This window comes from Crotalus tigris, unplaced genomic scaffold (genome assembly GCF_016545835.1).
Source record: "Crotalus tigris isolate CLP2741 ecotype Arizona unplaced genomic scaffold, ASM1654583v1 scf7180000018491.14276545383:2951260, whole genome shotgun sequence".
NCBI classification, from domain to species: domain Eukaryota; kingdom Metazoa; phylum Chordata; class Lepidosauria; order Squamata; family Viperidae; genus Crotalus; species Crotalus tigris.
The window spans coordinates 796,829-868,917 of NW_024097037.1; positions in this window are offsets into that span (position 1 = coordinate 796,829).

The following is a 72,089-nucleotide window of genomic DNA, read 5'->3' on the forward strand; positions in this document are numbered from 1 at the left end:
TTTGATAGCTTCTCTGCCCACTTATTGCAATAAATGAAACAAAAGGCCTTCACTGGGTCTTGGCTGGTTATTGTCAGGTGAGCTTGCCTCTGGTCATGAAGGAAAGTAGCCATGAGTACATAACATATGTTTCCCAGAAATGCCCTGTAGGACACAGACTATTGCCCCATGAACTAATTGAGCAAAACTCTTCTTATATTTCTCTGATAACCTACAAATAGTATGAATACTAATTAGATCATATTCAGTACTGCTGAGAGAAATATTAATTCATATCAATCAATCCTAAGATGTATCAATATAAAATTGCTGCTTGATATTACCAGAAAGAATAGCAATAAAATACTTTTTTTTAAAAAAGGAGACAAAGAATGGCTTTCTCAGCAAGGATTTGGTCTGCTTGGAAAAAGAAAGTTCATATAACCAAAACAAACAAGCTCTTTAAATAGTGTTGGGGGCAGAGTAAGTGACATTATTTTCAAACAGCTCCTCCCACCCCTGAACATCCAAAACTTCTGCCATTTTGCTTTCTCCAAAATAACACCGGAATTGCAGAGCCCTAAGAAAGTTCTTCCCTGTTGAGCAAACAGAGCTACTGATCATCAAACAACTTTCACATTCTTACTGACGAAGGAAGTAAACTAATTGTCCTAACAACCAATAGCAAGAATCCCAGCAGTTATAAAGCAGCACAATAAAAAACACCAGGAGAAACAGATTTAAAAATTGCATGATCTAAGAGCTCTAATTAAAAAAGTCTCCATAGAATGAGATTAAGCCAACACTACGTGGTTTTATGGATGAGCATTATTATAGTTGTTAATATCACTGTACTAATTCCCAGTCATATGGATTTCCTAGGACTTAATTTACATGATCACTCAAATTCAAGTAAATATTCTTCTGCAATACCAGCTTGTGGTTCAAACACCTACATGGCAATTCAGAATTAAATTTTATTAAGTTCAGTAGGACCATCTTTCAGGTAAAATGCACAGGATCATAGCTGAAATTCATTCCAATATCCCGATTCACTAAATAAATAATGAAATACACTATTTCAGTATTATTTTCAATGGTTAATTAATGAAGAATGACCTACCAGAAAGAACTAGACATTGACCATCAAGGAGATATTCGATGTCAACTGTCCAATTAGTGAACTCAAAATTAAGGAATTTTTAAGGCTTTGAGGTGCCATAAAAATAAAAATGTATTGAATACCCATCTTGGAACTGAAGAAGCAAATCAGCTCTGGTTTTCCTGTGTGAAAAATTGCTTAGTTAAACAATAGTTTCCCATGCCTCCATTCACTGGGTGCTCCCATTGTCCAATCATAGAACTTTGGCTTATTATGGGAACAGTTCACTTCTCCGTCAAGCACCTGCATTAGTGACCTTGGCATTCCTATAGGCTCTCATGGTCTGTGGATGGCTATTTAGAATCCCATTTCCTCCCTGCACTTTCTATCTTTTGTATGGCAAGTTGATTAGCAAAAAAAGTTAGTGTATTGACACTCAGCATGTTTTTCATCTTCTCTGTAGCTATTGAGGCCAAATTTTAGAAGTAGGATATATTTTGCCAAGGATCAGCAATGGAGCAAAAGATTCTGGGTAGGGCAAGTAAAAACAGAAGTGAAAGTCCCATTGGTTGCACGTTATGTATTCATTAGAATTCAATTCCATCTTTCCTTTATGAACTATGTGATCTACATACTATTCCCTTCTATTTTTCTTAATAGCAACAACAGTGCTTTGAGGTTGGTTGGATTGTAGAGAATATCTGGTCCAAAGTCATCAGGGGAACTTTTCTGGAAGTTCAGTCTGGGTCTCTCATATTGACATATGAACCAAGATGCATAGTCTTGGTTATGGAACTGAACTCCCCAAACATGTTCCATTATCTTTAGTAATTAACATACTATGTTGTTATTCTTTCAGATATTTGAAATGCTTTGCCAATGTTGGGAAAAATTATATTTTAACTTGGCAAGAACTTGGCATTTCTTTTACTTTATGGATTTAACTGCTATTCATTAATCTGCTTTATTTTTTTGCATATTAATGTTAACTTGCTTAGCATGTATTACTGCTTATTATTGCTTTGTTTTAAATTATATCATGCATTACCATGGGATAAATATTATGAAAGGCAATATATGCATGCCAATATTTATCAAAGACAGTAGGAATAAAACACTATATACTGCACTCAGTACTGTTCATCTGGTGGACTGGACAGATGGCTTCTATGCTAGAATGGGAAAAGGGCAATGACAGTCATCCCGCAAGTGTAAGATTTTTTAAAATGTGTAAATAAGGAGACAATGATTATTTAACTAAATTATATATTTCTTTCTTTGCCAGAAGACATCTAGAGGGTACATGAAAAGCACAACTATATTAAATTACAATTAAAATTGAAATAATGAACCCAACAATCCATACACAACATTCAAAGAGAGAGGGCCTTGCTGTAGACAAAGATTTCTAGAAGGCATCTAAAACACATCAGTAGGGATGCCTCCTGAATGTTGGAGGTGTGAGAATGTTGCAGCAAATGAGTGCAAACACAAATAAGCCTCCTTGCATGTTACCAAATGACAAACAACACATTCTGGCAGAAAGAATAGAGCTATTGCAACTGCTGGAATTGCATCCCTTTTCCACTGGAAATTATTGGAGTGTTAGTTTTAAATGTTTTAATTCTATTCCTGAAAAAGGGAATTTCTTAGGATCTTGAGGACATATGTTGTGGCTTTTTCTTCTGATTGATCCTTTAGAAGCCTGGGTCTGGGAAGGAAAGATGGAGAAAACTTCATAGGATCATTTGGGAAGACTTGCCCAATCCATTTACCTAAAAGAGTAATGTTTTTCTATGTACCCACTTGCATGCTTGTGATACTGCTAATACTTGTCTTGTTTTTTGCAGTCTTTCTTCCCAGGAATTCAAATATCTTGTTTATACAAGCATTGCATCTACAGCTGTTAGTTTAGTAAAGCTTCAGGAACAATTTATTTCCCTCTTTCTTCATTTCCCCTACCATCTCCAGAAAAGAATGGGAAAAAACTATTTTCAATTGTCTGTCATACTTTGTTCTGCATTTTACTTTATGATATAGCCATATCATGAACATAATATTTTCTTATGCTATATCCAATGACCCATCAAATGGGCTTAGCTAATGTTAGGACTGCAGATTTAAAATACTTATAGTAAACCTTTTATTTTGTAAAAATAGTTTCACCATCACTAAGAATATGAAATTAGTTGATTGCTTCTCTCTTCTTCCCTGCTACTTTGCCCAAGGCTCGCTTAATTTTTAATGTACATTATACTTAGCTCCAATTTTTATTCGGAAGCCAATAAGGCAATTGGTATATATAAACAGCATGCCAGCCCTTCAAAAGAAAGGAAAGCACAAACTGAACCATTTTGCTGGGCTATAAAAAGTCTGGAATGAATTCATGATAAATCTGCAATTTGCAATATGGCTTTCAAATCCATCATAAATATTCTTTTAACAATTGCTTTTAACAGAGCAATACAACTGTCATATCTTTCAGTTTTTAAAAATAATTCTCTTAATATTGAATCCTGAATAGAACATCATTTGGATCTTGCAGCATTCTCTTAACTCTTTTTATCTTATATAGCCGTCTATTCTGTTGCTTTCAGTACTAATGTAATATTACTACTGCATTTTGGAAAAAATGATTAATCAATTTTTTTTTCCATACTACACCAATTTTAAAAATAAGGGTTTTGCCTTGTTATTACTATGGGAATAAGATGCATGGAAGATGAGAAGAGATGAAATGACACCAAGGCTTAATTCTTACCAAAGTAATAAACTGAATATATCTGGGCTGGAGCAGACCACTGAAGATTCAGTGACAGTTTATTACCTCTATGCTACCCAATCTCCTTCAAAAGATGTCACATAGTTCTAGGGTAGGGGTCCCCAACCCCTGGGCCGTGGACCAGTACCAAGCCATGGCATGCCAGCAACTGGGCCATGGAAACAAGCAAAGCCCCATCTGCGGGATGCAGGCAGCACACAAAACCACACACTCTCCAGTCTGCAGAAAAAACCTTTCTCCACGGAACCGGTCCCTGGTGCCCAAAAGGTTGGGGACCTCTGTTCTAGGGTATAATCCTATACCACTACCCTTAGAACTTAGTAGGTTTTATTTTTGAATGATTATATATTAATATTCTTTATTGGTTCAACATGAAAATATGAGAAAAGTAGGATGAGCATGTTATCTTTATCACCTTGTCATTGTCCTGGTGTATCTAAATAAATTGGATAAATAATTTTGAAGCCCAAACCTAATCTTCATATAAAGACACCTCTGAAAGTACAGAACCCTGGAAAACCATAGTTCTCTGTAAGTCTTTATCAGTCCAAAGAGATTTTCTTCTAAATAAGGGTTATCTAAGATTGTACTTCTAACTTGGCTTTCTTTCCTTAAGCATATCAGTTCAGAAGTAAGCCAGGATAGATTCCGAATGTTGAACAACAACTTACATCATCTCCAAATCATACCAATCTAAGCCTAGTTAGATTTATTTTGGCCTATACTGGGGTAGCAACATGGGAATTCCAGATCTCCTCAAACTACAACTTCATTACCTTTGACCTAGAGCTGTTGAGAGTTGAAGTTCATCAAAATTTGAATTTACAGTTGGTCCACATCTGGATTATCCAATGCCCACATTGTAAAATAATTCCATGAGATGATGGAACCTCATCACTTTCCTATGATAAACATTTATAGGAAACATCCTGGTAATAATGTTCCATCTCAGTTCCTATCAAATCTAATCTTCCTCTCTTGTGAGGTACAATTAAGTAAAAAACAAAAACCCTATTGTCTTCTGCTGAGCATCTGGGGAAAACTGGTCCATAAGTAACAACTGCCATTGATGCAGTTTTACAGTGGGGAAAAGTGCCAACCCCATCTTATCTGTCATCCTAGCCCAGGGTATCTTTCCCCCCTCCCCATCTCCTGTCATTCATATTTTATTTGGTGTACCATGCAATGACTTTTGATCATTAGCAATTCATTTGGGGCTAATGTGTGTGTCATATTGACAGATATGAGAGACAGGGAAGCAAAACAAGCCAGCTAACCAATCATATGCTTTGCTTCATTCATTTGTATATATAACTTGAAAGTTTTTTTTAAAAAAAATGCAGCTTTCCAGAGTTTGGCTAAAAAATAATGTCTTTAATAGCATTAATTTATTTTGAAGTCTGGGTAAGAGTTATAGTTAGGCACTCCATGTTCAAAATAATCTAAATGTCCTATTGGGTAACTCTTATTTCCAACATGTAAGTACAGTTTTTTCAGTAGAGTGAGAAGAGTTATATTCTCATTTCATTGCCAAAAAGTGAATGGATTAATTTTTCTGGGTTCATTCCAAAACAGGCTCAGCAAAATAAGCTATTTTTCCTTCTCAGAATTAAAATATAGCTCATTTTTAAGCCATGATTTTGACATCTTTGGCAATTGTGCAGGATCCACACAGCTACTCTTTCCTCTCATGAACTTCAGTAGCCTTTCCAACTGCTACTGTCCTTCTTCAGATAACCTTGCTATGATTATGACAAAGATAGTAGCAGCTAACTTCACTGGTCACTTCTTTGGAAGATTCTCTGTTTCCAGCAGGTCATGCTTTCCTGGAGCTCTGAAAACTCTCACCACAACGTCAGCAGGGTTCCTAGGAAATTGAGGTGGTGTTCATTGGTTGGCCCATTGGCAGAAGCAAAATTAAATTCACTCTTATGGAGAGCTAATGTCATGTATGATAACTGGAACATAGCATAAGCATGAGGAACAGCACAGAAATAAAAGAAGGAGGCAAACTAAAACTCCCTAGAAGGAAAGGAGACGGATAAAACAAACCAGTCTATGGTCTTTCCCTTATAGTAGTTTGAAGGGCAGTAATACATTCACAGCTTCTGGAAGCAGGTTGTTCCACTGATTAATTGTTCTAACTGTCAGGAAATTTCTACTTAGTTCTAGGTTGCTTCTCTCTTTGGGTTAATTTCCATCCTTTGCTTCTTGTCCCACTTTCAGGTGCTTTGGAGAATAGCTTAACTCCCTCTTCTTTGTGGTAACTCCTGAGATATGGAACATTGCTCTCATGTCACCCCTCATCTCTCTCTTCATTAAACTAGACATACCCAATTCCAGCAACAGTTCCTTATATGTTTTAGCCTCCAGTCACCTAATCATCTTTGTTGCTCTTCTCTGTACTCTTTCTAGAGTCTCAACATCTTTTTTTACATCATGGTGACCAAAACTGGATGCATTATTCCAAGTGTGGCCTTACCAAGGCATTGTAAAGTGGTATTAACATTCCACGTGATCTTGATTCTTTCCCTCTGTTAATGCAGCCTAGCACTGTGTTGGCTTTTTGGGCAGATGCAGCACACTGCTCGCTCATATTTAAGTGATTGACTCTGATATCCCTCTCCATATGGGCATAATAAATCTTACTGTTTATGATACATGCTATTAGTATCTGTAATTAAGGTGAGCTAGACTAGAGTAAAATTAATAGAGAAGAATCTACAGGTGCTGGAATAGCTTTAGAAAGGTCATCCCATAGTATTATCAAATGCCACATTCTAGTTGTAAAGGTCACAGTATGATTTATGCCCTTCTTGGTTCAGGACCCTTTTGCACTCTTGTGGCCAGGAACCCAGCAGTCACTCTAGCTGTTCATGTCAATAAAATATTGGTTGAATCTATGTCTAGATGCTTGGTTCCTTACTTAAGTGGGCATTTTTTCTGCAGCACTCTTTTTTACATGTATCGCCATATTGTACTGTCATTTTGACAAAAGAAGCAACATTCTACAGGATGAATTTAAATTTCCTAGAAAACCCAAGTCTTTTCATAAACCTTATTATCTGCTAAGGCTTTTTGTGTCTAGATGCAAGGCATAACCCTGCGTAGAAGTAAAATAACTTCTTTTCTAATCCAATGCGGTGCTCTTAGATGAGATGGGACTGAGAAGGGTTTATTTAAGAAAAGAAAAATATATTGAACAATATGTAGAGATTCTGAGACTGGTAGTCAAATAACTTTTAAGGATGAGTTCCAGTATGACCATTACTTCAAACAAAGTTTTTTGGGGCTTTTTGGCTGTGACTAATTTAAGTAAAGCAAAACAAAGAATAAACCAGTGGTTATCTATTTGCTTTCATTGGAAAATTTTGGAAAAACATGTTTTAATATGTTTCTTTTTCTTTCATTTGTGCAAAAAAAGAGAGATCATATTGATGATAAATATCCAAGGAAGAGATTTTCATATCCCAGGCTTAAGTTCACAAGCCACATGTGTTCTTCACTAATAAAGATGCTTGTACAGAAGACAAGAGGGGGAGATATTCATCCACATAAATTACAATAAATTGTTCAATATATTGTGATGGCATAGATAAATCCCTATGGAGCAGCTGAAGAGCTTGCAAAAATATTCTTAGCAATACATTCCAGGTAAAGAGCTTTCTAGAGAATGAAACAGCTCAGGTTCCATGATATTTGTGACTTGAGATACTGCTAGGTTGTAATTCATTTTTCTTCATTTTTCTTTTCTTTTTTTGGCTCAGGAATAAATCTCTCTGACAGTGGGATGAAATGAGAAGGAGGAAGCCAAAAGGAATAAAGAAATATGAACCAAGGCCACTGCCATTTCAATCTTCATTTGCCTTAATTCTTGAATGTTTAGAGATTTCCATGTATTTCCTGCATTATGGCTAATTTACTTTATTAAATCTCAGCCTGATTTATGTCAAATGTTTGTGTGCACTGGATTACTACTGGTCTGGTCTGGGTGATTGTTGCCACATCAATGCAACAGGAAGAATAGATGTACAAGTTCCTATTTTGCTAGAGGAGAGTATATTGTACTTCTGGGCATTTTGGTTTTAATAGTAGAGAATATATGTAGCATTTGGTTTCTTGGTATTAGTTCATTGGTTTATTTGATGAAAGAATAAGCAAAAACAACCCCCAATATCTTACAAAGGAACTATCAAGAAAGAAACCTACCCCAATCAAGACTGGCAAGGCATGCTACTGTTTTCTTTAACCAACCAGCAAATGTCCCTTGCCTGTGAACTGATGAACAGCCAACTCAGATAATTGTCTCTTCCCTTGCCCCCATTTTCTCATGACTCTAGGAAGTTACACAATAAGGAATTGTTTCTGAACTTCAGCATGATCTGATTTCTGCAGAGCTGGATTCCTATACTGTGGCTTGAGAACTTTCTGAACTTGCTATGCAAATATAGCAAATAATGCCCCATAAGAAGAAACTATGAATACAAAATGTTATGTTGCCTAGGCACAGGATGAAAAAGCAGAAATGCAAAAGAAGTCCCCAAAGCTAGAAGGGAGTGTAATAGATTGGTAGCTGTAAGAATCTACTCATGGTTAATTTTTTACTCTCTGTGATCAATGATATGCATGTAACATCTCTCATGTGGTCCAAACCCAAACTAGAATTATTTCTTATTCATTTCTTTCTCCTGGTGTTCTTTATATTCTAGTGAAGGTATGATGAGGGGATTTTTAAACTGCGCTTAATTTTATTTTCACATTACTGTGAGAAGAAACCAGTTAATTATCTGAATTATTCAGCAGCTGGACAGTTCCTATGCCATCTAAATCAAAGCTTCAAGGATCTCTATTCAATGGAAATACCAGCTCATTTGGCAACAGCTATAAGTTACCGTATTTTCCGGCGTATAAGACGACTGGGCGTATAAGACGACCCCCAACTTTTCCAGTTAAAATATAGAGTTTGGGCTATACTCACCGTATAAGACTACCCCTCTTCCAACGCACACCAAATAAAAATTAAAAAACATCAGATTTGATTTCAATATGGTAATTTTAATTCAAATGCTTATGACATGCAGGTACTTAGCAGAAAAACTGTCATTTATAAACATAAGGCTGTCATCAAACATATAAACATAAAACAGTGCAAGTGGATTAAACTTTTCCTAATTCACTCTAAAGCTGAAAGGAAGGATAAGACAATAAAACCATGGGAGCTGCCATGCTGTTTGTTTTCTAAGCTGTCAACCAAACTGAACTGATGATGATAGGAGGAAGATAAAAAACAATAGAAAGAGCAAGTGCCGGGCAAGTCCCTGGCGAGTCAGCAATGCCCATCATAACTGCAAGCTATTTTTACAGGTTTTGCTTGCGTGACAGTTTCCCTTTAAAAGCCTTCAAAATCATCCTGTTCATCATCTGATATCATAAAAATATCAATGACATCTTGTGGTACATTTGTAAGGCAGTCATCATATGGATCGAATTCCGTATCAGATGGTGTGGTCTCAGCTTCAGCTTCCTCTTCATCTTGCCACAAGTAGTCATCCTCCATACCATCTAATGAATTTGATATGCCACACTTCTTGAAAGACTTGATTACTGTTTCTGCATCAATATCATTCCAGGCTTTAATGACAAACTTGCACAAAACATCCAACTGTGGAGCACGCATGTTTCCTCCTTTTGTGAATGACTTTTCGCCGCTAACCATCCATTCATTCCACTGTTCTCGAATGCGATCTTTAAATGGCTTGTTTAGGCACACATCCAGTGGCTGTACCAACGATGTCAATCCTGCAGGAATAACTGCCGCATCTGTGTTTATTCTTGCAAGCCTTTGCTTGGTGCTGGGAGTTAAATGAGCCCTGAACATATCCCACACCAGTAGACTACGTTTTTGAAGAAGTCCACCTGGTCGCCTGCTCCATACATTATCAAGCCATAGCTTTACCCCTTCTTCATCCATCCAGCCTTTTTCATTCACATGTACAAAACAACCAACAGGGAACTTGAGTTTCGGCATTGTTTTTCTTTTAAAAATAATCATTGGTCTCAGTTTGGCACCATCAGCTGTGCATCCTAGTACCACTGTAAAACTGGACTTCTCATGTCCTGTTGTTTTAATTAAAATTGTTTTTTCACCTTTTTGATGGACAGTTTTATTTCCAACCATATCAAAATTCATTGGAGTTTCATCCATATTTCCAATACTACTTAACGCATAGCCATGTTTAATGCGCTGTTGTATTACGTATCGATGGAAACTAATTACTTTGCTATCAAGATCTGCAGGTAATTTGTGTGCCATTTTTGTCTTTTGCCTCAGTACCATATTATGCCTTTTCAAGAATCTAGTACACCAAGATATAGTGGCCTTAAATCTGTTGCTGTGATCTGGGTTAGATTTGGCCCACTGAAGTGCAGACAAACATATTTTATTTCGTGTCACTACATAACCATTTTGGCGATGCTCATTCACCATGTCTGCTACATGTTTTTCAAGTTCTGGCCAATGTGGGGTGCCTCTTCTTAATGCACACTTACCCCTTGCCATACTCTTTAACGCTTTTTCATTTGCTTTCCAGTCCCGAACCATCTTTTCTGTTACTCCATATTGTCTTGCAGCAGCGCAGTTATTATGTTCCATGGCAAAGTTTACAACTTTAAGTTTGAAACTGGCTTCATATTTCCTTCTTCTTGCTGGTGGAGCCATGATGGCATCTTGACTGTTGGACATTTGTATACAGTACTGTATGTACTGGTGCTCTACTGTATGAACTGGTACAGATACTGGTGCTGTACTGTACCGGTACGTACCCAGTATACAACAACCAGCCAATCATGGCAAGCGATATACCTTATCACTGGCAAGCGATGTACCTTACCGGTGATTGGCTTGTTGTTGTATACAAAGCCTGGTTGGATTGGGTGGGTCAGCTCTCCCTGCCTGCCCAGCCCTCCCTGTCATCGTATAGGCCCTAGGGAAAAAATGGACAAGCTAATACACCCTTTCGCTGAAGAAGGGGAGAGGGAGGGAGGAAAGGGAGCGAAGTTTTCTGAGTTCTCATTGGCCACCTGTAAGCCCAAATGAGTACAGTATTCTCTCCTCCGCAGGTGTCCTTTTATGCCAGTGCTGAGCGTGTGTGTGCGTGCGCGTGGCATGCATGCGACTCCCCCGGGCTGCGCACCGGGATCTCCGGAGACTGGATCTCCTCCTCTTGGTCTTCCATCCCACGTGCGTGCACACACACACACATGCCTCCTTTCCCTCTTCCCTCTCCCTCCAATCCTTCCCAGCTCAGAAAGCAGCGAGTAGAAGCGTGCGCGCACACACACACACACACACACGCCTCCTTTCTCCCTCCAATCCTTCCTTCCCACCCTGATTTCCAGCTCGGAAAATGCAAAGTGTGTGTGTGCGTGCGCGTGGCCTCCTTTCCCTCTTCCCTCTCCCTCCAATCCTTCCCAGCTCAGAAAGCAGCGAGGAGAAGCGTGCGCACACACACACAACACACACACACACACACGCCTCCTTTTCCTCTTCCCTCTCCCTCCAATCCTTCCCCCCACCCTGATTTCCAGCTCAGAAAGTGCAAAGCAGAGAGGAGAAGTGTGTGTGTGTGCGCGCGCGCATACACACACACACACGCACGCACGCCTCCTTTCTCCCTCCAATCCTTCCTTCCCACCCCGATTTCCAGCTTGGAAAATGCAAAGCGTGTGTGTGTGTGCGCGTGGCCTCCTTTCCCTCTTCCCTCTCCCTCCAATCCTTCCCAGCTCAGAAAGCAGCGAGGAGAAGCGTGCGCGCACACACACAACACATACACGCCTCCTTTCCCTCCTCCCTCTCCCTCCAATCCTTCCCTCCCACCCTGATCTCCAGCTTGGAAAGTGCGAAGCAGCGAGGAGACAGATTGAGACCCACAGGCATTTACCAGCCTGTGACTTCAAGTTAGCAAAAAGCAGCTGCAAACCACACGCCTGCTAGAGGTGAGCTGTGGGGACAGATTGCTGAAACAAACAGCTTAGAGTTTAATTGCTCTCCCCAGTGCCACTCTACCAATCAAGGACTCTTTTTGAGTGGGGGGGGGGAGAGAAAACTTGATGAGTAATATACCAAACCACATGTGTAAAGGAATAAAATAGAATACCCGTATTTTCCGGCGTATAAGACGACTCGGCGTATAAGACGACCCCCAACTTTTAAGAAGTTTTTTGTGGCTTAGAAAGTCGTCTTATACGCCGGAAAATTAATTGGTTTGGTCCACTGAGTCAGGCTTAACTTCTGATAACCACATATATATGGTTTTTATAGTTCTACATTACTACTGCAGAGTCACTATTTAATTATTCTGAACTTTGTTGTTATTGAAATAAGCTTTCACAGTGTTGTCTAAATTTGTCATAATTAGGGTTGACTCTCTCTTTACCTCGTTAGCATATTGGTCATCTTTATCTGCTCTTGAATTCAAGGAAAAATAAAACAAAATGTGCCACCTGTTGTTATTAGTTAAGTTCACTGAGCATGAAGGTTGTTCTTGCCTTTATTCTTAACATTTAATACTTAATATTTAACATTAATGGGTTTGTACATCCCATTTTTATTTCTAAAATGAGCTCTCTGAAATCTTTTAAAAAACTGTTCGGTGAATGAAGTGTTGTAATCTGCATATATCTCATTTTTAATACTTTGACCTCCTATTTTAATTCCAGTTGTCATTAACTCCAATCCTACCACTCTTACAATATATCCTGTACATAAATTAAATCTATATCAGAAAAATAGATACTTATGACTCCATTCCTTTTGTTTTCTGAATCTCTCTGTTTCTCTAACATCAATTTTTGAAGTAGCTTCTTGTTCATTGTAAAAGTTCTACACAAGAATAATCAGGCATTCTAGCCCATCCAAATTTTTTTAAATATTGTACATTCTGCATAAATTATCCATATTTAGTTATCTCAGCTGGCTTTCCTTTGTCTTCTCTGTAATTTCCTAATTGTAGTTTAAGTATATTTCTCTCTATGAAAGGCTATATTTTTCTTGTACTGTGTTAAACAAACTTTGTTTGTGTAAGGAATTAGTACAATAGTTCAACACTTTGTACTTTATCTTGAATCTCCTATGTTGATATAGGTATATACATCAATCTTTTCTATTCTCTGGGATGCATAGGTTGTTTCATATTTGTTGACATAGAGTGATTGGCACTTTAACTGTCTTTTCTCCTGTAGTTTAAACAGTTTAATAGGTATTTCATCTCACCTTGTGCTTTACTAGTTGACAGCTGATTTATTGCCTGTCACATCTTACTAACTAATGGAGTCAGTTCTTGAATATATTCTCTCTCTACAAATGTTTCTGTCATTCTATAAGCCTTTTTATAAAATATTTCAGTATAACCCTTCCATTTTCCTTTAACCATAGTGACCTCTATCAGATCTTTTTCATGATTACTTTTGAGTATTCTTACTTTAGCTGTAAATTTTCCTGTGATTTCTATGCTCTTCTTAGAAATATATCTCTTTTACTGTTTGTTATATTCCTGTAACTTTTGACATTCTTGATTAATGTATTTTTACTTGTCCTTTCTTGTTTGCTATTCAAAATTTGTGTTCAGATGTGATATGACTTTCTTGTGGTCCAGGACTTCCATCTCCCATTTCACCCTGACATCAAGATAGCATGTTCTAAAAGCCGTTTATATGCTCTTTGAAATTTTGTAAATTTTTAAATGTCTGTTTCCTATCTTTTCCTATAGCTCAATTTCATTTTTTTAATAATTTAAGAATATTACACCTGTTATTTACACTAATCTAATTTTCTGACTGTATGTTCTGAAGGTCATACCTAGTACCTCTTTTTACTTAATTTACCTACTTTAACCTGTGTAATTGACATTAATAATTCATAGCCCATTACACAACCTACATCTGGAAATGTCCTGCATTGCACTTCTCCAACTTCTGTTTCTTATTATATAGTCTGTTTGATTTTGATGATGTACATCTGGAGCTATCCACTTTATGATTCTTCAAGCAGGCTCTAGAAATAAACAAAAAAGTATTTGCAAAACTTTATTAACCAATATTTACTTGTAATAATAATTATTAAAGTTACCTTAGTGAAATCGTCCTTTCATTCCAGATTCTTCTCTTCTTCCAACTTTGCATTGCAGTCACCCATTCATTAATACTCTGTCTCTTTTCTTGATTCTGCATTTTGTTTATGTTTTCCTCCATTGTATTAGTGTTAAGTACATAAATACTGGAGTCCCCAAAATGGTTTTTCACTAGGCAATTGGACTTTCTTGTTTTTCTTTGAAGACGTTTCACTTCTCAACCAAGAAGCTTTTTTAGCTCAGAGCTGAAGAAGCTTCATGGATGAGAAGCGAAATGTCTTCAAAGAAAAACAAGTAAGTCCAGTTGCCTCGTGAAAAATCATCGTTGGGATAACTATGACCTGGATAACTGAGAATCTCTATAGTTAAACACTGGAGTATTAATAGTTCTGGTAATATGTTCCTGTCATTTATTAGGTTATCACTGAGTTAGCAATGTCCTTTTTCTTAGAATCACTGCCATGCTAGCACCATTCCTGTCCTTCATATGGACTCATCCCTGCACATACACAGACACAGGTCTGTATGTGTATTAAAATGACTTGCTGCTCTGTTGTGAAATGCAAGCCATGTATTAATCTTGTTCAAGTAGGTGAAGAAAATGCCAGGCATGTTGTCTCACTCCTCTTCAATAACCAGCTATGCTGCTGAACAGCTCACAACATGGATGTTCCTACTTTTCTTTGGTTCAGTTAGGACCTGATTTTAATAGCTTTGTTCAGGCTGAACAGTTTACAAATGATCTTACTGCAATAAGTAATAAGGCATAACTGAGTAACGATGCCAGAAACTAGACTTTCAGAACAGTGTGCTGAAGATAAAATTGCATTCAAAGCATTTATTCCACCAAACATTCATTCTGTAGCCTTCATTGAAGCTTTACAATGGCAACAACAGTGAGTGCCTGAATGAGAAAATGGCAATGTACAGTATTCATGATTATGATCAGTACCTAAAAGAAAGCAGAGTTCACATTAAACTTATCATCAGACTGTTGCTAAAAAAAACAGAGGACTATCATGAATTTGCAAGCATCACTAAATTCAGATTTAAAAAGCAGCATAAGATCAGGCAGGAACAATTTGTGGGCCATGAGTCATTAATGGCCCCAAGATCCTTTTGTGTGTATGTGTTTATGTGTGTAGTTCATGCAGAATTGTTTGTAATAATCCTAACATAGTTACAGTATAGAAATAAAAAAAAACTTACAAGTAGTCCTATGGAAAAAATAAAGGAAATCCCTGATGCTGCCCACAAAAATGGACAATGATTTAATTATTGTAAGCTGTCTAGAGCAGGGGTCTCCAATCCCTGGTCCATGGAACAGTACTGGGCTGCGCCATGCTCACAACTGGTCTGCACAAATAAGCAAAGTCCCAAAAGAAAAAACTTTTTTTCCACAGAACCAGTCCCTAGTGCCCTCTGGTCTAGAATCAGCTACAGGTGAGATGGGCTGCATATAGATTGATTGATTGATTGATTGATTGATTGATTGAATGAACAAATACATGAAAGAAAGAAAGAAAGAAAGAAAGAAAGAAAGAAAGAAAGAAAGAAAGAAAGAAAGAAAGAAAGAAAGTAGCATGGCTCTAATCATTTAGCATCCATCTCTAACCTATAGCAACTCTCTATCCCAAAACTTTTTATCATAACTGCAGAAAATTGACAACAATTTTATCATTCTCTAAAACGGGCATATCAAAGTTTTTAAAAGGAGAAAGGTTTTGGCATTTTTCCTCCAAAAACATCCTTGTATCATTCCAGGGAAATAATTCCTTTTACCTTCCTTACTTCTAAAACACACAAGCTAAACTAGGATGGAAAATATTTTGGGGTCAGGAGCTGTACCCTTTTTTTGTGGCATAGAGGGTTGCAGTAAGTGAGAGATGGATACTAAATGATTAGAGCCGTGTTACTTTTATTCGATGATTCATTGATTCTATCTATCTATCTATCTATCTATCTATCTATCTATCTATCTATCTATCTATCTATCTATCTATCTATCTATCTGCAGCCCATCTCACCTGTAGCTGACTCTAGACAGCTTACAATAATTAAATCATTGTCCATTTTTGTGGGCAGCATCAGTGATTTCCTTTATTTTTGCCACAGGATTACTTGTGAGTTTTTTTCTTTCTATAACTATGTTAGGATTATTACAAGGGATTCTGCGTGTTTCTCACCTCAAGTGTCAGAAAATCTGAAAGCAATTTTGGCCAGGGAATGATTGAATTAGTGCATTTCAACAACAAAGTCAAATTGTGCAAATTGACCTCTGGTTCAAATCTTTACCATTCATCTTTTGCCCATCTGTGGTGCAATTCTTGTTCACAAATCTATTCAGCCTTCATTTCCCTTTCACACTGTTGCTCCAACCATCTTGAAAATTTGTGTCATTTTGATCTTTGTTGAAGTGTAAAATATTTTGAGTCAGAAAGATGCATGATCCAACTGTATCCCCAAAGGGATTTTTTAATCACTTTGCAAAATGCACTATATTGTGGTAGTTTTGAAAAGAATCAAGAGATGCAGTCATATAGCATTTCTTATTCACTGCAATACAACTGAAAAATGCCTTATAAATATGAGCCAATAGTTAAAAACAGAATGTTGAATGGTTAAAATAATTGTGGATGCTTCAGGGCTTGTTGCCAAATTTCAGGAATGATATTTTGGAGGGGCAAGGAACTACCAAAACCTGGCCTAGGGATTATGTGTACTACTGGGCAGAAGTTGCCCATCCTGGTAGCACAAAATTAATAGATGCCAAAATGATATCTCTGATTATGCTTGCTGATTTTAGAATTGTTGACACACTGAGTTTTGGGAATAAACAGTAACTAAAATGCTGTCTAATCCTTGCTACCAAAGCAGGTCTAGATTGTAGATCATGGGTGTCAAACTTGCCGCATCATGTGACGTGTCGTGACGTATCGTGACTTTTTTTGCATTGCCGAAGCTGGGGTGAGCGCAGTCTCCGCATGACGCAACCAGCCATGGGCCGGCAGTTTGACACCCCTGTTCTAGGTAATAAATGAATGAATGAATAACCAGCTGCAAAAGCTTCTTTTAATTATTGGAACTAGATACTTTTGCAGAGAGTGTTACAAAAGAAACTTTATTGAATAAAAAGGAGAAATACATTGTTTTGTCTCACTCATATACTCAATGAAACGGGTGGTTGGAATTGTAAATCAATTAGTGATGTACTGTATTTTTTTTTTTTTTTGTCTTCTAGTCAAATAGATGCAAAGATTTGTTCTGCCCAGAGGGCTCATGAACTATCTCTGGATTGATTTCTATTCTCATCAAATTCAAAGGGTATCTAGGAAATAATTGACTGAGAGCACAATATATCTTTTCAATTGAATCCAGTAGTGATGGAATTTTACTAGACTTCGTCTCCCAAGAAATAGAAGGATACCAAAGGAGCAAGGAAAAATGTATTTATCTTTATTTATTTATCAGCTTTGAGGCTGTCCCAGTCATAGACTGACTCTAAGTGACTTATACAACTATTAATTCAATCTCAGCAGCCATTGACTCCAGATAAGGGGGGAAATGGTAAATATGGAGCACAAATGGCAAAACAAGACAAACACATCTAACAAGGGGTTCCATCTGCTCTATCTTTAAAATTTTCAGAATGCCATCAGGGTAGGAGTCATCTAGATCTCAGGGGAAACGTCATACCAGAGGGCAGGCACTGTGACAGAAAAGGCACATTTTTGGAGTCTCAAAAAAATAACAGTTTAATTATGGGTCTGGAGCAGGGCCACTTAATTGGCTCCTACTAGTTGGGTAGATCCAATTGGACAAGATGATCTCTCGGATAACTGAGCCCCCTTTTCATAGCATTAAAACATAAAAAATACCAGCAAAAAGCAAATCAAAATAGAATAACAGAGTTGGAAAGGACCTTGGAGGTCTTCTAGTCCAACCTCCTGCTCAGGCAGGAAGCTCTATACCATTTCAGACAAATGGTTGTCCAATCTCTTCTTTAAAACTTTCCTTGGGGGAGCATTCACAACTTCTGGAGGCAAGTTGTTCCATTAATTGTTCTAACTGTCAGGAAATTTCTCCTTAGTTCTAGGTTGCTTCTCTCCTTGATTAGTTTCCATCCATTGCTTCTTGTCCTGCCTTCAGATGTTTTGGTTGATTCCCTCTTTTCTGTGGCAACCGCTTAGATATTGGAACACTGCTATCATGTTCTCCCCATTAAAATTAGACATACCCAATTCCTGCAACTTTTTGTCATATGTTTTAGCCTCCAATCCCCTAATGTTACTCTTTTCTGCATTCTCTCTAGAGTTTCAGCATTATTTTTTTTTTGCATTGTGGTGACCATAACTGGATACAATATTCTAGGTGTGGTCTTACCAAGACATAAAGTGGTATTAACACGTCATGTGATCTTGATTCTATCCCTCTGTTAATGCAGCCTAGGATTGTGTTGGCTTTTTTGGCAGCTGTAGCACACTACTGGCTCATATTTAAGTGATTATCCACTAGGACTCCATGTTTTCTCTCACAATTACTACTATTGAGCTAGGTACCACCTATAGTACTATACCTGTGCATTTTGTTTTTCTTGCCTAAATGTAGAAGCTTACTTTTTTCACCACTGAATTTCATTTTGTTAGATAGGGCCCAGTCTGTCAAGATCCTTCTGTATCTTAAGCCTATCTTCTGGAGTGTTGACTATTCCTGTCAGCTTGATGTCATCTGAAAATCTGATGAGTTCTCCATCTATCCCCTCATCTAAATCATTGATGAAAATAGTGAAAAGTACTGAGCCTAAGACTGAGCCTTGGGGTACCCTACTGCATGCCTTATAGAAACAGCAAGAAACTTCATGGTACATATAAGGGAGAATAACCAGACAAACTACTAGCAGGGGGTAGATTACTCGATCCCATCTGAAAATCCTGCCAAGTTTTTATAACTTCACAGAAGTGCAACAGGATTACTGTTATATGAATCTCAGGAGGCATACTAGCTCACAGGGGAGGTGTAGTTATCAAGAAGATACACATCTCAAGTTTTAGATCTTTTCAGTCAGTTAGAAACAAGAGAAATAAATAAGCAGGACGTCAGTCATGCAGGGCTCTACAGGTGATACCCATTTCCTCGAGTTGCACCTGGAAGCCAAACAGCAACCAATGTAGCTTGCAGAGTAATACAGTTACATGACCAAACCAAGAAGCATCCACAACTAGTCAAATGGTTATATTTTAGGACAGTTATATTGCCAGTCCTATTTTAACCAGTGGAGAAACTGAAAGGGAATAGGTTATCTATCTTCTAATGCTTTTATTGGAAATTCACCTGAAAAGACAACTTCTAATGGAAGATGACATCTAATTGTCTTAATTATCTGCAAGTTCTATCATTTTTAAAGTAATAATAATAATAATAATAATAATAGTTGAAAGGGACTTTGGAGGTCATCTAGTCCAACCCCCTGCTCAGGCAGGAAACCCTATACCACTTCGGACAAATGGCTGTCCAGTTTCTTCTTAAAAACTTCCAGTGTTGGAGCATTCACTACTTCTGGAGGCAGGTTGTTCCACTGGTTAATTGTTCTAACTGTCAGGAAGTTTCTCCTTAGTTCTAAGTTGCTTCTCTCCTTGATTAGTTTCCATCCGTTGCTTCTTGTCCTGCCTTCAAAAGCCTTGGAAAATAGCTTGACTCCCTCTTTTTTGTGGCAGCCCCTGAGATATTGGGACACTGCTATCATGTCCCCCCTCGTCCTTCTCTTTATTGAACTAGACATACCCAATTCCAGCAACCTTTCCTTATATGCTTTAGCCTCCAGTCTCCTAATCATCTTTGTTGCTCTTCTCTGTACTCTTTCTAGAGTCTCAACATCTTTTTTATATCGTGGTGACCAAAACTGGATGCAGTATTCCAAGTGTGGCCTTACCAAGGCATTGTAAAGTGATATTAATAGTTCAAGTGATCTTGATTCTATGGTACTGTCTCTGGGTATCATTTGGGGTGTCTTCTGTTTTGCAACGGTGCAGAATGACACTCCATAGCCTGCCTCTCAATCTGCAGGTATCTACTTTCACAATCTAAAATTTTATGTAGGAAAAACACAGGGGGAAAAGAGAATGATACAGTATTAGAAGTAGGTATGAAGAAGAAAACAATATTCACTTGTTTCCGTTACCAGCACTTAGATTTGGTGAGTTGTATGTAGAAGCTGAGTACTTTTAAATCCTTTTGTGAGTTTGAAAAATGTAGTGGTGTGATTGTGAATAAAGGTATATTTTTCATTTTTCCCACTTCTATTATAATAGCAGGATACCACTCTTACAATTTTGCACTTGTAACTTAAAGTGCTCTGAAGCCACAAACATTCTTCTCACTAAACTAATGTATTTGTCTGTCTTCAGAAGGAGCATGGAAGATTTCCAGCAGAGTTAATGGTTCAAGGAAACCACACTTAAGGGGATGGCATCTGCATTTATGTTTTTGCTGGAGAAAAAGGGATAAGTGACAGAAAATTAAAGACTGATTGATAGATTGATGCTATTGGTTGTTCCTCAAAAGAATTCAAGACGAAAAATATATTGAGGTTCCAAAGCTGAAGTTTTCTTTGGCTCATGCATGGATGGAAATGTTACAAAAAGATACATTTCTGCTGTTTGCTGTCTTTATCTCCCTCACCGTTTTTGATTGGTGCTGATCCCTACAAGAAAAAGTGAAATGTAGAGACACTAAAGCTATATTGATTCCAGTACATAATTTATAGAGATGAAGGAGAAGAAGAAAACTCTATAGAAATGTTCCAGTCCATGAATTCTCACTCAATGAAATATTCAGGAGATTATAAATATATGTTGAGGTATTAGATAAGTATGAGACCAAGGCAGCAACTTGGACATTATGCTAAGTCAGAGCTTCTCTGCCAAAACTCATGTACTGCAAAGACTCTCTTGAACCAAGTACTGGATAACTAGAATGGAGGAGGAGGTATGACAGCTTATTTGCAGACTTGTTTAATATGCCATAAAAAGATAGGAATGTTTCTTTAGAAATCTATTAGCTAATGTGCAGGGTCTTTCCTATTACTGTTATCATTTGTGTGAGTCTAACTATTTCACTTATTCATTTATTTATTTTCAAAAAGCCAGGTTCTCTTTTTAAATAGAGAAAACTCTACACTTCAGATTGTAAGGACAGTGTGTTTAGCATTTCCAGAATGCAACTGATTCTGAGGAAGCACATGATAAATAGAATACCAGCATACCTGGTTTGTTTAGAACATGTCATCCTTTAGCTTAACAGAGAAAGCTGGAGACACTTGAAGAGCCATCTGTCAATTTTCTATTTGTGAAAGCATTAATTAATCCTTTGGTCCTGCACAAAGAAATTCATTTTTTTTCTCAGTAGGATCAGGAATTCTTTTTCTCCTTCTTCTCTTTGACAACTTGTGCATTGGTTCTCTCTCTCTCTCTCTCTCTCTCTCTCTCTCTCTCCAAATTCACCAATTGACTTTTTCCAATAAACCTTATCTTGATGTTTTGGGGCGAAGGGGCTCAGTTTCCTTGAATTTATTTATTTATTAGTAAAATTTATATGCCGCCCAATCCCTAGGGACTCAGGGCGGTGTACAAAATTAAAACAACAAGTATAACAATTAAAATTAAATACATTCACACAGCATGTCCCAATCAGATCCCTCCCCCAGGGACATGAACCCCAGGCCTGCCGGAACAGGAGAGTTTTAATAGCTTTCTTGACAGTTTCAACCAATAGACAGACAGTTTCAACCAATATTTCAAAACTCACTTGATTTGCTTTTCTCTCTCTTAATGTAAGTAACATGCATCTTTCCCAAGGAAATCTCATACAAGTTTGAAACCAGTTGTAGTCAGATGGTCATAAAAGCAATCTGGGCAACTCTGGCTTTTGGAGCATGAATTTTTCTGAAGGAAACACTTACCATCCTGACAGGGTATAAAACCACACCGACCATTTCCAGTTTCAGAAGGTTATACATTAGGGAGTTACAAGGAAGGGATGCATCCATGAACATCACCCTTGCCACCAGGAAAGCTCTATGTCCCATCTGAGTATATTTTTCAAAAGTTCATTTTAATTGTAAAAATTGTCTGGGAAATTGACATATTGCAAAATAAAGAGTTAGATTTAGCATAATTTTTATTTACAAAATGCCTCCAAGCATCATGTAGATCCACAAGGCATTCTTAGAAAATTAAAATAACGTTTGTCTGCAGCTCGTGGCTTGTTTAGACGGGTGTCTCAGGATAACTTGGGTTGGTGAGAGGCTAGAGCAGGTGGTAGGAACAAGCTTTCCAGTTTTCCTTCTGGTATATGACAATTTTGTCAGTGACCATGCTCATAGATTCTCATAAATAGGTCAATCATTCCAAGTATTCCGCATGTGTCTAAATCATCTTGCCTACTCTTGAGTTCTATTGAGTAGATAAGTATTTACAACACTGGATTTTATACTGTAGGATTTATTTATTACAGCACTGTATATATCACCTATTTCTATAGGACCTGAGGTGTTTTCTTCAATCAAAGAAGAAAACAATACAAACAATGAAATCAGAAGCAATAAACAATAATGTATCCAAACATTACATAGGCAGTTCTAATACCATTAAGCAAGCAGCCAGATTTAAAACAATGTATGAAAAGTGAAGAGGGTCAGGACATTCTGCTCCTCAGGAGGCAAGATGTTCCACAGAGAAGACATCATGATAGACCCCCCAAATTCTTGATTTCATTTATCCTGGTGTCCTCCAATGCCATCCATTGGAGCACACACAGCAGGCCAGATATTTTCAAACAAGATTATGCAATAGATGTGCCCAAGCCTATCACCACATGGTAGGCACCTGCATATTTATTGGATCATCTCTTATCACTTTGAAGTGGATCTGGAAGTAAATCAGGAGCCAATGCTTTGACTGTAGCATAAAGACTATATGAACCAAATCTGCTATTGAAATTTCTAAGTTATCAAGTATAGCACATTACAGCAATATGTGAGATAACAAGGATATGAATCACTGCAGTCTGAGTGTCTGATTCAAATAGGCTGTGATTGTTATAATAACAGATAAAGCTAAAAAAAGGTCCTTTTAGCCTCAGCTTCCACTTGCTGCTGCAGTGGCAGAGAGGGTTAAACCTCTGACACTATATCAGAACAATCTTTGATTTTTACAATTCTTCCCCTAAATATATCAACCAATGTTGTCTACTAGGGGAAGGATGGAAGCACTGCAGAACAATCCTTTTGGACACTCCAGAAGGAAACTTTGTTCAATGGTATTGTTCCTGGTATCCACCATGAGGTCTAATAAGACCATAAGGCAGGGATGTCAAACTGGTGGCCCTTGGGCTGGATGTGTCACATGCAGGCCATGCCCATTTTGGCTCCACAAAGGCAAAAAACATTGTGATACATCACGATACATCACGTGACACGATTGGTTTGACACCCATGCCATAAGGAATAACATCCCTTTATGTTGTGATAATGGTAACCCACCAGATTTATCAAAGTTCTTTCTACTCTATGCTTTGGGGCAGAAACTTAATTGAACAGGGTCCAGACAATCCCATTCCTCCAGGAGTCTCTGCTATACTTCTAAATATATATGCATAATTATTCATAGCCATTTTCACTCTTGGTTTTCTTCCACCACTGTGGTAGAGAATAAAGAAGATAATTTTTACAGAGATACACAGGAACAATTGCCCAGGCAAGTAAAACACTTTTTAAAGTTCAGAACAGTAAGATAACATTTGGAAGCAACTCAGAAAGACACCTCCCTAATTCATTGAGAAGGAGGATAAGTTATAATACAATTATACTTTCAAGATTCTGCTATTATAGACAATTTCAATAAAAATATATATTTAGACTTCTTTGGAGTTGATTTCTAGGTCTGGCCTATTTATGAAAGCTGACAAGAACCCATATTTCTATTTGTTTGACTGATTTCTGAAAGCTCTTCAGAGAGTCAATGAGTTTGCCATGATCATCTGAGAAGTCATTTAGAGCAATTTTATTTAATACCCTTGTTATCTATGAAAGAGATCAATGAGGTCCATGGTTGAGCTGCCCACATGATTACTGGGAAACAAGTAGTCTCAAAAATTATTTGTTATTAATTGATTCATCAGTCCTACAGAGGTTTAGCATGCCAATGACATACATGCAAATCAAAAAGTAATCTGGCAAAGAGCTTTTGACCATGTTTCTCATGCCTCTGACAGAGCCTGAATCTGCTGAGGATAATGAGCTGGAACGGGACCCTATGGAGGTCGAGGGAGAGTTGTCTGTGGCTTCAGAGGAATGTGGGGAAGAGCAGGCTGAGGCAGGCCAGGGCCTTTCAGGATTGGGACAGGATGAACATGAGAGACAGTGCTCAGGCGATGAGCAATGGCCACCCCCTCCTGATCCTAGAGCACAGAGAGTGGAGAGAAGAAGGGAACAAAGCAGGCAGGCTCAACTACTCGTGAGGAGAGCATCCTGCCCCTCTCCACAAGACACACCTGGAGCCTGAGACTTAAGGAGACGCTGTGGGGAGGGGCATTTGTTGGGAACAAATGCTGATTTCTTGGAGTTCTGTGTGCTGTTGCTGATCTTGGAAACAACTCTCTCTTTTTCGGTGTTGTGATTTCTGCTTGGAAACCTGAAACTCTGACCATTGGACTGACTGACAAACTTGATTTGTGTTCAAAGACCTTGTATTTTGGCTTCTCTTCTGAAACTGCTCAGGTAAGCTTGTATTTCCACAGACTCATTAGATTTTGGATGTATGCTTCATTCCTTGTTATCTACGTGGCCTTTAGTAAATTACTCTTTTAATCTAACTGTATGTGAAACTACTTGCAGCCAGAGGCTGCTGAAGGTCTGTGTGTTTGAGTGTGTTTGTTCTGGGGCTTGCCAGAAATGTGGGAGGATTTGGGGAAAAATTGTAGCAATTAAAGGGTGGTTTGAATTGCCAGCTGACTGCATTGCCTTTGTGCCATGCCCTGGGTCATCACAATGTCCTCCATTTCCAGCAATGTGCAGCAGCAGCCAAAAAAGCTAATGCAATCTTGGATTGGAGGCAACCCTAGCCAAACTCCAACGTACAAAAGAAATCTCTACTCAAACCAAACCAAATAATGAACAAATAACTCCCAGAGGATTTGACGCTACTGATAAACCCTTGGAGGAAGATAAATGGAGGTATGTTGCACATAGAAGGAAACACAAAACACAATAGTCAGAGAAAGAAGCAGCATACAACTAACAAACCTCTTCTGACCAACCCAACCAGAAACATCCCCATTTAGACAGGAAAAATCAAAGATACAAGTATAAATTGGGTGAGACTAGGCTTAAAAACAGTAACTCTGAGAGATACCTTGGAATCCTAGTGAATGATCACTTGACTATGAGCCAGCAGTGTGCAGCAGCAGCCAAAAAAGCTAATACAATCCTAGGTTGTGTAAACAGAGGCATAGAATCAAGATCAGGCAAAGTATTAGTACCACCTTATGAAACCCTAATGAGACCACACCTGGAATACTGACCAATTTTGGTCACCACATTACAAAAAAGATGTTGAGACCTTGGAAAAAGTTCAGAGAAGAGCAACTAAGATGATTCAAGGTTTGGAGACTAAAACATATGAAGAATGGCTACAGGACGTGGATTTGTCTAGTCTAAAGAAAAGAAGAAATAAGGGTGACATGATAGCAGTATTCCAGTATTTGAGAGGCTGCCACAAAGAAGAGGGGGTCAAATTATTCTCCAAAGTACCAGAGGGAAGTACAAGAAACAATGGTTGGAAACTGATCAAAGAGAGAAGCAACCTGGAATTAAGGAGAAAGTTCCTAACAGTGAGGACAATTAACCAGTGGAACAGCTTGCCTCCAGAAATCGTGGGCACATTATCACTGGAGGTTTTTAAGTAGAGACTAGACAGTCATTTGTCTGAGATGGTATAGATTCAACTGCTTGAGTGGGGGCTGGACTAGAAGACCTCCAAGGTCCCTTCCAGCTTTATTCTATTATATTCCAGATCATGTCATATCTCCTCTGAGGTAAATGGAAGGACCAGCATGCCTAGTCTCAAAATCTCCAAAGTAGCTAAGGAAGCTATGAACTCCTGAGCTCATCTAAACTATTCTCCTCCTCTAGGATAGCTCCATCCAGGCCCAGAATAACATTCATATTTAGCTACCTGAGGATAGTACTTTTGGTTTCAAACCAGATCGCATCATCACCAAGTCTTCTCCTCTACTATGGAATCATAGCTGTTGGAACATTTAGAAATCTGGTGGACATATTTTAGAAATCCTCACATCCATACAGCTGGATCTCTGATAAAAGCCAGATTTGCATGTGCATTTGCTATGAGCCACAGTGGCACAGTGGTTAGAATGCAGTACTCAAGTCTAGGCTACTTCTGCTGACTGCTGGCTGCCTGCAGTTTGGCAGTACAATTCTCACCGACTTCAAGGTTGACTCAGCCTTCCAACCTCCCAAGGTTGGTAAAATGAAGACCCAGATTGTTGGGGACAATATGCTGACTCTGTAAACTGCTTAGATAGGGCTGTAAAGCACTGTGAAGTGGTATTTAAGTCTAAATGCTATTGCTATCAAATCATGAAAGGATAAAGTCATATTTTGTATTGGTCTGGCAATAATAAACAATATTGAGGCTGACCCGTAAACTATGATCAGTTGCAGATTCCTGTTCTCATAAAATGATTAGTCCATTGGCTGTTATCATACCTCCCATGGCCATCACTGAGTATAAATGTCCTTTTCTTTTGCTCTATGTCTTCTTTTTCACCCAGCATTGCCACAATTATACTTTTACAGCATTTATTTTAATCTGAACTAAAGTTTAAGTGGTTTTATACATTGGATGCATTATCTGTTAAAGGTGTCTTTCCTTTTCCTTTCAGGTTTGACTTTCCTCTAGAGGTTATGCACAGTGAAGAAGAGAGAAAATACACAAACTAGTTTACTCAGGCATAGGCCTTGATAGAAGAAACAACTAATTTGAAAAACCATAAAGCCATAACACTACAAGCAAACATTAGCATGTTTTTCTTTCTATTAAAACATATGCACATGCAAATTCTTTTCAGAATCTGTTTTTCATAATCTGGTCTCTTTTACATGTGTTGATTTACAAAACCCATTATCCTAGCCAGCAGAGTGAGGATGGCTGTTCTAATAAATTGGGATGGATGTTCTCAATAGGATTTCCTGGAATGTGTGTGTATGAAGAAACAAAACACTCATAGAGACTTAAATTTTCCTCCAAAGTTTTGAGTTATTCACCCCAAAATATTTCCAAACCACAAGGAACAGTTTGATAGGGACTGAGAGGTCAGAAAATCTCAAGATGAAAATGTTCATATGCCCATCTATCCAGTGTGGTTATGTTTCTTTTTAATTAGTTAAAAAGTTAGAATGGCAGCCTAAATAATAATACAGCTGGAGTTTTCAACGAGCTATCTCATAATTCATTGCTTTTGGGGACCTTATTCAAATAGTGAGAGATATTTCAGCTTAAAATGCAGAGCCTATATTGCCTTTCACGTGTGGCCAAGCAAGAGAAAAACTCATAAAAATAAAAAACCCAAAATATTGTCTTACTAAAGCACAACCAAGTAATTGGTTGCTACAGTATTCAGCAACATGTGAAACATAAAAAATAGATCTGCCAGCATGGTAAAAGCTATCCTATATCTTGAATTTGAAAATAACTACGGGGCTGTTATCATCAACTCTGCTAAGAATGCAATTAGGCAAGTGGCAAAATAAGATCTTCCCATGTTATTATTAGAGGGTGGTTGCAAGTATACATTTCAGAGACTAATGTGTATAATAAAAAGAAATCTCAGAGCCAGTGTTGTTGTCTGAGAGTCTTGGAAAGAAATTACTAGTAATAAATTATATCAAACATTTTTAGAAACTAACAAACAAAAATTCTAAATAAATCCCCATGCCCAACATATCACCACATTAAGGAAAATGGAATCATTGGGGAAGAGTAGAACCCATAAATAGCAAATGAACATGCAGTTTTGGAAATTCTGAATAGAATCTCTACAGGAAGGGAAAAAAAGTGAAACTCAAACAAGCAGACTTTTTTAATATGAAGAATGATGTTTTGTTATGATCAGCTTTTCTTATAGTTCTAAAGTCTCTCTCTCTCTCTCTCTCTCTCTCTCTCTCTCTCTCTCTCTCTCTCTCTCTCTCTCTCTCTCTCTCTCTCCCTCCCTCCCTCCCTCCCTCCCTCCCTCCCTCTCTCTCTCTCTCTCTCTCTCCTTCTTGCACAGATGGAATGTGCAAGAAGCAGGGGAACAATCAATCAGGGTCTGAAGGGACCCTGATTACCATCCTGACCCTGTCCTAAAACCATTGACATCCAGAATGGAATTTATGGTTGCCTTCAGGAATAGCTGAGTGTAGCCTAAGACACAAGATGCTTAGGCTGCCCTGAGGTAATGAGGTAATCTTCCAGTAATTATTATGAGAAGAAACTTTAGTTTGCCAAAACAACTTTTCAATGGTTTTGGCTCTCACATTGATAATGAACACCTGTGGATTCAAAACTCTCTTTGTGGATTCTGGAGTTGAGGATTTGCTTAAGTTCATATGTGTTTCTCCTTCTACCACTATTGGGGCAGGAGCTGCCATCGCTACTGGTCTCAGTGTGGAATCATTGTATGGCTTCAGTAAGCTGCAATGGAATATTGGGTGCACTTTACTCAGCAACCTTGGTAGTCTCAGGTGTGGGTCTACAGGTTGAGTGACAGGTCAACCTGTGGACCCTGTGGACAGGTCCACTCACCATTGGGTCATCCTCGCCCTCACTCTCTCTGTCATAAAGGTTCATTGATGGTCCCTCTTCAGTTGGAGTTCCATCCCATTCGCTCCCTCGGGGGAGGGAGACCTCAATGACATGGGTTTCTGCTCATAATTTCTCCTTCCTCTTCTTTGATGGCTTCTTTGGCTTCAAAGGAGTTGGGGCCATAGGAGTGGCCCAAGGGGCTGGTGCCAGGCACATCACAGCTCTGTGACCCTCCTGGCCATAGCAAAAGCACATTTATGGAGACGCAGTCAGATGGTCCTGCAGGAACCAGGGACACTGCTGCTGGCAGCTTGCTTTCTAGAGCATGCCTCTTTTGACTTTTCTTTACCTGTGGTCTGAAGCCCCCACAATCCTTGTACATTGCCAGGTCTAACTCCATGGTAGTGACTAGTCGATACCAGTCACTAAGCTGATTTGGGATCCCCTGGGCCAGACACATGTGGAACAGGTCATGGCTCAGCCCCTCTCAGAAGTATTGGGTCAAGAGCTGCTTTGGCCAATGCTTCAGCCTCCCTGTGATCTTCCTGAAATCTCTAATTTACTCAGTCACAGGTCTACTCTCCTACTTGACCCTCCGGACCTCCACCTCCACTAGTTGGATCTGTGTGGGGTCCCCGAATTGGGCTCTGAGGTGAAAAGGAACATATCCAGATCTGCCAGTTTGAAGGCGCCTTTATCATGGAGAATTGTCACCCATTCTGCTGCCTCCCCTTTGAGTTTGGCCACTACAATATCCACCCAGGCATCGTCATCAGGGTAATCTTCTCCATATCAGTCAAAGTGGGTCCAGACTTGATTGAGGAAGAACGCCAGCTTCTCAGAGTTCCCATCAAAGATTGCCTTCAGTGGTGGGGATGGAGGTGGCCTTGGTACTGGTCAGGGTTCAGGCACTGAGACTGGGCTGGGAAGTAGTCCTGGCTGTGGGCTAACAGCTGTCAAAGCCCCCATGGCTGATGCTCCTATTGAGTGCTGGGGAGAAAGGGCTGGTGGTCATGCCAGGAGCAGAACCAAGTCCCTTTGGGGTCTAGGATTCAGCCTTGTGACTGGTTCTCCTCTTCCTCCTCTAGGCTGCTAAACTTCTGCTTCAGTTGCTCCACCAACTGGCTGCTGCACCTTGGCAAGTAGTGCTCTCTGGGTGCTCTCCCCTCCAAGGCTCCTCACTTCTACCACACCAGCTCTGTATCCCATTAGCACTGAGGGCAGTACAATGAGAATTCAGCTGCAGTGGCTTTTGTAACTCCTCTCACCATTTTTGCAACTTGGGCTGGTTGAACGCCACGGCTCCACCCATCCATTCCAGGGTTGGGAGTCGGCTCCTTACATTCAACTTGCTCCTTAGGATGTGTCGAGGTCCCAGATGGAGTCCCGCAGGTCGATCCCGACCTGGTCCAGCCAGCTTCTCTGTTTCAGGCATCTTCTCCTGAGTCTTCACCACCTCTCAAGACCCCTTAATAGAATTGGAATTGTTTAGAGAGCTAGCTTAGTGTCAAGTTACGGTTGAGAAGCCCAATGAAGCAAAACACCAGAAGCATCGCATTCTCTAATATTAACTTTATTAGGCATTAGAAAACTGGTATGATAGAATTAAAGCTTGCTATGAAAAAATGGCAGGAAGCAGCTAATTAAAAGAATGAAACTTTCCCTCCCCTCTCTGACAGTTCATGTCACATTGTCCAATATATCTTCCAGTAATTATTATGAGAAAAAAATTTGGTTCACCAAAACAACTCTTCAATGGTTTCGGCTCTCATGTTGATAGGGAACATCTGTGGATTCAAAACTGTCCCCTCTTTCCCTCCCACATTGTTGGCAAGCTGGAAGCATGCCAATAGTAGATTTCATAGCTTGATACAAGTACCAGTTGCTTTCCTTTCCTCACCTTCATACTTGATACCATTTGAACCAAATATGTTCAGTCTTGACTGTCCACCATGATAGGGATGTGGTTGGTTGAGAATATATGTTCCTGTCTTTGGGAAATGATTAATAGGCTACCTTATGTTGATGCAAGAATATGCAGATGACCTCACAGTTTCACAGATAGGTATAAATGAAAATAGGTCTACTACATAAGGGATGATCAAAATGAACCTCTGCAGCTGCATACAGCCTCTGAATATATTTTTATTATCTTCAAAGTATCATTGTTAAAATCAGGGGCACAGCTGGCTGATTTTGAGGTTGTTCACAAAAATGCCAACAAACACATATGCCTATTTTAGAAATCCTAAAGATTCTTAGGCATATTTAAAAATAAAACCTAAACAACCCTAAAAGAATTAAACCCAATGAGTTAGGAAATTGGCAGGTGCAAAAGAATTTGTTTAAGTACACATTGGCATTGAGACCTAGGGTTTAGCACAGTGTGGAATTTCAGTAAATACTTTTTACAAGCCCAGAAAATTGCTTCCTACTAAAATCTGCTCTATGAACTGCAACATCTGAAATAAAGGAACTGTTCCCTATAATATCACTAAGTATTCTGATCCCTAAGGTGACAGAAAGGTGATTCTGAGGAAATCAAAGGCTGGCAACATCTGGTTACATTTGCTTGAGCTTCAGACAGGCCAATCAACAACATTAACCTTGGGAATTCAACAAGAGCAGGGGTGTCAAACTTGTAACATCATGTGATGTGTCGTGACATATCACAACTTTTTTTCCATTGCCAGCAATGGGGTGGATGCAGTTTTGGCATGATGCATCCAGCCCGCAGGCCAACAGTTTGACACCCCTGAACTAGAGAATGAAATTCTACCTCTTTTGAATGTGACTTGCATACAATCACATAAGCACAAAAAAGGCTGAATTTATATTCCTCTGGTTGTGCTTACCATTTTAAAGTTAATGGCTATCTCTAGGGACACCTGCCTCTAGTATAAATACAGATGAATAAAAATGGAGTTGGAGGGGGAAAAAATCCCATTGTGATTTATGGAAAAGGGTTTTCCCATAGGCAAGGGGGGGGGAGATTAGTATATGTGTAAAAAGTGGAAAGTTCAAAGGATTGAGACAAAAGGGAAAAATCATTCATTGCTGTGATTTTAATAGTTATTAAGGAAGCTCTTCTTTGCTTCCTTGGCTTATCTTTTGAAGATTTCAGGAATGGCCATACAAAATTCAGTGAAGATGATCTGACTGAATCAAGAATTGTAAGGAGGAAGATTGTGCATAGTTCAGAAAATCATATTTATTGCATAAGGTGGCCCAGGTGTATCTGTTTTATGGTTCTCCAAGCCCAAACTTTTGCTTATCATACTACACTTAAGCAACATCCATGTGGTTAAGATCTGAAGAGGATAATGGCAATGAGAATGTCCCATGGCTATTATGTTATATTAGCCTATATAGAAAAGGGCAAACAGACTGAAGAGGAGAGAAGGCAGAATGGCTGCTGAAGCAATATCATACAAAATTACTGCTCAGCTCTGGATGTGTTTCAGAACTCTCCTAGGAATAAAGGTGAACTTAGTTTTCAAAAAGTAATAGAGAAGAGACCATCTCTGTACCACAGAGCACATTAATGAACTGCCACAATAGATTGCTATCTATACTTCAATTATAAGAATAGAAAGGGCTTGTTTCTTCTTTTCTAGCATTTCCTCATATGGCTCAGAGTCCTCAATAACTGTTAAAACAAAAGGAAAAAAAGCAGATTTCTCTAATTAAGCATCTGGGTTTGAATGTCAGGATATAAACACTTCGAAGACTCCTTTACTCCTTTAGTAAAGGAACACTCTGGAAGAACCTTATGATAATGCTCAAATCTCAGCAGTATTTCAAACATAGCTTTTTGAGAAGACCTTTCTCCACCAGCTGCCTTTCTCCTCTGCTGATGTGGCAGGCGTTTTGGATTGATGCACCTGATGAAACAGCTGGATCAGTTGTTAGGAAATGGCAGTTTCACTAGGCATCTGGTACCTCCAGGGAACAGCTGATTGGCTGGGAGAATGGTGTAATGTGCATTTTCCTTTGCCCTTCCTCAAGGTCATGGCATCTTTAAAGATCCTGGACCTTGATCATTCACAGCCATCCCAGTTCTCCACACATGACAGATTTTGTTGTTCTCCTTGAAGGTTCCCTTGATACTTGCTGAATTCTACCAAAAGAAAGTGAGTGAAGGGGCCTCATTATTTTAAATGGGGCTTGACAGAACCTAACAAAGAGAATAAAACAGAGCAATTTTCACAGGCAATCATATGAGGCAGTTAAAGAAGGGCTGAGAACTCAATTACAGGCCATTACTGTTGAAGTTGTCTCTTTCTTTCCAATACACGCTTCCTCTTTCTGACCACAAAAGGAACCACTAAAATCCAAGACAGAGAGCAAGAAAATGGCAAAGCCCTCCTCACATACATAAAAGGCACCACAGACAGAATCAGCAAGATCCTCCATAAACACAACATCAAAACAGCATTCTGCACAAACAGAAAAATATCCACCATCCTAAGAAACCCCAAAGTAAAATTGAGTTAGAAAATCAAGAAGTATATGAAATCCCATGCACTGCTTGTCCCAACACATACATCGGACAAACCAACAGAAGAATAAGTGCACGCATTGAAGAACATAAGAACTCAGTCAAAAAAGAGGAACCAACATCTTCCCTGGTCCAACACCTTAAAGCCACAGGACATGAAATTGACTTTAAAAATACCAGAACTATCGCCCAAACTGAACATTTTAATAACTGAATAATCAGAGAAGCCATCGAGATAGAAAAATGCCCACACAGCATGAACAAACGAGATGATACCTCCCACCTACCAGCCATTTGGAAACCCGCCCTTATTGACAAACGAGTCCCTAACACAAAGAATGACACCAGACCCACACTCACAAAAACCACAGAGGAAGTCACCAGCACACATCCACGCAAAAAGCAAACCCAAAGCCACACCGATGATGAGGCACAACCACAAACCAGAAGCCAGACCACAGCTGCATCATTAGCCACTTTAATCCCCTCCAATCCATACATGAAGCAAACTGATACCCACCATGAAGATGAGGCACGACCACGAACACAAAGCCAAAAAATAGCAAGGCAGGCCACCATCTTAAACCCCCCTGCAACTCAGACTAACCTGAGCACAACAAAGCCCCCACCCAAACAGAACACTCCCCCAGCCAATCAGAGCACAGCCAACCCCACAGCCAATCAGAGCACAGCCAACCCCACAGCCAATCAGAGCACAGCCAAGCCCCTAACAATCAGAACACACCTCCACCCAATCAGAACACAGCCAAGCTCCCACCCAATCAGTTCATACCCCCACTGGCAGTTAAAAGGAAGAAACAGCTAAGACCACACATTGCTCCTCGAAGCACGAAGCTGAAAACACCAGCCTGAAGATGATGAATGGGACTTTGTCGAAACGTCGCCAAGATACTTCCAATTTTACGCGGGAGAAAACCCGAATAACCAAAGACCTACATATATATATGTCAATAATATTATTAAGAATACGATTGCTGTGTTTACTCATACTGCAAAAAACAAACCAAACATGAACACAGGAAAAATTTAAGCTAGAAAAGTTTAATAAATTACCAAGCTTTCATTGAAAAACTACCGACATCATCAGGGCTTAATGCTAGTAAATGGGAGAGACTTTTATAGGGTTGATCAGTGTTTGCACTCTGCTCCTGGACCTCGTCACCGGTCCTAGTTGATTGGGACATATCCTTAGCATTGATATTTATACTTTTTCTACTCCCCTTATCTGTATATGTATCACTACTCACCCCCTCGTCACAGGTTCTTAAGCCTGCTGTTGGGAGACACCCAACACGCAGCCCAACGGGGGAGAAATAACAACGGGGGCTTGGATGAAGCACACAGCAAGAAAAAGGGGAGAAGGAGCATGGAGGCAATGGTTAGCCAAAATTCCTCACACACCTCAAAAGCCTACACCCCAAAATACAGTTCACCATGGAAACAGAAGCTAATAACCAACTTCCGTTCCTGGATGTCTTAGTATACAAGAAATCCAATGGCTCCCTAGGACACACCATCTACCAGAAGAAAACACACACAAACCGCTATCTGCACGCTCTCTCACACCACCACCCAGCACAGATCAACTCCGTAGCCAAGACACTTATCTCTAGAACAAAACGCTTAACTGATGAACAACACCTAAAAACCGAACTACACAGTCTCACTAATGTACTTATATCCAATGGATTGCAAAGAAATAAGATTACCAAACTAATCCAAAAAGAAACCCCCACTAAAATCCAAGACAGAGAACAAGAAAACGGCAAAACCCTCCTCCCTTACATAAAAGGCACCACAGGCAGAATCAGCAAGATCCTCCACAAACACAACATCAAGACAGCATTCTGCACATACAGAAAAATATCCACCATCCTAAGAAACCCCAAAGACAAAATTAAGTTAGAAAATCAAGGAGTATACGAAATCCCATGCACCGCTTGTCCCACCACATACATCAGACAAACCAACAGAAGAATAAGTGCACACATTGAAGAACATAAGAACTCAGTCAAAAAAGAGGAACCAACATCTTCCCTGGTCCAACACCTTAAAATCACAGGACATGAAATTGACTTTAAAAAGACCAGAACTATCGCCAAAACTGAACACTTTAATAACAGAATAATCAGAGAAGCCATCGAGATAGAAAAAAGCCCACACAGCATGAACAAATGAGCTGATACCTCCTGCCTACCAGCCATTTGGAAACCTTTCCTTATTGACAAATGAGTCCCTAACACAAAGAATGACACCAGACCCACACTCACAAAAACCACACAGGATGTCACCACCACACATCCACGCAAAAAGCAAACACAAACCCACACCGATGATGAGGCACGACCACAAACCAGAAGCCAGACCACAGCTGCATTATTAGCCACTTTAATCCCCTCCAATCCATACATGAAGCAAACTGACACCCACCATGAAGATGAGGCACAACCATGAACGCGAAGCCAAAAAATAGCAAGGCAGGCCACCATCTTAAACCCCCCTGCAACTCAGACTAACCTGAGCACAACAAAGCCCCCACCCAAACAGAACACTCCCCCAACCAGTCCGAGCACAGCCAAGCTCCTAACCAATCAGAACACACCTCCACCCAATTAGAACACAGCCAAGCTCTCATCCAATCAGTTCATACCCCCACTGGCAGTTAAAAGGAAGAAACAGCTACGATCACACATTGCTCCTAGAAGCACAAAGCCGAAAACACCAGCCTGAAGATGAGAAATGAGACTTCATCGAAACGTCGCCAAGACGCTTCCAATTTGACGTGGGAGAAAACCCAATATATATATATATATATATAAATACCCGCAAAAACCTCAGAAAACATATATATATATATATATATATATAGGTTGCTAACAAAGAATAAAGAGAGAACTGGTATAGCTATTTCGAGTTCCTTTAACTCTCTTCAGCCAGACTTACTCTTCTGAGATTCGAACCTGGGCTATCTGCATGTTACTCTATTTTCTCTTTATTCTTTGTTAGCAACCTAAAAATGTAAAATGATGTCGCAGTTGGCGACTGCTGCTTGTGGATGGCTCTAGATTGAGCTGATACAGGCAAAAGAAAAGAAAAAGAAAGAAGATTTCTTTCTCCCATATTTGGGCTGAGAGGGTGCACATTCAAGGTAATATATATATGTATGTATGTATGTATGTATGTATGTATGTATGTATGTATGTATATACACACACACACACACACATACACACACACACACACAGAGAGAGAGAGAGAGAGAGACTTCAACTAATGACCATAATTGGGACCAGTCCTTCCACTGCTGAATGATGCAGTTGTTAAGTCAGCTGCACCTGATTTTATGATCTTTTTAATGTAGTAGTTAAGCAAATCCCATGGCTGTTGAGCAAATCTAGCTTCCCCCATTTACTTTGCTTGTTTGAAGCCACCTGGGAAGGTTTTTAATGGTGATTTCATGACCCCAGGATGCTGCTACCGACACAAAAATATGCTGATTGTGAAGCATCTGATTTTTCATCATGTAACTAGAGGATTGCTGTAGTAGTGGTAGTATCAGGACTGGTCATAACTTTTTTCAAAACTATTATAAATTCTAATTAAGTGAATTGTTGAGAACTACCTACCAGCACAATTTATGACTTTAATTCCGGACTCAGTTACTATTGTAAGTTGAGGACTGCCAAGAGCAGACAGCAACCCCAACCCCCTCACAGCTTTTGATCCCAGTTTCAGATCAGGTTAATGCCGAAGAACATTTACAACAAATCCATTTGAACATGTGCGAGAGAGGATAGTGCTGATGATGGCCAACAATGAACTATCCAAAGAATCATGGGGGAAAAGGCTTTTTCTACAAGTAAGATTTCCACTCTCCAATTTATGAATGGACTTTCTAAACAATTACTTTGCAATGCCACTAATGCTAATTTTGATGATTTGGGACATTTTTTTGTTACATCTGACTTTCATGTTTCCATTTTTAATCATAATGTCTTCTTCAGATGAAATTATATTATGTTCCCAAACTGGGTGCCATGATGTTATAGAGTCATAAAGTTTTTACAGTGCTTGTTATAACATTACAAACTCCACACCACAGTTAATAAACATAACATAAAAAGACACAAAGACATAAAACCAATCAATCTGGGAAAAATCTTGGCCCAGTTTTGAGAAGACCGAAGAATCAGTGATCATCAATTTTCTTTAGAGAATTTATCCCAACAGTTATTTGCCACCCAAAGAAAAAGCCTGACCTGTTTATTAGTTTGTTTATATTTTTAATCCTCTGTGCATCTCCTTCTGCATAAGTAGGATTTCCCAAGGCAGTTTACATAATTAAACTCTGCAAGTACTTTATGTGCTCTTGTGACTATCAGAGACGTAATATGCAGATGATGAAACCAATCATAGCATGGAGGTAGGCTGCTAATCTCTGCCCTTGAAGAAAAACTGGTTCATTCTGTGGTGTGCTCACATCTTCGGAATTCAGATAATTGTACCTTGTTTGAGACACTTGTTCCAATGTAAATTCTTGACTTTGTAATATCTCAAATCTGCATGCATATTAACTGAGAATATTCACAGCGGGAATGACCATCACTATCCTAACAATCCCTCCAGGTATAAAGTGTATTATGCTTTATTATCATTTGACTGACAGCATCAGAGGATATAAATGATATATGAAAATACCCTCTGAGTCTACTTTCACTGCTTAGATGTCTTTGTAAAAAATCTCACTTTATTAGATCATTGAGCTAATAAATCCAGGTGATGCCTTCCTTCTCTGTCTAATCTATTGCAGAGGAGTGGTGAATCACAGGTTTTTCTAGCTTGTCAGATCAATATATTTGCAGATAAGAAGGAAGTAGGTGCCCCTGGAAGATGAAAGCCACAGAGAAGATTCTTTTCTTATTCCAAACATTGATTGGTTGGTTGGAGTGATGCGCCATGACCTAGGTTGTGACCCTTGTATTACTGTAGATAATCGCTTGCTTCCTTTCTTGCAAGTCCTAAAATGTGGTACCTGGCAAGGAAGATACTGAGGAGATACCAAGTGAGGCAAAGAAGAAAATGTGCAATTGGCAAAATGAAAGAAAAAGAAGAAAAGCAGGAATGTAGGGAAAATACAGTTGGGTTAATTGCTTCTACTAATTGCTTTAATGGCCTTTGATGGCTGGCGACCTTTAAAGCTATACAACTATTTCTCTCATCTGATCTTTTTCACAGGTTGTTGAACTTCAGCTCCCATTTACTGTATTTTCTACAATATATGGAAAATTGACCTCCAACCTATTTTAGGAAGAGATATTTTTACTGTTGTTTTCCTCCCCCTCTCCCAAAGAGACACCTAAGTTATAATGTTAGCCAGAGGCATTTTGTCAAAATAACAAAAATTTTGTGAAGCAAACCCTGCTTCCCCTTACTTACTTATGAGCAACATCACAATGCACACACAAAAGGAGTAGAGTTTGCATCTCAACATTGCAACACGTGTTTCAGCATCTTCTCACCCCTTTGGCTTTCTATAGACATTGCCACCCAAAGGGACCATGCCAACCCTACCCACAATAGGTCTTTGGAAATGTTTCTGCAAGATCAGGAATAGACAGGAAAGAGAATCTGGTAGAGATTGGAGGAAAAGAAGCTCTAAGAGAATAGCAAATGGGAAGGCCATTTTTATTTAAGGTGAAAATCAAAAGCACCCACTTGTGCTTCTGATTCTCGTAGTGACATCACAAACAATAAAACAATTCAGCTGAACCCTTCCTAAAATAAGAACAGAGTTTGCACATACTAGATTTGGTTAAAGCTGGTAAGTCTTTCACTGAGTATAGTATGTTCTATGAACACATTTATATTTTGCTAATATAGGTGTAGAGCTGGTATATTGCATGAATATGTAATATTCATGTTACTTTGTTACTGATACTGCTGCTTTCACTGACTTTCTTTTATGCTCATTACTCCCCAGACCTCCTTTCTATTCCAGCCAATGTTTTTACCCATAGAATTAGGAGCCAAGAAAGGAGATGGGGAGAACTGAGGAATGGGCTGGTTTCTGACCTGCCTGATGGTTCCACCTCCTCATGGCCAGAAGCCAAAATTAGTTTGTAGAACTTGGAAATCAGTTTTGGCTGTGAATCTCCAGGCTGATTCAAAGGGCAACACAGTTGTGGAAAATCCTGGCTTCTTTGAGAAATTACTGCTTAAACTTTCATTTAAATTACCGTAAATGCCGGCGTATAAGACGACTTCCGCGAGCGCTGAAATCGGCGCCAAAGACGGGGGTTGTCTTATACGCCGGAAATATTGGTAGTTTCCGGCGTATAAGATGACGTTCTAGGAATGCGGCCCGGCTATAAAGACAGGGGTCGTCTTATACACCGGGTTGCCTAATACGGTGGCATATACGGTATTGACAGGGAGCAAAAGGTGGCCATTCCCCCCCCCCCAATTTCTCTTTTTCAGCTTGGTTCCACCTACTCTTTTTCCTTAAGATGGTCATTTTCCCCGCAAAGAAGAAATGCACCCACAGACTGGAAGATGCTACCTGAAATTTAATATGGTGATTGATATCGAAAAGTATCAGTTTATAAATAACTATATAATGAAAAACAACATATTCATATATAACCTTTGCATTCCATGAATTCATAAGTGGGAAAATATCACACTTAAGATCATTTATTTTAAATTCTTTTGAAATAATTTCAAAAGCAAAGTCTCTTATCAACATAAGACTTGATTTTATTCCTGAAAAAAGTGAACATGTTTTCTAAATAGTATTACTCTAAACCAGAGGTCCCCAACCTTTGGGGCACCAGGTACTGATTACGTGAAGAGAGGTTTTTCCATGGACTGTAGGGTACATGGTTTTGTGTGCTGCCTGCATCTGGCAGATGGATCTTTGCTTGTTTGTGTGGCCTGGTTGCTGGCATGCCACGGACCGGTACCGATCCATGGACCGGGGATTGGGGACCCTGCTCTAAACAGTAAAAACATCTTCCAAATAGTCTGTTCTGCAGCCAATATCAAATTTTGCTGCTTAAGTTTATCCTAGTCAAAACAACTTTATTTCAAAATTTTACTCTTGTTGTAACTCTCACTTCTGCATGATAAACTGCTTTATTTGAAGAAATTTAGTTAGGAAATTACAGTGTGAAAAACCTTAAAAAAACAGCCTGCTGAGCATGCCCAATTCATTACCTCCCTTGCTAATTTAAGTCTGCACCCCAAATATGATTAATGTTTCCAGGTGTGGTGATTTGTTAGTGCTCCCAGAGAAATTATAAATGGAAAAGATCTATAGCATTTAATTAATCGATGACAAATAATTCTTCTTTGCAACAAGCACAGTTGTCATCTGTCAGTGTTGAAAAAGTATAATAAAAGTAGATGTTTTTATTGTTCCAAAATGATTTAGTTGTCTTTCCACTCTCTTTTTAATAATAGCTGATGTGCATCTGAATTCTCCCATAAGCAAAATTTAAGAATAAAAGAAAAGATCAGCTGGATCTTGTAGAATCTTAGATTAAATCTAGTTCGACAATAAGGTTTAAGGAGGCTTAAGGATGTAGAAAGAACCCGCCAGGAGAATTCTGCCTCAGACAAACTCAATCCAACATCCTGAATGTCCAGTGACAGAGCAAAGGACATGCAGAAAGTGAGTTGATCTTGAAAGTTTCCAAGTAACCTGATCAAGTTAAATTAAGATTGATTTTCTATCTTAAACAAGAAACAGCCACTATAGTCAATACAGACTAGAAATTTACCTGATGTCTTCCAGATATTTGGGCTACAATATTCAGGTTTTTTTTAAATAATGCTGCTTGGGACTGCTTGAAATCCAACAATCTAAAGCACCCGAGGTTGCCTATCCTTAATGCACACAAAAAATCACATGAGTAACTATTCAAACTGTTTTAAAGCAGATTGCTATGCACTTGAGCAGATGTCTAGAAACTCTCAAATAGAGAATAGTGGTAATGAGTAATTTGTTTTAGGATTTCTCCCCACATTAATGATGGAATGAGCATTTCTTTGGCAACCTTTTGTGCTATATCCTAAAAAATATTGCCTTTCTCTTGTTCCCCACCCAAGACATTCACGATGTGCATGAAGTCATTGTTGACTGAGAGATCACATAAATGAACCATGACAAGAGGTCCTTAACCTGGTCTTTCAGGTCTTCCAATGCGTCTCTCATAGCCACTGTAACTGAATCCATTTGCCTTGCTACTAGTTGTCATCCTCTTTTCTTTCCTTCTATTTCCCAATGATACCATACCCCTAATCTATAATTTTGATCTCATTTTTGCCTGTTCTGATGTTAAAATTGTGTTTTCCTTCCTAAATGTTCCCTCCCCCAAAAGCCATGACTGTTTTACCATTAATGTCACCTGACGTACCTCACTGACCATCTAGTCAGCAGAGAAACTGAGGGATCACTAGGAATTGGGATAAGCCTAGTCCTTATTGGCTATGATTGGATGATCTGGGCATGTCTCCTTGATTCCAGTCCATGAGTGTATTCTATGGCTATTTTGCTTTAGAAAATGGGTGAATATGAGTCTTTCAACCCCTCAGTTGCCTCTGTCACATTTGTGTTTAGCAGCAATGTGAACAACCACTTGAGAGAGGGAAAAAGCACATGTTTGTCACTTGCATGTTTGGGCTGTTAGCTACACAGACAGATGCAGCTATCTGAAGGGGAAATTTGTTTGGACAACTGGTGGGTACAAATTTTGGAATTGGTTTTGTTTATGATGCAGATTTACAGGCTCTTTCTTATCTTTATTTTAATTTTATATTACTTTGGCATTACAAAAGAGATAAACCCATTTTGTATGTTTGTATAAAACACAAAAAAAATATACGCTTTTGTGATTACAGTTACTTGGTACTTTTCTTGCATTTAGGATAATTTAAGATAATTTGATATAAAAATTATACTGGAGTTAGGATAATTGTACATTATCCCAAATTCCTCCAGTTACATGGAGGGTAGAAGAATTTTTTATTGCTTCACTCCCACTCTAACACTTAATATTCGGAAGTATTGCAGATTCTATGTATGATAACCATTCTGGCAAATAACCATTGATGGACTGAGCCTTCCTAAATTTGTCTAAAATCCTTTTAAGATCACAAGCCCATCTTCTGTAGTCTATATGTAATTAATACTTTGTATAAATTGTGCTGTTGTTTTAAATTTTATTATCTTTGCCTTCTTATTCTTACAGGCTGACACAAAATTCATGGCACAACATCTATCTTTATCTTTATCATAGCCCCTCCCCCAGATCTCTGTTTATATTTAATTAGTCTATGGAGATTCTGTCATCCAGGTCATACTTGTCCCAAAGATGCCTTTTTTTTTCCATGAGGCAACTGGATTTTCTTGTTTTTCTTTGAAGACATTTTGCTTCTCATCCAAGAAGCTTCTTCAGCTCTAAACACTATTTAGATTAGTGTTTTTCAACCTCAGCAACTTTAGTTCAAAAACTCCCAGCCAGCTGGCTGGGAATTCTGGGAGTTGAAGTTTACACATTTTAATGTTGTTGAGGTTAAGAAATTAGAATATGGAAATGGATGCTCAAAAATGGATACACATGTGCAAAATGCACCAACAAACTCTTCCTAGAATTGTCTATCAAGACAAATAAGCCTATCAAGACAAATATATACATAAGGGAAAAATCTTGAAATACATTAAATATAGATTTATGGTGTTTTAGGATTTTGTGGACTACAGATGACTTCATCAGTCTTGAAGGTGCTTTGAGACACTTGGTGGGTTTGGTTGCAGTCTTGCCTCCAGAAATTGTGGATGCTCCAACACTGGAGGATTTTAGGAGGAGATTGGATAACAATTTATCTGAAATGGTTTAGGGTTTTCTGCCTGAGCAGGGGGTTGGACTAGAAGACCTCCAAGGTCCCTTCCAACTCTGTTATTCTGTTATTCTATTTCTGAATATTAAATGCATGTAGGATCAGAGCAGAGTAGTACTTTCTGAATGTGTGTAAAATATGATCAGATGATAGCTACTTTTAATGTACACTAGATCTGCAGCATCATTAATCATTCACTTATAGGTTTTTCTTGCCTCAGGCACTTAAGTTTGTTTATTGAAATGAAGCAGAAGATGGCAGTCCACAAATCCATAGAAGAAGATGCTCTGCCAGGATTTTGGGAGCATTTATCATCACACAAGGGTTTTCCTAGCACAGAGAAGACCCCAGCAAACTGCCCTTGAGGATTTTGGGGGTGCTGCAGGGATTAGTGCTCATTTCTCTCTTACTTAACATCTACTTGACACCATGGCATGAACTCTTCCATTACCATGGGATGAGCTATCACCAGTATGTTTCAAATACCCAATTGTACATCTATACTTCAGGCAAATTAAGCAATGCTGTGAACATCCTATCCCAATGTCTGGAAACTGCGAAAATATGGATGGAGTGTTGACTGACAAGACCAACAAGTGTTCTGAGAGTATGGGTGGGTGCTAACTGACAAACCTGACTGAATGGCTTTGCCTTTGGCAGTCCTCTACAGTAGTTCTGGGATTATATCATACCTCATATAGGGTGACATTGGATAGGGTAACACTGCCTCAAATAGATCCTGTGTACCATCTGGGGCTCCTCCTAGACTCACAAAACCTGCTTGATGAGCAGGTAGCAGTCATGTCTAGGAGTACCAATTGTGTCATTCCTAAATCAAGGGACCCTACACACTGTCACTCATATTCTGGTTACCTCCTGGTTGAACCATTGTAATGTGCTTTACATGAGGCTGCCCTTGAAAAGTATCCAGAAACTTCAGCTAGTGCAAAATGCAGTAGTGTATGCAGATTTCTGCTAGAGCATAAGTTACACCTCTGCTGCATGAGCTGATTTCTACTTTGTTTGAAGGTGCTAGTATAGACCTTTAAAGCTCTACATGGCATGGGACCAGATTATTTGATGGACTGTCCCCACCAAATCCAATAGAGTGGTCGTGTTACAGGTTCTCTCGTCTGAGAAGCCTAGTCTGGCAGGCCCTTGGCAGTAAGCCTTTTTATGCTGTGATGTTCACATTGAGGCAAGGATGGTCTCATCCAGGGCTTTTTTTGTCATAGAATGCCCAAAACGGAGTTTCGGCATCTTTTTTAGATGGAACCCTGTAGGGTAGTCAAGGTGGATTGTATGACATTTGTGAGTTCCAGCACTTTTTTTTTTTTAACAAAAAAGTGGTCTCATCACTTCTGAACTTCCTAAGGTCCCTTAAGACCTGGTTTTACCAACAGTCCTGGGGACCCAAGGAAATGGATGATCTAGTGAGATGGATCCTTACTATTAACATCTCTTTGTCTATTATTTCTTTCTTTTGGTTTATTTCATAGTGTTTTGTTTTGTTTTTTTAGTAATTGTTAATGATAATGGTGGTGAGAATGATGAGGATAGCATCTATCCAGGACATAACATATAAGTGATGCTTGAGCAAGGTATGCAGGATTGTCTGGGATGCTCCATATCCTCTTCTTGACCTGTTTTCCTTGTTACCCTCAGGGAGGAGGCTTTGTGGTATCTGAAGCAGAATATCCAGATTCAGTCACAGTTTTGTTCCATATTAGCATAAGCCTTGTGAACATTCAAGCTTCCTCCTTCTGTTATGTGTCCAAAATGGACAGTGATTAATATATGTATATGTATGGATATGTGTGTGTGTGTGTGTGAGAGAGAGAGAGAGTAGCATGTGTATATATGTGTTATATATGTATATAGGTAGATATATATTTTCTTTTGAGAGTAGGCAACAGAATTTCATTTTTAATATAGGCCAGTGGGCTCACAGTAAAACTGACAATAAAGGACATCTTATCTTATAATGGTTTTAGATATTTATTAGTTGTTTTAGTTTTGTTGGGTGTGCCCAGAGTCACTTGCTTTGTGAGACAAGTGGCTATTAATGCAATAAATAAATGTACATTTCCTTCACTGATATTCTTCCTCCCTCTGTCCTCCTCTTCCTCCTCTAGGAGTGGTAGTAAGAAGAAACGAGAAGAGGCAGATTTAAGGTTTCTTTTGTTGAGTTTTTTTATTGTATCTGGGGGGGGGCTTTCTTGGGGAGCTCCCTAACCTGCAGACCCTACTAGTTCAGTCTAATTGGCACGCTACCCTGGCAGGTGAGTAGAACAAGTGGAGACATGGTGCTTTCAGAGAATTCAAAGCACTTTACCAAAACTATTGTTTCTATTTCAAACAATACCTATAAAAATAGAGAAAGTTTTTTTTGATGGGTTAAATGTATTGATTTTGAAATTCATTTGGCTAGAATTAGATTGAAATTGTTACAAGAATCTAAAGAAAATGGAGGCTTTGGACTTCCGGACTGGGTTTTATACTACCAAGCATGTGCATTAACATGGTTAAAGTAATGGATTACTCTTAGACACAAAAGACTACTATATTTATAAGGACATGATTTGCAATAGGGATGGCATGCTTTTTTATGGTATGGGAAGAACAAAATTCACAGATATTTTCAAAATCATTATATAAGAAATGCTTTATTTTTAATATGGGAAAAGATAAAAGTGAAAATATATAAGAAAATTCCAGGGTGGCTTTCAACAATGGAAGTGTTTGCTCACCCAAATTTAATTAATCCTGAGAAAAATCCTAACGTACAAAGATATATTGAATATCGAAGGGAATTTAAAAACCAAACAGTTGGAAAAACAGGGCAACAACTTATCATGGTGGCCTCATTTACAAATACAAACAAGATATAAGAAAGATAAAATATATGGTTTCTATAAAGAGCAGATAATGTTTGATCAGGTACTAATAACATCAAACAAAGAACTGATTAAGAAATTGTATATTTTTTTTTGTAAAAGTAGAAGAAATAATGATAATATGGACTAAAAACTTTGGGCACAACAAAGAGTTAAAAAACTGGCAAAATCTTTGGGAAAGAAACTATAAAATAACAATGGCAACTGCCTATAAAGAAAATCTGTATAAAATGTTTTATAGATGGCATTTACCACCAGCCAGACTAGCAAAAATGTTTAAAAATATGTCTAGCAATTGTTGGAAATGTAGGCAAAAACCAGGTACGTACTATCATCTTTGGTGGATGTGCCCTAAAGCAAAAAAAAAAAAAAAAAGGACAAAAACTCATACTTGGTTAGAAAAAATGTTAAGAAAGCATATAGATTTTAAACCAGAACTATTTTTATTAGGTATAATATGAGAAAGAAAATGTATGTTTAATGGTACATGTATTAACAACAGCAAGAATTGCTTTTGCTCAGAATTGGAAAAATGAAGAAACACCTTCTGAAGATGATATAATCAAGAAAATATTGGAATGTGCAGAAATGAACAGATTCACATTGAAGATTAAAGACAAGGAAGATACAGAGTATTTTCAAATATGGAATATATTTTACCAAAGGCTGGAAAAATGGGGTAGAGATTAGGATTTTATTACATGTTATTAATATAAGACCCAGACAACACATTGTTTATTAAGCACTTATGAAATGTAAACTTATAAAAAAATAAATAAAATACATTATTTAAAAAAGCACTCAAAGGCTGGATTTGTACAATAAATACAGTTAATAAAATGCAATTGCTAGGTTCACATAATATACTATACTAAAATATTCATATTGCAGATTAGACTAATGGCTTGATTCATACAATGTGAAGAAACAACTGCATAACACAAATCTCTAATCCTAGTTTGGCTTGCTTCTAGCATCTTGTGAGATCATTGTTCCTCACTTGTCAGATAGCTTTTGTAAGTTTAAATTTGATATACTTTTGTAGTCTTCCCCAACTAAAGTTACTTTAACACTACTTTTGTAGAAAACAGCTCAAAAAGAGAACATATGAACAGCTGACATAGAAGAATGTTTACCCACATTAACAGGCAAGTAACCAGCTATCATTTGAAGGGAAAAAAGAAGCCCCAGATTTACATAGATTTAGCATATACCAATGTACGCTTTTAGAAACAAGGTGTGTAACTTACAGTAAATAAAAACCCAATTCATCTCCCCACTGAGAATAATTTATTAGTTGAGCAGGTTACCAGCTTAATCTGCCTGTCCAGTTGCTCACTGTTGAGTGGCTATTTCCTAGTTTATCTTCTTCCAACAGTGTCAGCGCTTCTTTCAAACAAGAAGAATATTTGGGGGGGGGGGTGGAGTGATGTGTTACCATACTTATCTAACTATCGTTTGGTAATTTTTTATAAATAGTTGAAAACGTGCTTGAGAATGAACTGTATTAAACAGAACTTATTTCGCTGAACAGACGTGTAGAAAATTCCATTGCTACTGTGAGAATCAATCAGTGTGTTGTATGTGTAGAAGCTACTTTGATTTTGAACAATGAAACATCAGAGGACATGACTCTAGCATGCTTTGTGAATTTCATACACAGCTGTGGGTTTTTATCCTTTCTTGCTTTAACATACTATTTAACATAGTATTTTTTTATTTTATTAATACTACCTGTAGGCATAGTCAAGATGCATTTTTTAGATACTCTTTTGAATTTGGTTCAAATTCAGAAAAAAATTAAAAAGGTATTTCTGCAAAGGTTTGCAAAGATGTACTGTTTGAAAAATGTAGATGCAGGTCAAAACATGAAGATAGTCCAGAAAATGGTGTTTTTACAGATACATTTTAAGGCCAATGCATACTACGAGAGCAATTTGGAAATAAACCTCCATTTGAGCATGTGCAAGAAATAGCGACACCCATCCTATGGCACTGTGCATAGTAGTTCAGTAGGCAGCGAGGAGTAGAAGGAGAAAGTTGTGTTGCAGTTGACTGATCTGCTAGCTCAATTGAAAATCAACCAGTTTTTTTAAAATGAAACAGTAGCTTGCAAGTTGCATCTCACTGCTTCGACGATGACAATGTACTTCACGATGTTGTTATAGGGTGGCTTCATTCCCAGGTGGGAGATTTTTTTCAGAAGGAATTTCAAACCTTGTAAGACATTATGACAAGTGCCTCAATTTGAATGCCAATGATGTCGAAAAGTAATGTAATATTGCAGTTTTCTAATGTGTATAATACAAGTTCCTTATCTGTGAGTGTCTGTCATTGTTAACCAAACATAGGTTTATTTCCAAATTGCCCTCCTATCTTTACACATATCTTAGGTTTGTGCAAAAGAATAGACTAGAGTAAAATATGGCTATATAGCAATAATATTGGCAATTAATATAATGTAAGTTCAACTCAAATTTCAGTTTTCAAGTCAAAGACCACATATCTTAAAGCTGCCAGTATTGAGAAACACTGCTATATAGCTTACATATTAGTATATTGTGAGAATCCTGACACCTTCTTAGTATGTTACATGAACCAGGTCATCACAGTAAGAAAAAGTAAATTAAACAGGGGACAAATGCTTAAAATCAGAGGGAGGAAGAAATTAACCATGTTTTCCTTTTTGTAAATTCATTTCTGTATGAACAGAAGACTGACTAGGGATAGGGGGAGTAGATCAGGATACAGATTAACCATCTGTAAACTATCCAGTTATCCAATTTATCAGATTTCAAGATTAATAGTTTTTTCCTCTGACTTTTAAAGAATGTGAATTTATCCCATCTTCCTTAGACTTTTACAAAGACAGAGTATTTATAATAGTGTTTCCTTGGAGAATAGTAGCTACTTTATTGGATTTTTCTTAAATAAATAAATGATATATAAAGCCACCCTTTTTTTTCTTCTTAGCATTTTTCCTGCAAGTGCAGGGTCAACTTGTTTTTGATCAACCAAGTGTTGATCCTTTGGTTGTGGCAGCCATTGATCAACCGGTTTGTTGCCTGAGCCTGATGTCATGGGCTAAGAGAGAGTTACTGGCCCAAAATAAGCAAGCTCTCAATTCTAAGTCACAATTAGAACTCACAGTCTCCTGGTTTCTAGCCTGGTGCCTTAACTATTAGATTAAACTGGCTCTCAATCATTGCAAAAATAAAAAGATATATAAAATCACATCTATAGTAAAGCTGATGGAACTAAAGGGATGGAACTTACTTCCAAATAAATGTATGCTGAATCAGCAATTGTGATAAAATGATTGTTGTTTTGTGGCCCGCTTCATGATGTACTTGGCATATAGCAGACAGATTTGACCCAAGTGAAGCTATATAAGCCCAATGTTTAGTTTTATAAAATTGAAAGAAGAAATTAGACTTGATCTAACACTCTAATTTGAAAAGTCTTTTTATTAGATTCACCAATGTAATATCTAAATATTTCCTATGATTTAGTGTGCATTTTCTCCAAAGAGCTCAAATTGACAATATGACTTTTTCCCTCTTCTCCCGAATCAATGTTCTCCTGCCCTAGTATGACTCACTAAAGTCACTGTATAAGCATTATAGTGGGTGGAAGTTTTGAACTAATGCTCTCAAACTTGGTCCAATAAACTCTCCATATCATCAGTCTAAATCAGGGGTAGGCAACCTTAGCTCTTTTATGACTCCAGCTGGCCAGGAATTCTGAAGTTCACAAGTCATAAAAGAGCCAAGGTTGCCTACCCCTGGTCTAAATCCAAATTGAGCAAAGTTCTAAATAAAGCATTTTTAGAACTATCACTTCTAACAGCAAGTGCATGTTTCCGTACTTGTCACAACTCTGCAGCATTTTATATTGGCCTTCCCTATTTGTTTAAAATTGATAGACCTGTCTGATCCCTTAGGGAAGAAAACCTCTCGACTCCATTTGGTTGAAGTGAAGGACACTTTTACTAAGAGATGCTAATTGTAATAAAGCCAGGTGGAATCTGAGTTTCCATGCAAAAAGACAAAAACTATTCCCTTTGGTTTTGTCCCTCCCCCCATGACCAGTCCAAACCCAGCCAATGCAATGCTGCCTGGATGTTTTGAGAACCACGGGGTATTTCAGCTGGTAGCTTTCCACACTCAAGGTAAACCACCTTGAAGGTGCCTTGGCATACACTGGTCCCACATTGATCTGCTTTTCCTCAGCTATCATCTCCCCTCCCAAATTCCCACACAAGAATGGATGCAGTTTACTGCTGCCCATTTTGTTCTCCCTCGTACTTCTCCCCCAGCCCTTTTATGGCAGAATGCCAGCATGGTGCCAAGCCGAAGATGGTGGACCTAACAAAAATGCTGTATCGTGGCTATGAAGATACCAAGGTGATGGATAGATTCTACCTTTTAGGTATAAACAGTAAAAGTAAAGGATCAATTACAAAAAAATCCACAAACTAGTGCTTAGTAGAGCAGACACAAAGATCTTGGAAAAAAATATTCAGATATCTATATACCTTCAAAGATAGTATTGTATATGCCATGGTATTCCCTACACCCTACAAAAGCAATGAAGAAAGAAGCAGGAATGGAAGAATATTTATACCATTGAATTTTTATGTTGAAAACGATTCCTTAGAAAGCAAACTCATGGCTCATTGAAAAAATCAACACATTTGATATGGTTAATTGACTAATCAATAAAGTTCTGCTTCTTTCTACTTTGGACATATTATGCAAAAACTAACCTTCTAGCAGAGGCTCTAATACTGGGAAAAGTAGAAGGAAAGAGGATTAGAGGAGGCGACAAGGGGATGACTCAGTTACAATGCTGAAGATGCACTCATTATATGGTTGCTAGGAGTAAAAAATGATTTGATGGGGCATAATCAATCAATGCTGCGCTGAAATTTTCCCAAAGTTTCTTTCCTCAGGGTTGTGAGGTGACAAAAAATATTTGCTTATGTTTTTCCCCACAATAAGTGTATTCCAGCTCAGTTTCATCATTCCTGGTAGGCCATACTTCCTACTCTAAAAAAGCTCAATGAGGGACTTTCCTTTTAGTATCTTTCCTGGAGATTTGAAATATGGGGAGCAGGTTGGCTGCCAGATATCCGAAATGAAAAAGAAGATGCTTCCCTTTACTTCAATATGGTGAGAACAGCAGGAATCATGTCCTCGGCCCATGATAATTGCTCTGAAAGGCTATTATTTGGGGGAGGGGATTAAAAATATCATGTTTTCTTTGCATTGAGTCAGAATGATTAAAAAAAAACACTGAAGAAATATTAAGCACATATTTGCATAGCAACATAAAGCAGAACATACAGAAAAGGTAAGAAAGACATTATAATTCTAATTAAATAAATAAGTAAATATCCAACTATGCTATTTATGCTATTTAAAAAATTATCTATCAGAATAGAAAATGGAATTTATATAATTTGCTTTAGAATGCAAGTTGACTGCACCCATCCAAGCCTATTACATCTCCTTCTGGCTTTGTTGGCTAATGAGAATAATTGGGTCTGTCTCTTTCTTTTAAAGAAAGAAAAGAAGGTTCCAATCTGACATAATGTGGTTGTTGAGAAGCACTATCATATTAATAGTCTTCACAATATCCTGAATTGCAGTTTAAACCAACAATTCATTGCATGGTATCAATACTATAAATGGTATAAAATGTTCTCTGGTGGTGTTTCTGCATAAAATTGTAGTAGTTATAATGACACTAAACAAGATAGATGTTCTTCTGAAATAGTAAAGACCGCTCTGGTTCTTCATTCTGTGAACATTCAGTGGCCAATCAAAAGTTGATAGGAACTCTGAAGTAGGTTTTAAGAGTAATAGTTTTCTCTGCCTTCTGGTTCTAGTTCTTAGAAACTGACTTTCTCTGATTCTGGAAGTATTGATAGTCTTAATAATTAATATGTATGATGAATAGTCCAATTCTTCCTAAAACTATCCAAATTGTAGACCAGTTTTTCTCAGATCGGGGAATTTCAATAACCCTCAGATCCTACTGCAGGTCTTCCCATTTTTTGAGCTAAGGGAACTTTTAATAGCATTAGGAGCTGATAACTCAAAAATTGGTTGAAACAGAATAAGATGGCATAGATGATCTCTGGTGGAACAAGATGGGGGTTGTATGTCCATCCTTGCTCAGTTTACCTTCTTAACAGTCATCAACCATGCTATCCTTCTGGACTGTCTCTGGAGTTTGGAAGTAGGTGGCCTGTGTTGTACTTGTTTTCCTCCTTTTTCTGGGGTCAGTTCCAGTAGGTGATTGGAGAGGAGGGGTCCCATCCTTGAGCCTTAATATATGGAGTGCTGAAGGATTCAGTTGTTTTTCCTCTCCTGTTTAACATCTAAATGAATTATGAGGTGAAGTATCAGCATCACACTGATGATAGTCAATCATACATCTCTGCAGCTAGCAAAATTAAGCAATTCCTTTGATGACTTACCCTGGTGCTTGGAGACCATGGGGATGTGGATCTGGAATAACAGACTTCAGCTGAACCCTGAAGACAAAGTTGCTCTGAGTTCTGAGGCCTGCCAGGTCAGCGATTATGCCAACTTTGGTACTGAGTGGGGTTGCTCTGTATCAGACACACCTACTGTGTAATTTGTAGGTTCTCCTAGGTTAATGATTCCTGCTTGAAAACCAGGAAGCAGTCATTCTAGGAGAGGTTTCACATAGCTTGGTGTTGTGTGCCAGTTGCACTTATTCCTGGATGAGGAGGATCTGCCAAACAAATTAAGAGGCTCTCCCACAGATTACCATAGCATGTGTGAGGCATGAAAGCCTAGGTCTACATGTGAAGTACCACTTCTTCCTGACCACATCTGCTGTCACGTCTGTCTGGAAGAAGAGGTATGTTATGGGTCTTGTCTGCTAAGGAGTTACATCTGATGGGACTCAAGAGATGGGTCTTTTCTGCCATGGTATCTACTCTGTGAAATTGGCCTCATCCCTGTTAAATGTTCATAAATGTTCCTTGAGACTTGGTTGTGTCATCGAGTTTGGAAGTCTCAAGGTAATGGTGAATTAATGAGATGGCTCCATTGTCTATAAAATCTGATGTTGCCACCTTGCCTTTTAAATCATATCTTACTGCTTTTAATTGTTGATTGTTATATTGTAAGCCATCTAGAGTCACTGTCTGTGAGACGGGTGTCTATGAAAGAGAGGGGGGGGATGAAGACTGTTATGTCCCGAGCTTTGCAAACGGGCTCGGGGCATTTGCAGGCGGTCCTGGGCAGGTGCAAGCTGCCCAGGACCAGACAGGCTGTCGCCAGCGCCTGTGCGCATGCGCGGGTGCTGGCGCGCGAAAAGTAACACATTGACCCGGAAAAGGCCTATATAAGAGGCCGGGAGTTTTGGGCGTTGCCGGAGCATTCAATCTGTAAGCTAAATGAAGAATAAAGCAATCTGAGAACTACAACTGCTTCTCGTGTCTTGCCATTTCGCGAGGGACTCAACAAAGACAAAAACTAAAATTGGTTTTACCAAATTTTAAGTGTAATTAAATTTCAATTCAATTCAATGTAACATTTGTGTTTATTTAATGGTTTCTTCTTTCTATTCTATCATTACAAATTATAATTTGACAGTGCATTTTAAAGAGATTTTGAAGTTCATATCCACTTGGATCTTTGTAAATATTTTCTCCAGAAGGGTTAAGTGATCAAACTGGCTGGGATGGTTGATAATTGCAGTTTAAACAAATAGAGGATCACAGATTCCTCATCTCTGGACCAATCCATATTCTTGGTTACTTTATGAGAACCAGTATGTTGATTAAGATGTTAAGGTAGTACCTTGACTTGGAAAATCTAGGCATCCCACGTTGATTAAATGTTAAAACAGGTTGATACAGTTGAGCCAGCTGTTTAATCCAATGGGAAGCAGCTTCTGGGCATTTTCTGCTGATGCCTCTTTTAGCATCATTTGAGTATCTAGGAGAGTATTCATTTAATTTGGCACTTCACTTTCAATGTGTTGCTTAGATCAACACTTCAATGAATTAAATTGATCTTTGGATTTTAATTTTAAATTAAAATAATTTGATTTTAAAGTAAGGTCAGGTTTAATTCCATCTTAAGGCATGGCAGCTGAATAGTTGATTTTTGGCTAGCTAGTATCTCTCAGACTGGCCCACCTCACAATTATTTGAAATTTTTTTCTAATATCTATCTACTTTCTATGCTAATGAAAATAACTGTAATTGGTTTCTAATGTTCTGTAGTTTCTATTGCTTCACTCACAATAGCTGATCCTGTTGCTATAATGGGAAAATCTATCTTTGCACACATTGCTTGTTGCTACTGCTATCCTCATTTATTTTAAGAAGATAGTGATTAATATGTTTTCTCCATTTTAAAAGACAATATCTAATCCTGAGAAAAGATTTCACAAGTAAAATCATTGCACATCATTGACTCTGTCTCTAAACTTCACCCTCTGTCCTGACAACCTTTGGGCACTGTCCCTTTAGCAGGCACACGTAAAACTTCATTCCAAAAGCTGTATTTTCATACAACCAACCAGAATCACCAATCAAGGGTGCTAAAGCTGCAAAGTAGATTTTTTAAAATAAAATTATTTTTTTTTAAAAAAAACCTTTTTTTGCTGTAGACTGCCTTTTCGGATGCATATCCAGTGTTATTTAAGTTATTTAATCAATTTGTTTAATACACTGTTGTGCTAAATATTATCATTTCAAAGCTGTATAGAAAAAGCGAACAAAAGAGAAAGCAATACTAAATTTGGGAAGGTAACTATAACATCTGCATTAACAAAGTTGTAGAGAGGAGGAAAAACATATTCATGGCATCTATCCAGAGAAAACTGAAGAGAAAAGAGCTAAGTTTTCAGCCAAGGCTGAAAAGACCTGAGAGTAGACATCTCACAGGTCTTATAGCATGAGAGAGATCACTGAGGGATGGTATTCCAGAGAGCAGTCATTACTGAAGAAAGGAGCCATAATATGTGATTAAGTCCACCCCTCACTATTCTTACTGGCTGCATCCCTAAAAGACAACATCTGATTATTGTTCAAATCATATCACGGGATAGAAGTGGTTCAACTGTGGCTTCCGTTTCCGGTTCACGGCGTCTCTAGTCGTACGGAGAGACTTCTCTCCTCTTCGGCTAGCTTTCCCTCCACTGGCAGACCCTTATGTGGGTCCAAAGTCGCCCTGGAGGGTGTGACTTCTGTCGAGGAGGCTCTGCTCAGCTGATGAGGAGCGGCAGCTCCCTCAGCTGTCCGAGCCATCTCTGAGGGCCAAGGGAGAAGAAGATCGGCCAGTAAAATGGCTGATCACCCTGCTGCTTCAAACCGCAAGTCAAAGAACATCTAAGCTATAAGAACCCCCATGGTGAATCCGGGGGAGACTTTTCTTTGTTATTCTCTCTATTCTATTTTGTTTTTGCTACCTGAAAGAGCCTTTTTGGAATTACTTCCCTGGCTTGAAAAGGCAGCTTCTACATTTTTGGGGGAAGAAAGGCATTCTATAAAAATAGAACAAAATTTTAAAGACTATATTTACTGTTATACTTTTTGGGGTACAGAAAAAAAATTCTGTTCTTTTCCTCTTTTTTTAAGAACTGTACTATCATCCTATGCTGGAAGATTATTTCTTTTTCACATTATACTTTAAAAGATTAAAAAAGGGGAATGGCGTTTGGAAAAGACCTTTTTTAACTTACTGAGGACATCTAGTGGCAAAAATGTAATACTGCAGCCTCTGGTTATTTGGTTTGAGGATAGCTGACCTTCAAAATACTTTTCAAGAGGAAAGATAAGCTGGGTAACTGTGGGAACTGTGGGGGTGGATATTGCCTAAATTAGATTAAATATAGCTTCCACACAAAAGAAAAAAGAGACTCTTTTTAATTACTATCAAAATGGAGAAACCTCAGTCACATTTAAACTGTACACTTATATTGGAAATGATCTATGAGGCTACTGCAGAAATATGTGCTACAATGAAAAAATTTACTACAGAACTAAGATCTAGGGATTTAACTTCAAATGTTCAAATGGACGTCCAGGCTATATCTGACTATGGTATAAATCAAAACATATTAGGAGAGGAATCAACAGAGATAAAAGAGGAAATTATTCTATCTTACAAACCTTCCATCTGCAATTTTGAGGAACAGAAGAAGCAAAGACTGAGATTTCAAACTACAAAGCAATGATGCTTCAAGGAGGAGAGCATCTGCATCTTAGAGGAACTGAAGAAACAAAGGCTGAGATTTCAAACTACAAAGCAACAACCCTTCAAGGAGGAAAGATACAGACATATAATGCAGAGGATGGGATTGCTATTATTGCAAAGGCTACTGCAAGCAACAAAGAAAGATCTACTGGTTGAAAAGAAGCGTCCCTATGGAAACCTGCTTGGCACAGGAAAAAAAGCCAGAATTAGACTGAAAAGAGAAATTTAAAATTGTGTACTGGATTTAAAGGAAATTTTTGATTTATGGTTTGTTTTAAGGATTATGATTTAGAGTTAGAAGCTGTCACCAGGTCCAATGTCGTCCCGAAGGAAAAGAAAACAGGAACGCAGGAACGTAGTGCAAGTTAGGTAGTTTAATCCCTAACAAACAAAGTCAGCACTGGGAGTGGCTTGCTCCCAGTGCTGTATGTAACCGTACCACACCCACAACCACACCCTCCACCCACTAACCACCATACTCCCAGCTACTGTTAAATGTCCGCTCGTTTGGCCCTGGCCCTCCCCCAGCTGCGCCCCGCCGCTCTGGTCCACCTCCCGGCTGTTCGAGATGGTGCTCTTCACCAGCATGCTGCTTCCAGGCTCCCTCAGGTCTCCATGAGTCTCCACCAGTATCTCCTTCATGTCATGCAGCCCCTGGTGCTGCGCTTCTTCCCCCCCATGTCCGGTAACTGTGTAGGCTGTTTGTGGTGTTGGGCTGGGTGCCCGGCTGGGTTTTAGCGTTCTGCTGTCCTGTGCATGTGCATGCTCTCTGACGACCAGCTGGGTGGCGGAGTGAGGAGGCGCATGTCGGCTGGGCTCCGTGACCTGCGCATGCTCTCTGAAGATCAACCGGGCGGCAGAGCGGTGAGGCTTGTGTTTTCTGGATGACAACCAGCTGGCCCCGACGGCGTTCTGCTGGCCGCCAACGCCCAGCTGGCTGACGAGGGGGCGAGAAGGGGGGTTCCCTGGTACCGGTTGAGGCGAGAGCCTGTGTAGCGAAGCAGCCGTAGGCGGTAGCGTTGGGCTGGTTTCGGACATCCCCCCACCAGTGAATGGCAAGCCCTTCAGGGCTTGACATGCGGCCCCCTCTACCATGTCTGTACCTAGAAGGTAAGAAGAGATGGGTGAGTCCACCACCCCACAGCTCTTACTACCTGGCTTCTCCGGGCACCGGTGGTGGAATGTCCGTAGGAGCCAAGAAGCATGCACATCCACCTCCCTGACTCAAGAAGCTTTGGATAGTGGGTACCCCTTCTATCGGACAAGGTACTGCAGGTTACCGTGGCGGAGCCGTGAGTCTAAATCTCTTGGATCTCATATTGTGACCCAGCTACTGGTCCCGGCGCCGCACCGGCCCTTGGGGTCCCGTGCACCGGCTTCAACGAACTGCCATGGAAGATAGGATGGCCCCTCCCCAGCAACGGAGGCAGCCGTAGTCATACTGTCACCGCGTTGATTACCTGGATTATCGGGAACGGCCCTATGTACTTTGGGCTGAGCTTCTTACAAGGTATTTGCAAACGGACGTATTTTGTGGACAGGTACTCCCAGTCCCCCACCCGAAAAGGCTTGTGTTCGGCTCTCTTTTTGTCAGCCTGAGCTTTAGCGGCCGCCTCAGCCTGAGTTAAAGCCTCTTTGACTTGCCCCCACAGTCCCGCTATATGTGACATCCATGCTTGGGGAGTGTGGGGCATGCCCGCCTCCGTGGGCCATTCCGGGATGGGCATGAATTCTACTCCATTTACCACCTCCTCCCTGTCACTGTGGTATTGGGGTAGATGAGACAAGGCATCTGCAAGAAAATTCTTACCCCTCGGTATGTACTTCAGGACAAAGCGGAAGCGAGCAAAATATTTAGGTGACAGGCGTCGAGGTTTCTGTAATGCCTCAAGGTTCCGGTGGTCAGTCCATACTTCAAATGGTTCCGCAGAGCCTTCCAATAAATGTCGCCATGTCATTAGGGCCCATTTTATGGTGAATGCCTCTTTTTCCCAGATAGCCCACCCTCTTTCTGTCGTGGTAAATTTCTGGGACGTGTATGCACAGGGTTGCAACACTCCTTGTTGGTTTTGCTGCAGCTACACGGCTCCCACAGCCACATCACTGGCGTCAGCTTGGACCACAAAAGGGGCATCAGGGTTTGGGTGGAGCAACACTGGTTCTTTGGCAAAAAGAGCTTTAATCTCCTCAAAAGCTTTCTGGCAGGCCATAGTCCATCTCACTGGTTGGCCGGGCCGTGGTTTGCTTTTTAGGTGTTTTGTCCATAACAACTCTGTTAGGAGGTGAGCCACAGTGGCAAACGAGGGGATGAATTGCCGATAGAAGTTGGCGAATCCCAGAAAGCTTTGTAGTTGTCGTCAGGTGCTGGGCTCCTGCCAGTCCAGAACTGCCTCTACCTTAAGAGGGTCCATCTCCACCCCACCTGCTGATATGCGATATCCAAGGTAGTCTAAACGGCCACGATGAAACTCGCACTTGGACAGCTTTACGTACAACTTTGTAGCAAGTAGCTTTTACAATACTTGCTGTACTAGGTTGAGGTGTTCCTCCAGGGTGGTAGTATAAATGAGGATGTCGTCAAGATAGACCAAGACCCCCCGGTAGAGTTGTTCATGCAACACTTGATTGATCAACTGCATGCACACCACGGGGGCTCCCTTCAGCCCAAACGGCATCACTCGGTATTGGAAGCTACCGAGCGGGCAATTGAACGCTGTCTTCCACTCATCTCCTCGACGTATGCGTACCCTGTAATACGCCTCCCGAAGATCCAGTTTAGTGAATATTCACCCCTTTCCTAACTGGGTCAGTAGATCTTTCATGAGTGGGAGGGGGTATTGATGTTCAACACAAACAGAGTTAAGGCCCCGGAAATCGACACAGAAATGAAGCAACCCATCTTTTTTCTCTCGAAATAGGACTGGTGCAGCAACTTGGGAACGGGCTGGTTGAATGAACCCTCTTGCCAGGTTTGAACCAATAAACCACCGTAACTACTCCAATTCCCTGGGTGCCATGGCGTACATTCGGGGCTTTGGTAGTTTAGCTCCCGGTTCAATTTCAATTGCACAGTCCATCGCCCGATGAGGTGGTAGCTGGTTGCACTCCTCTTCACTAAACACCTTGGCCAAATCACTATACACTATAGTGAAAGGGACCTCCCCCCTCTGTGACCCCACACACTGGGGCTTGGTTTGTGGGGCTCGGTCCCGGTGGTTGGGGTCCAACACCAAGGCGTACTTTGCGGTACCCACCCTCCCATCAAATGGTAGGTTCCCACCTATCCAACCATGCCAGGCCAAGGATCACTGCTTCAGTCATGGCTGGAGCAACGACAAATTGGAGAACCTCCCAATGACCTCCCAAGCTCCATGCGAACTGGTTCCGTAATATGGATAGCTGGAGCCCCTCCTAACAGGGATCCATTCACCTGCTCAAAACGAACAGGTTGGGCTAATCTCTGCAACCTGATACCGTTTTCAATGGCTACTGCCCGGCTTATCAGGCATCAGGTGCAACCAGTATCTATAAGTGCACAGCTCTCCATTCGTGCCCCGGTTTGTGGACTTGTTAATACTATGGGCAAGACGAAGGGGGCCACAGGCTCACTTAGCATTGGGTCGTCTACTGGGTCGTCATCGCTATCATCGTCGGCAGGGTGATATCGCGCCACAGCTGTGGCGTCCTGATCTGTTGCCAATCCTCGGTGCAACACCAGGGTCGTTGGTTGCTTTGTTGCCTTTGACGACTCGGCCCCTTTCTTTGGTGTCGAAGCAGCTCCCCTAGGTGTTCCAAAACCCTACAGAGTAGGGGCTGGGCATTCGGCCGCCTGATGGCCTGGTTGATTGCACCAGAAACAGCAGAAAGAAGGACCACCGGACGGACCGGAAACCCCGGGGTAACCGGATGGCTGACTTTGGCCACCCTCTCGCGGCTTCCCCGCTGGCTGCTGAGAACGACCGATGTCCTGGCCTTTCTGGAATTCTCTAAGGCCGGTATCTAGCTCTACCGCCACCGGAACCATTCTCAAAGGCGGTTCGGTACACCTCTATAAATGCAGGCTTGGCGTAGCTCCTGGTCGAGCCCTGCCCGGAAGTGATGGATCAACAACCACTCTGGCCACGATGTGCCGAGTCAGCCTGCCAACCTGTGAAAGTCGCAGACATAATCTGCTACAGACCACCGTTGTTGCTTCAATGAGAGGAGCTCTGCTTCTGCCCGCTGGAGATGTGACACATCCTCAAACCGACCATGCAGTGCTTCCAGGAACAGACCCACGTTGCCTAATTCCCGGGCATAATCACTGTAGACGTCGGCAGCCCATGCCGCCGCCTCCTCCTGCAAACTCGCTGTGATTGCCACCACCATTGCCCATTGGGATGAATACAGATGGGCAAATCGATCGAGTTGACTGACCACATGGCTCAGGAACATAGCTAGTCTGTCAGGATTCCCATCGAAGGAAATGGGTATAGGTGGTGGGCCCCACATATGTCCCGGCCCCCACTGGGCCACAGGTTGCATCATGCCGCCTATCCCATCCAGAGTAGTCGAGCCTCTAGGGCCAGGGCCAGTACCCTGACTCTGTGGTGTCCTGCCGGAGGATGGGTTCCAACCATCACCCCCTGCACCACCTAGCCACGCTGCCTGAGGCTGTGTACCTGCAGAACCACCCCCAGAGGCTCCTGTTGCAGCTGCGCCCACCAGCTGGGGAATACGGAGCCTGGGGCTGCTCAACCAGAACTGTGAGGTCTCTGTTCGTCTGGAAGGCTCATCTGTCCGTTGCCTCACTGACGGCCCCTGGTATCCGGCCTCGACAAAGCGTTCACGTAGCACATCCAAAGTATATTCACCTGGTGCAGTGGAGTAGCTCCACCCATCGTCCTCATCCCCAGTCAGTCGCCTTTCCCTCCACCCCAAGAGAGACGATCTAGCTGGGGGTTGCGAGGCCGCCCAACCTCCAGAGATGTCCTATTTGCCCTGCGCCATTCCCTATAGTTGGGGTAAAGGCAAGGAGCAGCAAACACGAAGGGAGTTCTGACTTACTGTCACCAGGTCCAATGTGGTCCCAAAAGAAAAAGAAAAGAAAACAGGAACGCAGGAACGTAGTGCAAGTTAGGTAGTTTAATCCCTAACAAACAAAGTCAGCACTGGGGGCGGCTTGCTCCCAGTGCTGTATGTAACCGTACCACACCCACAACCACACCCTCCACCCACTAACCACCATACTCCCAGCTACTGTTAAATGTCTGCTCGTTCGGCCCTGGCCCTCTCCCAGCTATGCCCCGCCCCTCTGGTCCACCTCCCGGCTGTTCGAGATGGTGCTCTTCACCAGCGCGCTGCTTCCACGCTCCCTCGGATCTCCGTGAGTCTCCATCGGTATCTCCTTCATGTTGTGCAGCCCCTGGTGCTGTGCTTCTTCCCCCCCATGTCCGGTAACTGTGTAGGCTGTTTGCGGCGTTGGGCAGGGTGCCCAGCTGGGTTTTAGCATTCTGCTGTCCTGCGCATGTGCATGCTCTCTGACGACCAGCAAGGTGGCGGAACGAGGAGGCACATATCAGCTGGGCTCCGTGATCTGCGCATGTTCTCTGAAGATCAGCTGGGCGGCAGAGCGGTGAGGCTTGTGTTTTCTGGATGACAACCAGCTGGCCCCGACGGCGTTCTGCCGGCTGCTGACGCCCAGCCGGCCGACGAGGGGGCGAGACGGGGGGTTCCCTGGTACCGGTTGAGGCGAGAGCCTGTGTAGCGAAGCGGCTGTAGGCAGTAGCGTTGGGCTGGTTTCGGACATCCCCCCACCAGTGAATGGCAAGCCCTTCAGGGCTTGACAGAAGCAAGAAAAAATATAAACATATATATATGAGGGTGATTTTTAGAAAAGATATTTTAAATAGATTAAGAATACTTTTTGGAATAACAGATTTATTTTGATGAAAATTATGTATTGGAATTGAAAAAATGTTGATTTTTTTAGATTGGGATGGTTTTAATTAATGGAGTGTTTTAACTTAGATGATTTTTTTGTACAATAATATAGATGTGATAAGGTATGACAATCAATTGGATGAAATTTGAAGTTTCTGTAATGAATTGAAGTGAATTAACGTTATTTTTTAATTAAGATAGCAATTGTGTAATGGAAGAAGAAGTAAATGAGATTGGTGATAAAAGGAGGGATGAGAGAAATTAAGAACTAGAATATATCTGGAAGGGATACCTGAATTGATAACTTGTTGAGTTAAAGTGAAATTTGATTTTGGTAATTGTAAACTGATAAAGTTTTAAAACAGGTTTAGTAGTAATAGAAATTTAATTTAGAAATGGAATATTTTAAACGTATTATGTTATTTGAGGGAAATAGAGAGGAGACAGTGAATGTATTGAGTTGAGTTGTTTATGTTTTTGCTTTGGAATGTCTGATTACCCAAATACCACAGTGTGTCCTGAGTACTTTTTCTTAAAAATTAAAAAAACAATAAAATATTTTCAAAAAAAAAAAAGAAGAAGTGGCTCAACTATAACCAACTGCATATAACTTTTATAGCATGTACTGCTTGCTCTAATTCAAAGAGTAGTTTGAGCACTCTTCCAGACTGCAGGTTCCACATCTATGCCATGTAGCCTAGCCCTATTGGAGCCTCTGGTCATATAACAAGCATGAACTCATCAATGTAGCAAACTCAATTACAGAAATGGAAGGGGAGAAGCACTGCTCTCTCATTCAGTGACTATGGGGTTGTCATTTCCCATTTGAAGCTTTGCAATGCATTAATAATAATACCTTAGCTGTGAGCATTTCTTTCCCTCCCTGCAATTAGCTATAAAATGGAGTAGAAAAACACTTATATAAGAATCTGGCTCAGAAAAGCTTCTACATAGTATTCTTTGTACCAATCTTTGGGGAACATATAGAATTCTTATCTCTTTTCATAAAACTATGATAAGCAAACAAACAAATAATGCCTATATAGATAAATTGGATTTCTGAAGTGGCAGGAATGGCAATTTAATTCTTCTTATATTCGGGGCTGAGTAGAGTGATGTCATGCACTTAGTTCAGTAGTTTTCATGATTCCCAAAGGATATATTTGAGAGTGGTTGCACACACAAATTATGGCTGGACAATTATGCTTAATCACACTGATATGCTGGACCTGTTGTGTTACCATTCTTCTAATAGCTGGTATATGCTTACTTACTCAAGGAAGTTTGGAGTCTCTCTGTGGGAGGGAAAGGTTAGGAGAGCAGGGATCCCAAATGTGAAGGCAGGTGAGCTCTGGGTCTTCTATGATGTTTTCCATTAGCCCAGATAGGAAAAGTCACTAGGCTATAAAGACATTTGGAAGGAATATTTTAGCAGACTAATTCTCAGCTTGTGTTCCCAGTCAGCAGAATGGGGAAGATCTGTTTGGTGATAGGAGAAAAGGAGGTGGCAATTGATACCACCAATACCACCATATCCTACTTCTTCTGCTTGTGAAAGTCACCATGGTTAAGAAAGCCAGAAACAATGGCGTCAACATTTCTGCTCATCAAATGAAGGGCAAAAGAGTAGCAGAGTGGTAGACAAAGCGGGAACTACTATCTTGCACTAAGTAGATGGTTTGTTACTCAAATTTATCATGAGGTGATAAATAGTGCCATTGGATTTACATCTAGATATAGGAGGGATGATTCAACAGGGAGTTATGCCTCTTCTCTTCTGTTACCTCTTCCTTAATAAAGGAGAGCTATAAGGAGAATTAAACTATTTGGTTATCTTCCTTCACAAATTTTACCTCTTGAGCTTTTTTGGGGGGGTGAAAACTATAAAGGGAAAAAATCCTCTCTTTCTGGAAAGAAGAATGAATATAAGAGCAACTTGTAACACTGTGCCAAGTTGTTGTTGTTGTTAATTGCGAAGTCGTGTCCGACCCATCGCGACCCCATGGACAATGTTCCTCCAGGTCTTCCTGTCCTCTACCATCTTCTGGAGTCCATTTAAATTCACACCTACTGCTTCAGTGACTCCATCCAGCCATCTCATTCTCTGTCGTCCCCTTCTTCTATTGCCCTCAATCTTTCCCAGCATTAGGCTCTTCTCCAGTGAATCCTTCCTTCTCATTAGGTGGCCAAAGTACTTGAGTTTCAACTTCAGGATCTGGCCTTTTAAAGAGCAGTCAGGGTTGATCTCTTCTAGGACTGACCGGTTTGAACGCCTTGCAGTCTAAGGGACTCACAGGAGTCTTCTCCAGCAACATAGTTCAAAGGCCTCAATTCTTTTGCGCTCAGCCTTTCTTATGGTCCAACTTTCACAGCCATACATTGCAACTGGGAAAACCATGGCCTGGACTATACGCACTTTAATTGGCAGGGTGATGTCTCTGCTTTTTAGTATGCTGTCTAGATTTGCCATAGCTTTCCTCCCCAGGAGCAAGCATCTTTTAATTTCTTGGCTGCATCCCCATCTGAGGTGATCTTTGAGCCCAGAAAAATAAAATCTGTCACTACCTCCATTTCTTCCCCATCTATTTGCCAGGAATTGAGAGGGCCGGATGCCATGATTTTGGTTTTCTTAATGTTGAGTTTCAAGCCAACTTTTGCATTCTCCTTCTTCACCCGCATCAAGAGGCTCTTTAGTTCCTCTTCACTTTCTGCCATTAGAGTTGTATCATCTGCATATCTTAGGTTGTTGGTATTTCTCCCGGCAATCTTAATTCCAACTTTTGATTCATCTAGCCCTGCCTTTCTCATGATGTGCTCTGCATATAAGTTAAATAGGCAGGGCGACAGTATACAGCCTTGCCAGACTCCTTTTCCAATTTTGAACCAATCAGTGGTTCCGTGTTCGGTTCTCACTGTTGCTTCTTGACCGCATATAGGTTTCTCAAGAGACAAATGAGATGGTCTGGTACTCCCATCTCTTTAAGAACTTGCCACAATTTCTTGTGATCCACACAATCAAAGGCTTTTGCATAGTCAATGAAGCAGAAGTAGATGTTTTTCTGGAACTCCCTAGCTTTCTCCATGATCCAGCGTATGTTCGCAATTTGATCTCTAGTTCCTCTGCCTCTTCGAAATCCTGCCTGTACATCTGGTAGTTCTCGATCCACATACTGCTGGAGTCTAGCTTGTAGGATTTTAAGCATAACTTTACTAGCATGTGAAATGAGTGCAATGGTGCGATAGTTTGAACATTCTTTGGCATTGCCTTTCTTTGGAATTGGAATGTAAACTGACCTTTTCCAATCCTGTGGCCACTGTTGAGTTTTCCAAATTTGCTGGCAAATTGAGTGTAGCACTTTTACTGCATCGTCTTTTAAGATTTTGAATAGCTCAGCTGGAATACTGTCACCTCCACTAGCTTTGTTGTTGCTCAGATTTTCTAAGGCCCATTTCACTTCACATTCTAGGATGTCTGGTTCGAGGTCAATGACCATCTCATTGTGGTTATCTGGGATGTTAAGCTCATTCTTGTATAGTTCTTCTGTGTAGTTTTGCCATCTCTTCTTAATCTCTTCTGCCTCTGTTAGGTCTCTGCCATTTTGGTCCTTTATCATGCCCATCTTTGCATGAAACGTTCCCTTCATATCTCCAATTTTCTTGAAGAGATCTCTGGTCCTCCCTATTCTGTTGTTTTCTTCTATTTCTTTGCACTGTTCATTTAAGAAGGCATTCTTATCTCTTCTAGCTACTCTCTGGAATTCTGCATTCAATTGGGTGTATCTTTCTCTTTCTCCTTTGCCTTTCGCTTCCCTTCTTTCCTCAGCTATTTGCAAAGCTTCCTCAGACAGCCATTTTGCTTTCTTGCATTTCTTTTTCTTTGGGATGGTTTTAGTTGCTACCTCTTGTACAATGTTGCGAACTTCCATCCATAGTTCTTCAGGCACTCTGTCTATCAGATCCAGTTCCTTAAATCTATTTGTCACCTCTACTGTATATTCATCAGGAATATGATTTAGTTCATACCTGAGTGGCCTAGTGCTTTTCCCTACTTTTTTCAATTTAAACCTAAATTTTGCAACGAGAAGCTCATGATCTGAGCCACAGTCAGCTCCTGGTCTTGTTTTTACTGACTGTATAGAGCTTCTCCATCTTTGGCTGCAGAGCACATAGTCAATCTGATTTCTATGTTGACCGTCTGGTGATGTCCATGTGTAGAGCCGTCTCTTGGGTTGTTGGAAAAGAGTGTTTGTTATGACCATCGTATTCTCTTGACAAAATTCTATTAGCCTGTGCCCTGCTTCATTTTGTACTCCAAGGCCAAACTTGCCTGTTATTCTGGTTATCTTTTGGTTTCCTACCTTAGCATTCCAATCCCCCATGATGATAAGGACATCACTTTTTGGTGTTAATTCTATAAGGTGCTGTAGGGCTTCATAGAACTGGTCAATTTCATCCTCTTCAGCACCAGTGGTTGGGGCATAGATTTGGACTACTGTGATATTGAATGGTTTGCCTTGGATTCGAATTGAGATCATTCTGTCATTTTGGGGATTGTATCCCAGTATTGCTTTTCCTATTCTTTTATTGACTATGAAGGCTACTCCATTTCTTCTGAGGGATTCTTGCCCACAGTAGTATACCTGATGGTCATCTGAGTTAAATTCACCCATTCCTGTCCATTTTAGTTCGCTGATTCCTAAGATGTCAATATTCAGTCTTGTCATCTCTTTTTTGACTACGTCTAGCTTGCCTTGATTCATGGATCTTACATTCCAGGTTCCTATGGAGAAAAAATCTTTACAGCATCGGGCTTTCCTTTCACCACCACATATATCCACAGCTGAGCGTCCTTTCGGCTTTGGCCCAGTCGCTTCATTCTTTCTGGCACTACTAGTACTAGCCCTCTGCTCTTCCCCAGTAGCATATTGGACACCTTCCGACCTGAGGGGCTCATCTTCCAGTGTCGTATCTTTTTTCCTTTTAGTACTGTCCATGGGGTTTTCATGGCAAAGATACTGGAGTGGTTTGCCATTTCCTTCTCCAGTGGATCACTGTGCCAAGTAGTCTTCTCCTAAGCTGGGTCAATGGAAGTGGTGAAGAAGAAACTGTCTTGGTGAAAGGGATCTCAGTGAAGTTTAAAGGGAGGAGGTTGTCTGGGAGACTGGCTCTTTCTGCACAGTGAGTGCCTCATTGGAGCTGAGGAGGTGGAAAGAGTGAATTGAAACAACTCTGGTTGGGATTTCTGTCAAAAGACTGGTGGAGAAATCCTATGGTTATTACAACTTCCTTCAGTAGCAAATGGTTTGGAAGTTTAAGCAGAGGCTACAAATAAATGTGTCTTTGTAGGAAATAGAAGCTTCCCTTTCAAATATGGTACATTGCCCTTCAGATGGTGCTAAGCAAAGTGTCAGGCATCCCCTGCATTGGCCAGACTAGCCTCAGCTGCTGGGAGTTAAAATTCAACACCATCTGGAGGACCACCAATTTGGGATTACATTTTAATTATTGAAAGTGCTAATGAAATTTATTTATCATGTTAGGAGTCACGGCAGTGCAGAGTTTGTGAACTCCTGATTTAGAACATATGGATTTTTTCCCTCCTACTTTGGATGAAAAAAAGTCAACACAGAGGGAATAGCTGAAAATTACAAAAACAAATTATTTCAGGCTAGAAGTTGCAACGTTTAATCGTAGATGTGTTGTGGGTGTGATTAAAAGCAGCCTTTCATAAGCCATGAAGATAGTTGTGGAGTTAATATACAATGTCAGTACATCCATATTTCTGTCACAGAAATTAGAGTGAGGGAGTTGCAAAAAGGCAATTTGTTAAGAGGTTCATAAAGGAGGGAGCAGATGGGGGGCAGTCTTCCATTTCTCTTGCTTTCTAATGGAATTGCCAATGACTTATGATCTGAAGTATACCAAGAGTTTAGATGGAGAAAAAAATTATTGGGAGGCTTTGCTCTCTGACAGAAGGGAGGATTGACATTTAATGGCACATGAAATCCCCCCCCCCCAAAAAAAATCAGGCTTGAATAAAGCTATTATTTTCTCTAAAGAGTTGTAACTGAGAAACCTTTTCTTTCTATCTATCCTTATTCTTCTTCTTGCAGGTACCATGAATCTTCCTTTCAGATGTGAGCTCAGTGGGAAGTAGTCTAACTTGAGCATGTTGGTGAAGAGATAATTCACCATCTCAGAAAGATTTTCATCTCCGTTTTATGGAAGGTCCAAAAAAGCATATAGGCAGTTTATCCACTGCATCATATTTTGGAATGAAATCATCTGGAGTTATGTTAGTAAAGCAGAGGTATATTGATAACTATTGTGTGTACATGCAACCCCTACCATCTGTAGAGGTTTTCACATAATCTGGGTTGCCAACATTAACACTGTCAACTGTGCTGAGACTTATACAACATTCATTCTATTTGTATAATATATTAAATTAGCATGTAGAATATTGATGTGCTATCACTCCTCACCTCCCTTTACTCAGTTTCCAATATTTTAGTGTTGGGAAACACTATCTGAAGGAGACTTACTGTATACAAATTCTCTTGAAGTCATGTCTTATTCTTATGAGTTTGGCACTTTTATCATTCAACCTGCATATATCTGTTCAATGAAATTACTTCACACTCAATATATAGTTCATGAACAATACTTGTCAATACAGTATAACTCCTTAGTCTTAAATATGACATAGACTTGTATTCTTTTTCTGCAAATAAGCTAACATGTATTGATCTGGAGGTTATAGATATTAGATTTCCACCTTTTCAGTTACAATATAATGAGTTTACTTTCCAAGCACAGTATATTTTTTCTATTTCCATATGATTGTGCATATAGTTTTGACAATTAAGTGTTGTGATTCCTTGCTAGCCAGTGGATCTGGCAGCTGAGTCTGAGGAATCAGATGAGGAGGAGGGGCCTGGAGTGACATTAGAGTGAGAGGAAGGCTCTGAGGAGCTCCAAGACTTATAGTCAGATGAGGAGTCTTGCCCCTCTACTCGCGCTCAGGCTGAGACACAGCTGTGCTGGGAGCCTGAGTTGGACAGTGATGAAGAACAGTTGGGACAAATCATGGATGCACGAATGTGCAGGACAGAGGAATGCAATGGGGCGGCTCCAAAGGATGCACGAATGTGTAGGACAGAGGAATGCAATGGGGCGGCTCCAAAGGCAAAGGAGAAGGCATTAGGAAGCCATGCCTTGGCTGAATTATAAAAGGAAGATGTGGGAGGTGCTGGTTGCCAAAGGCAACTGTTCATGAGGATCAAGTTTCTGTGGACTGTGTTGTTTGCCTTGGACATTGACTCAGGTCTGTGAGAATAAAAGGGATTGGTTTTTTTCTTGCAGTTCCTGCCTGTTTCTTGGAAGAGGGGTTTCTCCTTGTGAGCATAACAAGGACTCACGTAGGCTAGGACAGAACATTAAGAGCAAACTAATAAGAATGTGAATATGACATCTGTCATCTATACTATCCTTCAAGGTGTACAGGTGATGTAATATATAATTGGATTACTTAGTAAAATATATTACTGAGAAAGAGGTTTCTGATTAATCCAGAAAAGTCACATCTTGTATCAAAATGAACAATATAACTGCATTTTTTATTCATTTCACTGAAATTGGAAATAAACAGATCTTTATGTTGATGCCTGACCACCAATAGATTGATTTTTTTTTTCCTTCTGGTAAAAGACTAATGACATTCTTTTTCCATTCTCACATATGACCATTTCTGAACTGAAGTCAAGTACACTGCTTGAAGGAAACACTATACTTCCACCCTCCCATACTATGGTGGTAATATTGGAATTTTGGATTACTGGATGGATTTGACTTATCTATCTCTCTTGGAGACAAGAATGAGTGATATTGTTGATCTGAATCATAAACACCACTTAGACACTGGCACCACTTTTATTTAGGACTTCTTTCCTCTTTCTTCCCATTCTTTATATAATCAACAAATACTGATTTCCAGATTCATCAATGCTTTGCCTGGGAGGCAATGGGTAAGGGAAAGATTGCATCATTATGTTCTTTCAATCTTGCACTAAACCAGTAAGGCCACAGAATTAAAGCATATACTGTACTACCAACTGAGCAGCCTAGTACTGTTGAACAATTAATGCACCAGCTGCTGGTTGTTTCTTTCATTCTGTGAAAGATGTAAATGGCAACCTCTTTGTGTCTTATTGTGTTACACAAGCAGATTTGCCTTTGTGGCAGGGAATCATTTGCATGTAACTTGATCAGGGTTGTGTAAGTGATGAAAATATGAAAACAACTCTACTGCTCTTGGTATTTCTCAAGGACTATTTGTATAGTGATTTAGAAAGAAGGGGGGTGAGCCCATCTGAACCTAAAATGGCTGGTGACTTCCTCTCTATTCCCACCCGGTCACCTGATTGCACCTCTGAAGAAATGGGTTTAACACCTATCATGTTTTAAATACAAAATTACTATCACTGGATTCTGTCAGCCAAGGGCAGGGGTGTCAAACTTGCAACGTCACATGATGTGTTGTGATGTATTGCAACTTTTTTTCCATTGTCGTCAATGGGGTGGGTGCAGTTTCGCCATGATGCATCTGGCCCACGGGCTGGCAATTTGACACTCCTGGCTTAGGGAAAAGCAACTCTGTAGTTATGTGGCAGAAAACTGGAATTGCCGGGGTATTTCTATACCATAACTGGGTGAAAATTCAGGAAAGGGATGATATGATAAGAGATGCACTGGATCTATTCAGTCAATTGGTTTGAACATAGACCTCGCAAGTTGCTTTTGTTGATTTAAATGTCTGGAATGGGTTACCAACATTAGCAAAATTTGGTGGTCTTGAAAATAGCTTGAGTTGAGGAAATTTGTTCTGTCCTATTTTTAAATGATAAATTAGAATTCTGGTGGCCAATATGCTAACACTGCATTTTACTGTGAAAAACAACAATTACTTGAGGAGAGTTTTGACTTAGTTGGGTCTTCTCATTTGTTTCCCTCTTTTTGTGGTTGTATTTTCTTTTCTACAACCATACCAGTTTTGATCACAATCGAAATTACTGAATCTTTAGCAACTGAGTAATACCGCTTTGACCTTCTCTGGGTCCATTTCAATGCCCTGTGGGGATATGCGATAACCTAGGTAGTCTATCCTTTCCTGGTGGAATTCGCATTTTGAGAGTTTGGCATATAGGTGGGCGGCTCGCAGCTTCTTTAAAACCGCTCTGACAAGGTTGACGTGTTCCTCTTTTATTTCAGTAAAGATAAGAATGTCGTCCAAGTAAACAAGGACCCCCTTAAACAGGTGCTCCCTTAGAACGTCATTGATTAATTGCATAAAGACTGCAGGGCCCCCTTGTAATCCAAATGGCAAGACTTTGAATTGATAGCACCCCATGGGGCAGTTAAATGCAGTCTTCCATTCATCCCCTTCCTTAATTCTCACGCGATAGTAAGCTTCCCTTAGGTCTAGTTTAGAAAAAATTTTCCCTTTCGATAGGTGTGACAGCATGTCTTTCATGAGGGGCAGAGGGTATAGGTTGCTTTCACTGATTGTATTCAGGGCCCTATAATCCACGCATAAACGTAAAGAGCCATCCTTCTTCTCTCTAAAAAGGACCGGGGCAGCCACTTTAGGCTTGGCTGGCTCAATGAAACCTCTCTCTAGGTTTTTTTTTATAAATCTTTCCATTTCCTCCTTCTCCTTTGGGCTCATGGAGTATAATCTGGGCTTCG